The sequence below is a fragment of the Maylandia zebra genome, linkage group LG13 (genome assembly GCF_041146795.1).
Source record: "Maylandia zebra isolate NMK-2024a linkage group LG13, Mzebra_GT3a, whole genome shotgun sequence".
Classification (NCBI taxonomy): Eukaryota; Metazoa; Chordata; class Actinopteri; order Cichliformes; family Cichlidae; genus Maylandia; species Maylandia zebra.
Window position 1 is genome coordinate 180435 of NC_135179.1, and position 72089 is coordinate 252523.

Sequence of the window (72089 nt, forward strand, 5' to 3'; positions counted from 1 at the left end):
AAATGTTACTGTGTAACTAGTCTGTAAGGAAAACATTAAAACAGAAGTAACCATCAGATTGTATTATGTGAAGCAAATGACACCCTCGCTTTTAACAGGACGAGACTCAACCTGGTATTTAATCCAGGAATTTACAGGCTCAGTGCAGCAGTGAGTCAAAGCAACAGACACTCTACAGACATTATTAAACAACAGTGTTTACGTCACCCCACTCTCAGGGATTACACCTTCTTTCACCAGCACACCACTCACATTCTCGCTTGGACTAAACTTGTAGTTAGTTCAGCCATCGTGCACCAGTGTCTATCTCTGTGAGTCCCATCAGAGATTTAATACCTCTTTACTTAAAATCAAGAACTCTGTTAACTGGGGATTGTATTTAGAAAACAATGACCTGCCAGTAATATCTCCAAGTGTTCTTTGGGAAGGTGGAAAGGTAGTGTCGTGGGACAAAACAATATCTCACTGTTCTCATAAGAAAAATGAAGTAAAAATTAGAATTAGAAAAAAAAAATTGAATCTGCCTGGCCTTCCTCACCACACAAACATATAATTAGCATCCCGAGAAACTAAAACTAGAGTTAAATGACATAATTCAGGAGAAAAAACACTTTCTAGTTCAAAAGACTCAAACGTCTCTAAATTATCATGGAAAAATAAACCATCACCATTAGGTGTAAAAACTCCACGAAAGTCAAAACACGGAGGTCTAGAACATTTTTACTACTATTTCTCTTCTTATAGATGTTTCAGATTGGATCTAATCAAGTTTGCTCGACAGCCCATGGCCGGACCTAGAATAAGCTTTCTGTGATAAAGTAAAAATCTCTAATCTGCCTGTCATAATCCCAAGTATTAATGATCATAACTGCTTTAAAGCCTTAATATAAACACCTCTCTGACAGGCTGGTGGGAATTTCTTCCACCAGAAAATCTTCCCTGATTCACTGTAAACTTAGAGCCATTTGGACAATCCAGATATGTGCCAGAGAAAGAAAAAGCAAAAATGGTACGAAAAAAGAATAAAAATGTTATTCAAGATGGAAACTTGATTTCATTTCAGTAGGTTTCTTAAACACAAACAAATGAAATACATAATTCAGGAGAGATTTAATCTCAGCCAACTTTTTAAAATGTCAGTGCCCCCAACTCATCATTCAATCTCTCTCCCAACCACAGAGTGGGAGCAAGATCTTTTCATCGATCCAGATTTAAACTTCTGGACACAAATAAGTTTTTGTGTAGACAGGTTTGACACAATACTCTGACCATTATTCTGCTGCTACATCTGCTGGACACGAGAAGTTTAAAAAGACAAAACCAAACTGACAAGGCTCACAATGAACTGTTATTGACTCGTTTATGTGAACAAATATGTACAAAAGAACTTCCACACACAGTGAAAGACAGAAAGATGTAAGAGATTTTACCCAAAACGTCCAAGGAAAATGGATTTTTCTCAGCACCTTTGGCCAGGAAGCACCCAACTCCCACAGTGTAACCCAAGAGGGCCTCATTTGCTATAAAATAACCTTCAGGAGTCCACAGCCCTGCGTCATGAAAACCAATGTGTTATACAGCTTGCACTTCCTTTGTACAATGTTACCAACCAAAGGATGTGGTACAGAGGAAAATGGAAAGTCAAGCAAAGACAGATGTTTGGATACAGAGAAATAGGGACGTAATTCTTCCACTTTCATGTTTTCGTATCATTAAGGTGGATTCAAATCTATCCTGTGTGGATTGGAGCCGTTCCCCAAAGCGATGGGGTGAAGAGGCATGGAGTCACTGCAAAGTAAAGCAGAAATATGTAAACAGACTTAGTTAACAAGTGTCTTTCTTAATGCTTGAATACACTCTGTAATAACAGGATGAGCACATGGCAGGTGTTATATAAGCAGACACCAGAGGATCGGGATTAGTCGTCTCTAATGCGCTGAAGACATTCTGGAATTTCCTGAGTTGTGCCGTGGTGTTAACTCGCAGGTGAACGTAAACAGTGGCCAAAAACACGGCAAACTCTCTCCACAGATAATAGGGATGGACGTTAATCAGTTTAAACTGGCAATGCTCAGAAACAGTCTGTTTATTTAGTGATAGCAATGACGATGAAAGCGACATCCTCAAAACTGGAGCAGTGGACTACGTAAAAAGGGCAGGGGTGTGTGTTCGTGGTCACGCCCAGCAGGTGTGCGGGCGCCAGTATAACGCAGCTCCCTCAAGCAGGAACTTTGGTTTCATTTAAATTTTCAACGGGAGGAAGTGCAGCCAGGTCGGCCATCATTTCTACAGTCATTGGTTTCACCACAGTTTGGTCATGTGACCGACTCTCTAGCCTGGCGGGCAAAACATTACTCCATCGTGACGACCAATAGCAGACAGATCAAAAGTTTTTTTTTCTCACCTGTCTCAGTCCAAGACTACTGTGTCATCTATGATGAGAGCATATCCAAAGATATGAACTTACACATTTGGGGGTCTTGTGATCCACATCTGACCTGTAAGGCAGGGTTAGGAGGTGTGTTCACACGTTGGTGACATAATCTACGCCATTCTAGCATCTCTGATAGCACAGCAACCATATGTCGATTCGGCTACGTTAAACTGTAAGACGCTCAAAGGATGGCTGGAGGGCAAAGGAACAAAGGACTGGTGGGCGTGTCCCAGTAGCTCTGATGTCACAGCTGCATGTTGTGTGAAAGCCAGGTTACCATGAAAATTAGAGCACAGCACTCTCTTATTTCCCGCTGGGCTGTAATCCTGGCTCTTAGTTCATCCTGAGACTGTACCAGCAAGAGGCTGGATGGCAGTGGTCGGCTAGCATGAGACAGCCCTCTCTTACCTCCCGGTGCTCACTCCTATATATTTTTAATAGTTTCAGTAATTAGTAATTATCGTCCCAAGTAACTGAATTGGTGAATATGTTATAAACAACTCGACATCACCACACTGTTTGCTTGATGCTGTTTGTTTGGTGCCTACTGGCTTTGCTTTTGTTTTGACAACATTTGATATCCTTTTTGGGGTCTTCTGCTGCTGGAATCGACCTTTGACTGCTAGTGGCCAGTAAACACAGACCAGAAAATAGCCCAGGTCACATTTCTACCAGATCCAAGAGAATTAACTTCTGCTAGACTCCCTGGCTGCCGAGGCCTTGTGCAATCTGGACAAAACCATTCTTTCCTGGCTTGGACTCTTAAGCAACACTCATCCAGAACCAGCTATGGTCACCTCTATCCATGATAAGGACCCTGTGCAGGAGCCAGTTCTAAAGTTGGTCCACTCTAGAGCCAGCCATGGTTGGGGGATGATGCCATATTCAGCAGAGATGGGTCCCAATGAAAGTCCCTGCTACTGCACCTCAAAGTCAACCAGCTCAGTGCCCGGGTGTGCAAGAGAGCCGGCGCCAGCAGCGGGAGCTACAGCAGCTGAGATTTTTGTGTTTGGCATTTTGTTTTGAGTGGTTAGGGGATAGGCAGCATTCAGCTACTGAGACATGCTCCCACAGGCAAACACAACTGCCACACACACCCTCACACAGTACCACACATAGGTACACGCACATACACTAGTGGAGATCAAACGATCACCTTTTTCACATCGGCGCAGCTGTTTTATACGCAAGCTGTGGGCATCGCCGTGCTAGCCAGAGTGTCTTAGAGAAGTATCCACACGCCACAACCAAGGGGGGGGGGGGGTGTCGTACCCCGTCAATATGGAGTAACGGAGTCTCAATATGATAGAGAACTCTCAATTGTGTTCCCAGAATGCTGAGGGTGCCGTCACTTACTGTTGTCCTGTTGTTCTGAACATTGGATATCAAAGATAAAAATACAGACTCACAACCTGTTAAAGTATGCCTGTTAGATGACAGCACTGTTAAAACCCTTATATTTAAAATTATATTGGTTTGTAACGAATTAAACCTGTTGTTAGATTTAAATGACTCCATGGAGAAGAGACTAGAGATGGCACGATACCACTTTTTTATGTCCGATACCGATATCATAAATTTGGATATCTGCCGATACCGATATGAATCCGATATAGTGTTTTTTAATCAACAAAACTGTTTTTTAAATATCTTGCTGCATTTTGCAAGTCTGCAAGTTCATACTCAAGTTTAAAACAACAACTACACTAAAGCTATTCTGTTATACCTGTATACAAAAAAAAATTTCATAGTTCAGCAATACTGATCAATCTAATAAACTTAGACCTACACCATCCTCCCTATTCTGGTATTTTAAAGAGTACTTAGCGTAAATATTAAGCAACCTAACTAATAGGGTTCCAACTCCCAGCAACAACAAAAATAAATAAATAAAAAATAGGGAACCACCCCTCACGCGCCACCTCATGATGCTTAATCGACGTAATCAACCTTAATTTGATGCAGTGTGAAAAAAAATGCACAGAAATCAATTATTTTTCAAGAAATATTAAATAGATTCAACATCTTTCTTCAACAAAATTGCAGACTGCACAGATGGTACCTTCCCAAAGGAAAAAGTACTATAGCTTACTAGGGTATATATATTAGACTTAATAGTCACTATATACAGTAATTGACTTCTATTCATTTTACATCAAATTAAAACTTTGTGTGTCAGATAATTATTTATTAAAAGCTCGACATTTTAAATGAGAATAAGAAAGAAAAGTATGTCTTTGTGCCCCCTTTTCCCTGTTCATGCCCTATCGGCCCCCCTGGCTAAACTTTGCTAGATCCGCCCCTGCACAGTTACCAGCGTCAGCTACGTAGAAAAAGATCCTGGTGTAGAAAGTAATATTAAATAAATTCTAACAACAGCTGATCAAGCTTAAACGTGCTGCTGTTGTTCAGCCGCTGGTTTCCTCTTTCTGGTGCAAAGTGGGCCAAAAACAAAGATGGACTCACGACAGAAAAGCCGATCAGCTGATCATTTAAGCAGTTTCACGATTGAAGTAGCAGCCGGAGAGCGAGAGGCAGTCGCTCGTTAAGCTTAACGCAGGAATGCTTTACAAACATTCAGAGATGGACTTACACACTTGCTTTACTTCTCTCGGGGTAACTTTGTCAGAGATGAAATGCCGGGTTGCTAGCGAAGCTCCACATGCTATCCAGACCACCGACAGGTCCCGCATGCCACAGCCGCTCTATCACGTGATGCATACTGCTCCGACGTGCTAACGTTCTGAGGTGAGTTACGGCGTGTTGCAAGTTTTGTGAGGTGCTTTCGTGATATTTAATGGATCGATTACATTTTTTATTTTTCTCCGATATCCGATCCAGTCATTTAGGTCAGTATCGGACCGATACCGATACGTAATATCGGATCGGTCCATCTCTAGAAGAGACACAGAGGCTACGTTCACACTGCAGGTCTTAATGCTCAATTCCGATTTTTTGATCAAATCCGATTTTTTTGTCTGCTCGTTCACACTACAAATAAAATGCGACAGCAAACGCGCTCTAGTGTGAATGCTCAAAGCGGCCCGCATGCGCAAAAGAAGCTGTCACACACAACGAGCTCTGTTTAGACCCACAGCAACAGTATTGTTTGACTGATGGCCCTTAATATGCAGACTTCGGACTTCGTTTCCCAATTTTTGCTTTAAGTTATTTTGTTATTTACATAATAATGTAAATAACCTAATAATGATCCTTATTGCTGTTTAAGAGAGGAGCGGTGCTTCAAATGATAGCTGCAGATTTCTGTCAGAATCTGCAGATTATACAGTACAAATAAAATGTTCACATTGTCTTCCCAACAGTTTCACTAACATCTACACTGGATGGCCAGGAAGCGTTCGCGATGTCTTCTCGGGCGCTTCTCTGGCGCTGATAATTGGCTTCAGTCTTGTGTCGGTGACGTAAAAGGCGGATTTAATGCGACTTGACCGTTCAAACAGCAGTCGCTTTCTAAAACATCGGATATGTATCGGATTCAGTACCACATACGAAAGTGACCCAGATCGGATTTGAAAATATCGGATTTGCGCCGTTCACACTGTCATAGCATGATCGGATATGGGTCGCATAGGGTCAAAAAAATCAGATTTGATGCGCTTTCGCCTGCAGTGTGAACGTAGCCAGAGTAAATTTGACAGATTTGCAGCTTCCTGTTAAACTCATACCAGCACTTCAACAGCAGCAATATGAATCCTTTGAGGCCATGACCATCACAGCTTTACTTGTCATTGATCAGCTTGGAATTAAAGTTATTTAATTCAGACAGAGAAACCTGTAAGAAGCATTTTAAACATAATGAAATAGACTAACTGTCCATGTCCCCTGTTATATTGGTAAATCTTGTTTCAGCATTTGAAATACCCTTCTTGCAGCTCATATTCTGCCAGTTTGTGATACCTGTAAAAACAGAGGGTAGTGTGCTATAAAGCTAACTTCTGTTTCTTAATGAACTGTAAAACAGATTTTATCCAGTCTATAAAAACAAACTCGTTTTCTTCCTTGAAAGGAATCTTTGTTATTTGAACATGAACATGGATCCAGACTGCCTAAGATTTCTCTCAGTATTGCAAAAATGTGGCGCATTCCCACATATAAGCTACTTCTTTGCTTCTTGTTGTCTTGTAAAGACGTTAGCATGTCAGGTCTCTGCTGTGAGTTGAAGAATGTGGCAGGATTTCTATGGCTTTTCCAGAGACTCAGCCCTGAAGCTGACTACTGCAGGTCGGAGCGCTGGAATGAGGGGAGACTGAAGCGTTTTTTGTGAACTGAATGAGGCTCTATTGACGTGCTCATGTTGCATTGTTGTGTAACACTGTGGTACTGGCACAGATTTAACATGTTCAAAATATGACTGGAAACAAAGTTCAGCCAAGTCTTTACAAAGCAAATATTCATGTCAATCTATCTTTCAAGACTTCAGAAAAGCCACCTCTGGTGTGGTCCTCCATGCACCAGTTCATCCATCGAGCTTCCTGTTTTTCTGATCACTAAGTACTAAAGCAAGCTCTAGGAAAAGCTGCAAAAGTTGATTATTCTACCAGAAAAGCCTTGGAACGCATTTCATAGGAGGCAACAGGGAAACATGAACTCTTGCAGAGTTCAGCACACACTCGGCATCTACTGCAGTTACCATAAAAGAATAATTTTGTGTTCCTCTGTCATTGCTGAACTGATATGACAGTGAATGCTTTGTATTACATCTATTTTTGTCTAATTTTATTGTTATTGTTATGAGCATCTCTCCCTCTTTTGGGAGGGTTTTGTATTTGTTCATTTGAATGACATTGAATGATGAGAGGTTTTTATATGGGAGCTAAATCATCTGGGTCAGCTTCCTCCTATAAGACTTTATTGAAGTGGCTAATAAAGGAATAAAATCAGACTTCATGCCATGGTGAGCTGTGTAGCAGGCAGGGCTTAGACCCAAACACAGGACTCAAAGTCACAAACTTAAAGCTGCCCCTGCCTGAGCGAAGATTTCTGCCTACTGTAACTTTCCTTTACCGCTGTTGCAAAGTGCTCGGCCATAGTGGGTCGTTTGATTGTTGAGGTTTTTCTCTGTTGTAGGGTCTTTACAATATAAAGTTCCTTTGGGAGGACTGTTGTTCTTAGTTGGCGCTACATGAAGAATATTGAACTGTTACCTCCTGGTATTTTTCCATAGTTCTAAGATGTACATGTTTTATTGTACCGAGTAGGGCGATCGTGGCTCAAGAGTTGGCAGTTCGTCTTGTAATTGGAAGGTTGCCGGTTCGAGCCCCAGCTCGGACAGTCTCGGTCATTGTGTCCTTGGGCAAGACACTTCACCTACCGCCTACTGGTGATGGCCAGAGGGGCCGATGGTGCGATATGGCAGCCTCGCCTCTGTCAGTCTGCCCCAGGGCAGCTGTGGCTACACCTGTAGCTGCCTCCACCAGTGTGTGAATGTGAGAGTGAATGAATAGTGGAATTGTAAAGCGCTTTGAGGGTCTCGAAAAGTGCTTTATATATGCAATCCATTATTATTATTATTATTATTAGTGTAATATTATTATTTGGCCTTTTTCAACCCTAAAATTAGTCATATCCATCAGCAGCTGGCTCCGCCAGGTAATTCCACACATAATTACACAGTATGATCCCCTCTTCCTTCCTTTCTAATCTCATATGTCTGACGGTTGAGGAAATATTTGGGTTTATTAAGAAATATAAGCCATCTACGTGCCACCTTGACCCATTTCCCACTAGGTTGGCTAAATCCTATTTATCCTCGCTCTCTTGATAACTGACATTATTCACTCTTCCCTAATCTCCGGCTTTTTTCCTCTACCTCTTAAAACAGCTGTGATAATTCCACCTCTTAACAAACTTGACGGAAACCCTTTCAGTCTAAATAATTATAGTCCAAATGCTAATTTACCATCCCAGTCTAGAAAAGCTGCTGCTGTGCAGCTCTATTCTCACCTTACTTCGAGTCATCTATTTGAACACTTGGCAGGAGTGAGACAGCTCTAGTCAACATCACACTGTGGGCTGTTAACCATAGCTGTGCTACACCTCTGACAGTCTCTCACCGTATCATTGGTATCATTGGTATCATTGGCACGTCACATTATTTAATTCAGTTAATTTCACTTAAGTGTTATTTTTGTACCACTGAAACCCAACACCAGTCACCTCAAGTCGCTGAATACTGGTATAGGTCACGACCCCACAATAATAGAGACCAAGAATCAGACGACCTCCTATCAGCAAGTACTTTGGAGACAGTGGGAAGAAAAAACGTCATTTTAACAGGAAGAAAACTAAAACCAGGCTCAGTGAGGGGAGGGAGACGAAACAGAAGACATGGTGTGGAAGAGAGCCAGACATTAATCAAACACAATGTGACTGAAAGGGGCTAACAGAAGAAGAAACAGTCAGCCAGCAGAGTCCCCCAGCAGCCTACACCTACTGCAGCAGACCTGAGGCAGGATTCAGGGTCACCTGATCCAGCCCTAACTATATGCTTTATTAAAAAGGAAAGCTTGAATCCTAATAGATAGTTTCTGCCTCCTGAATCCAAGCTGGGAGCTGGTCCCACAGAAGAGGGGCCTGAAAACTCAAAGTAAGCCAGCATTCTGAGCGTGCTCTGTTGGAGTCGGGCTATCTGGTCTGTAAGATAAGATGAAGCCTGATAATACAAAGGAGGAAGGATTTTGCTTCTGGATTCAACAGGAAGCCAACATATGATCTCAGATCGTAATCAGTCAGTAAAGTTAAATAACTTCAGATCACAGTTGGTCCAGTTCTCAGTGGTGTTCCTGACGGCTCCCTTGGATTTATTTATCTTTCACCTTTCGGTCACATTTTGGGAACTCTGGCATTCATTTTCATTCTCATGCCACTCTGCCTAACCTGACCTTTCCACCTTCTTTTGTCTCCGACTGCTTACGTGAGACTAAATTGTGGTTGTCTGCTAATTTTCTCAAGTTAAACAGAGGTTCTTCTGATAGGAACCCAAACTGTTCTGGATAAATGGGATCAATTCTCACTCTGCATTCCCAGTTCTCAAATCTGTCCTTCCACCCAGCTAAGAGATGATGTATCAATAATATGACTCAGTCTGCACATTTCCATCTACGTGATATTAGTCGGCTGCACCCTTCACAGCTTACAATGTTCTTGAACATGCTCTGGTTACATCTCGCATTGATTATTGTAATTCTATCCCCTCTGTCCTACCACATGAATGTCTCCAAAGACTGGTCCAAAATGCAGCCCCTCATGTGATTACCAGAACCTTTCCACAGAACGTATTATTCCTGTCCTCTAACAGCTTTGCTTATTCAGCCTCTTACTTTCACATCTGTCTATAATCTCACACCTCCAAATCACTGATCTTCTCACATACACCTCTCCTTCCTGTACTCCGAGACCCTCCTCCTCTGTTACCTTTATTATACTATGTGAACTTTAGCAAGTTCAGCCGAGTGGCCCCTCGTCGTTGGATCTCTCAGCATTGATCCCTGTCTTTAACATACATCTTTTTAAGCTTGCCTATTCTTTTGATTTTAAATTTATGATGTATTGTCTTTTAATTCTGTGATGGGTTCAACTGGTATTTCATCCATACTGTGCTTTTGTTATTGTAAAGTGTTCTTGAGTGTTTTTCTAGTTAAAATTAGGAAATGGGCAGATTCTAAGCCTTTCAATAAGAGCCTGATTTTTTTTTTATTATTATCATTCCAGACTTGCAGACAAGCTTTGGGTAACAAGATGGTGATGAAATATCTCCATCATGTTTGATATGTTAGCTGTTCCTGCTGTGGAAAACTGCACAAAGTAATACATAGATATTTATTGAATGTTGAATTAGTTCTTAAGCCACATTAGATACAGTAGTTAGGTGGAAGATTGGAAACAGATTGCTGTATTTATAGTTTTTACATAATAAATTCGGGGTTTTCTCTGTTACAGGGTCTCCACCTTACAGTGTGCACGGCCCTGAGATGGCCATTGTTGTGATTTGGCACTATATAAACTGAATTCAACTGAATTTTCAGGCGAACATCAGTTTAACTGTTTGTGCCCGGTATTTTACATGTGCATGTGAGTTCAGAGGATGTAACATCATCATTATTATTCAGTATTTATGCCATCGTTTCAGGCAGCACAGTGGTTAGCACTCACAGCATGAAGGTGCTCGACTCCACCATCTTTTTGGGGCCTCCCTGTGTGGAGTTTGCATGTTCGTCCATGTTTGGGTGGGTTCTTTCTGGGGACTCTGGCTTAATTGATGGATATGAAATAATTCAAATAACAAAAAAAGCTAACTGACGAATCAGAACACGTTTTCCTGCTGTTAGGGTTTGATTACAGCAAACACAGAAATGCTAAATTGCACTGTTACACTGGACTGTGTGACTAAAGGACCCGACGTGTACACAACGTTGCAGCGTTGGTGCCGTTTTATTTATAGTGCTCACTTGATCAGTCTACTGGTGCAGTTTTCAGCTGTCTTGCTCCCAGCACAACTCTCTCCCTCCAGTACCAGTGAACTCCCAAAATATAGGAAGAGCTCGATTAGCCAATCAGCCCCAGCTGTCCTGGCAGCCTCCCTGGCACTGCCCTCTGAACTCACTGCACCAACCTCCTCTGCAGTGGAGCCACAGACCAGCTCTCAGCTACTCTTTCTACAGTTTAATAAAGTTTCTGTTTACTGTCAAAGCCACCGTTGTTGTAGGTCAGACATGTTGTTGTGGGCAGCTGGGCACCACTGTAACACCTATCAGTTACCACCACACGCACAACAGCACACACACAGTTGTGAATTCTTTTTATTTACAGTGCTCGTTACTCTGCACACTGCCACTCTGCACATCCTTTGTCCTCTCGAGGTCCCAGTGTGCTACTAAATCAGGAAGGCAAGATTAAACAATTATTACCAGCTGTGCCGGCTTGCCTCCCCAAGCGCTGCCCCTGAAGCCAGACACCACCTCCCCCATGCCGCGGAGCCACAAACCACACCCGCTACAGTTATCTAATAAAATAAGCCCAATAACCAGGCTCTTGTTTTTCTTGTAGCATTAGTGTTATATCATTTTGATTTCCAAGCCCTACGCAAGATTGCAACCCTTCTGAAACCTGACAGGAGTCCAGGTTTACAGTGGCCCCCACTTTGTTTTTCTTTTCTTTTTTTAAGAAGTTTGATGTTTTAAGAAAAGGTTTTCTTGTGTATCTACAGAAGATGAAATGCAACCTTTGCTTTGATCTCACTGAAACACGACGACGTGGGAGGGCAGAGGTAGCCAAACTACACTGAACAAAAATATACATGCAACACTTTTGTTTTTGCTCCCATTTTCCATGAGCTGAACTTAAAGATCTGAAACATTTTCTACAAACACAAAGAAGCCATGACTGTCAAATATTGTTCACAAATCTGTCTAAATCTGTGTTAGTGAGAGCTTCTCGTTCGCCGAGATCATCCATCCCACCTCACAGGTGTGCTGATTGGACAGCATGAATATCGCACAGGTGTGCCTGAGACTGCCCACAATAAAAGGCCACTCTGAAATATGCAGTTTGATCACACAGCACAATGCTACAGATGTCGCAGCTTTTGAGGGAGCGTGCCATTGGCATGCTGACTGCACGAATGTCAACCAGAACTGTTGCCTGTGAAATGAACGTTCATTTCTCTGCCATAAGCCATCTTCAAAGGTGTTTCAGAGAATTTGGCAGTACATCAATCGGACTCACAATCGCAGACCACATGTAACCACACCAGTTCAGGACCTCCACATCCAGCATGTTCACCTCCAGGATGGTCGACCAGGTGGAGACCAGCCACCCAGACAGCTGCAGCAACAATCGGTTTGCATAACCAAAGAATTTCTGCAAAAACTGTCAGAAACCGTCTCAGGGAAGCTCATCTGCATGCTCGTGGTCCTCATCGGGGTCTGGACCTGACTGCAGTTTGTCACTTTAACCACGTTGAGTGAGCGAATGCTCTCATTTGATGGCGTCTGCCACGTTGGAGAGGTGTTCTGTTGACAGATGTTTTTACTGTGCAGGGCAGATGGCAGACAGCTTGTGGCGTTGTGTGGATGAGCAGTTTGCTGATGTCAGCATTGTGGATTGAGTGGCCCATGGTGGCGGTGGGGTTATCATTTATCCATGACCATAAGCTCATGTTATAGCATGATAATGCACGACCCCATATTGCAAGGATCTATACACAATTCCTTGGAAGTTGAAAACATCCCAGTTCTTGCATGGCCAGCATACTCACCAGACATGTTTGGGACGCTCGGCTCGGCGTATACGACAGCGTGTTCCAGTTCCTGCCAATATTCAGCAACTTTGCACAAGTATTGAAGAGGAGTGGACCCACAATCAACAACCTGATCAACTCTATGCCCAATGCACACCATTTGCCTCACACAGTGCAACACATCTTCATTGGATGTGTTGCACTGTGTGAGCCAAATGGTGGCCACACCAGATACTGACTGGTTTTGCGACATCTGTAGCATTGTGCTGTGTGATCATACTGCATATTTCAGAGTGGGCTTTTATTGTGGGCAGTTTCAGGCACACCTGTGCAATATTCATGCTGTCCAATCAGCACCTTGACATGCCACACCTGTGAGGTGGGATGGATGATCTCGGCGAACGACAGATAACACAGATTTAGACAGATTTTTGAACTATATTTGACAGTCATGGCTCCTTTGTGTTTGTAGAAAATGTTTCAGATCTTTAAGTTCAGCTCATGGAAAATGGGAGCAAAAACCAAAGTGTTGCATTTATATTTTTGTTCAGTGTATTTATAAAGTGCACAGAGTTGTGCCAGGGGGGCGTTTTCTCCTCATCGTATGGACTCCAGTTTAATTATTATCCATTCCCTTTTCATGACACCATGTAGAATGATCTGTTCCAGTATGTGGAGTTTGCAGTGAAACTCTCTTATATGTTCTTTCTGTTGCACAGTTTGGTTTAGTTTGAATCTGACTGACTGGAGGCAGAATCTCACAGGCAAAGATTGTTTTTCAGTTTTCACGTTCAGAGCAGTGCAGAGTGTCAGGCTGGAGAAAAACCAACATCCCACATATGGTAAAACCGTTGTTAGGGTTTTTCTGCACTCTCTCCCTCCCTGTCTCTGTCTCTATCTTTCTGCCTAAGCTTCTGTTTTAATAGCTTGAATAGTGCAGTCTGTCAGCTACCATTTTTCCTGCCTGGTAACTCAATTTAAAAATGAATTGCTCCTTTAAATCCTCACACCACATCATTGTTAAACTTGGCACAACAATGTCTTATATTGCATGGGAGACTGAGGTTCCAGACACGTTGGTCCTCAGGCTGTGATATGTGCCACAGCACTGAAAGATATAAAGACAGATATGAGCAGATGGAGCCAGCGTTTTTGGTTGTTCTGTGTTAGCAGAGTTTTCCAGTCAGACTCTTCGGTGTTTTGATCTTGTTGTCCATCCCCAAAGCTACACTAAAAACTAAAGGAGGCTGAGCCTTTATTTTGGCGTCCCCGCTGTTTGGACATCTCTGCTTTCCAGTCTTCAGTCTGTGAGCTTAGTGGACTGTTTCAAAGAGCAGCTGAAGACACTTTTTAAACTGGCATTTGAGTAGCATTAGCTTGTATTGTATTGCTTATTTACTTTTCATTGTTTTCATATGATGTGGAGCACTTTGTGATCTGTAGCTTTAAAGGTGCAATAAAAATGAATTTTCTTACTTCTGAACCTTACTGTAATGTTAATGTTAGCTAATGATTCTCACTGAGTCACTCATTGTTAGTCTAAATATGTGTCCATTATACATTATACCTGCTCGCTTTTCCTGTTAGTGTTACGTGACTCCAACATTATTGACTGATGATAAGTGACTTACGTAAAATTCCAATTTATTATCTCTTATCTCTTATTCAGAACATTTCACAGCTACAGTAAGACTTTTTTGAGGTTATTGAGTTAAAAAATGTTGTTTAATGTGTAATTTTGATTTCTATCAAGATGACCTATAGAAATACATGTTTGTCTCATTATTAATATCATTTCACATTATTTCTAGTAAAATAATACAGCACTTAATATAAATGCATCATTTATGTGATTTTCTATCTGAACAAACAGTTTGTAGTAAACTTTGCTCGGTTGAGATCTACAAGTTGCGTGTGTGTAATAAACTGCGTAACAGATTATTGTAATTATTAAACCCAATTACCAGTTACTAGTATAAGATGTTTCACATAATGTTACATATAAACAATTAATAACAGTACTGAATATTTGTATTAGAACAGGGTTTGACTGTATTATTAGGTATTGAAACAGTTTTTACATCTGCAAATATAAATGAAATCTCATCTAAAAGCTTCAAAACTGCATCATAAAAGGGGAAAATGTCTCTATTTTTATGAGCTGTTGGAATTCTGTTATTTCTTTTTACTTTTCGGTACCCTGCACGCTTATTGTTTTAACTGATTTTTAAACAATGCTGTCAGTCACATGTGGCTTGATGCAACAGCCTGCATGCACATAATTACACCTGTAGGCTGCTGGACGTGCATGGACAATTATTCTGTTATCAGACTGACAAATACAACTGTTCCTCTAATTGTGTCTTAAACCTTCCTCCAACATCCCCAAAGACTCTCAGAGGATTATAGTCATGGCCTGGCACAAAAAGAAAAGGTTTGATCTCATATCTAATTTTCCTTTTCATCCACTTGTGTAATGCTGGGCATACACTGTGCGATTTTTGTCCCATTTTGAGCCTATTTTTCAGTCATGCAACCGTTTTGGGGATCGGCCTAAGTTTCGCCTTAAACGTGTGTCGTGCATCGTGTAGTACACGTGGTGTAACGAGAAGCGATTAACACCTCACGACCAGCTCCAGATCAACAATCATTTGGTCGCAAGAAAATCAAACCTGTTTCAAATCCTGTTGCCCCTCGTGAGGGCGTCACCTCAGCCTCCCACACTGCACACGCGCAAACACAGAAATGGAAGTGAAAAGACGGAGCAGCACGGCAGCAGCGTGTGACACAAGCAATGGAGGCACAGCTTGTAGAACTTTGGCAAGCTCCTCTGAGCTTTTTCGATGTGGCCTCACCAAATTATCACGACCACAACAACCATGAAAATAATTGGATGGACATTGCTGCTCAATTGCAGCTGCCTGGCCAATGTTTTTAATTAGCAATTTAGCAAAGTTGATGGAGGTGGTGTGCCTGTCTGTGTGAGTGAAAGACAGAGAGAGGGACAGATTTTGTGTTATAAGCGTCATGTTATGGACGCACAGTGTGAGCACTCAGGTCGCATCCGAGCATCGGGCCGTCTAATGTGAGACCCTGCATCGTGACCTACGACCTTCTAACCCCTGCGAGTCAATCGTGCAGTTTGAGCAGGAGCTGAATAACGCGACTGAAGTGTATGCCCAGCTTAAGATCTTTAGCATCTTCGGCAAATGTATCCATTTGCTTTGAGGCAAATCACTACAGTATGGACCACTCTCCATTAGCACACAGTTTATGGCCAATCCATATAGACATCCACATTAAAATACCTAAGTATTAAATACCTAAAGCCATGAAATAACAGCTTGGTCAATAAATAAATATTTATAATTGTTTACATTTGAAATAAAAAAAAAAATAATGTCACATATTCCTGTTGCTTGCTTTATCCAAACCAAAGAAAAACATCCAATTAAAAAAGGAAAATACTGATGTAGTGATGTGATCAGCTGTCTACTCATTCCTGCTTCATTTAGTACTCTGTAACTTTAAATGTCACGTGGGGTTATGTATTTAATATATCAAAATTTCACTTACTTCAGCTTAGTTTATTATATTGTTGCCATAACAAAGTCCAATAACGAGAAAGACCTCCCCCACTCTAACCTTAGAATAGTCAGATCTAATCAACATATTTTCTCAGTGACATATATTGCCACTTTGCCTCATACATTAAGTACACTGACATCACAGTTAACAGCTGCCATGGTTTCATCAAAGCACTGTCCCAGTAACAATATATACAGTGTGGAAGTTACATGCCACCTATTATTCTCTGTAACTGCAACACATGTTTATGAATCTGTGGCAGGTGTGGTTAGTGGCTCAGCTGCAGGGAAGGGGTAAAGCGGTCGGTTCAGGGGACAGTGCCAGAGAAGGCTGGCAGATACAGCCAATATCCATCACTCTGACCACATCTTCACCCTTTCAGCAGCCTGGGGGGAGGGGGGGGCAGTGCAGAGCCCACTGGGAGAACCACAGCTGAAAAACTGCAGAATCACACTGGAAAGTGAACACGTTAAAACACAAGATGTCGATACAACCCCTGGAGCTGTCGGGTCCTTTGCTACAGTATGCTTGGCTGCAGTTTGTTCCATATGAAGTTTGTTATCTGGCTTCAAGGTAAGAAAGATTTTGTGAAACAATGGCGAGACTTGATGAGAAATGTCAATCAGTGGCCTTTTTTCCAACTGGAGCAACTGTGAGATAGCTGGAGGCAGGTTTCTTGGGTACTCAAAGGTTCCTTAAGTTGCACCTCCTCATTAGCCCCTCCATGTTTTCATCTTTCGTCTGATGACTCTCTGGGCGACTGCTTATTATTTCGGTTTTTTATCACTGTAGTTCACTTTTGACTTCTGCAAGAGCATTTCTCAATTCTGCTTTTGCCACAGATGAAATGTCTGCTTTCAAAAAAGGAGATTCTCAGATGGGAAATTATTCGTATCCATTTCATTTTATCGGAGAACGTGGAGACGGTCCCACCCAGGTTTTTACAGGAACTCTGGGATGAGGAGGCCTTAGGCCGAGCACACTAGGTACTTATATTGATGCAGATTTGTTGACATTTGTGCTCTTTACCAAGTTGACTTCTGGTTCAGTCGTTATGCTGAACCAGAAGTCAACTTGGCTCACACACACACACACACACACACACACACACACACACACACACACACACACACACACACACACACACACACACACACACACACACACACACACACACACACACACAGCTCATGCTTTCAAGCTAAATCCTGACATTGCCATGACTCTTAGCAATAAGCTATTGCAGTTTTAGCTTCTCTTTGTCCTCCTGCAGCCAGTTAAAAGGGGAAAAACGCTAATTCTCAACTCCATCCCTAAAAGTGCTTTGGAAATGTGATGGCAGAAAGCCTGCATCTGTTATTATAAGAGCATACTCCCTGTGGGTTTGCTGAATCACTCTGATACCCACAGGATGTCTGGACTAAAGCTACAGGGGCCTCACAGCCTGTATTACACCAAATGGGAGCATGTGTGTTTGTGTCATAGCTTACTGTCTTGATAACTTACAGTATGTAAATGCTGGCTTTGTGTTTCCTGTAAATAGCCACTAAACAAACATATCTTGATCACTAGCATGATTTTGCAGAGCTGATGGGGCGGTTTGATGATAAAGAAGTCTGTGTTGGTCACTGCACAGTCTGAGGTTTCATCTGTTTTTACCAAGGAAACAGCCCTCGACCCCTCAGCGTCTCACCACAAACATCTGGAAAAATGCTTATTTAATTAGTAATAATGATCATTTAATGTTTATTGACTGGGCTTACTAAAAAAAATGGAATACATGTTATTTTATATTATGATATGAAACAGCTGATTAGGCCTTATGTTGTGATAATGAGTATCTGCTTAAAAATATCCATTAGCTTTGAGACAATCAGGTGTCTTTAGCAGCTGTGAACATCAGTGTAGAATCACAAACCTATGACAAATATATGTATAGAACTATTACATTTAACTAAAATAAGTACAATTATATATTTGCTTATTTAAACAGTATGCATTTTTTAATTTTAAGACAAACTATGAAAAATCAATTAGAGCCTTCAAGTCCTGGGGTGTTTTCACATCTGCTGTATTTAGTCCATTTATACTGAACCCTGCTTTGTTTTCCCATTTGGTGCAGTTTGTTTGTGCAGGTGTGAACACAGTAATCACAATCAGACCGTTTGGAGGAGGTGGTTCCAAAACTTCATTTATGGTGTACGTTACAAACGTCCCACAGCTATGTATGCTTTGTATTCTCAATGCGGGAAGGCATTATAGAGGTCTGCACAGGATAGCAAGTAGCTGTGAAATGAATCATCTGTGTTATCCAGTAGTCCAAAACCCATCGCCTTCATCCTGAGTTTAGACACAACTGAACCCACTGAACATTCTCAAGTGTTTTATATGATGCATTTGGTTCACTTGGATTTTTCTCTGTGTGAAAATGAACCAAATCGTGGGAAAAGCTACAAGTTTACTCATCAACCAGACTAAACAAAGTATAGGTGTGAAAACACCGTGGGCTACTGAAACATGTAGAAATAAGTCAAAATATGTCAAAACTGAAGCTTGAACATTCTGGGTGGAAAATGAGTATAACAAGATTTAGAGGCTTATATATCTTGGTCCCAGATACCGAGTGTATATTCACAGGTGCTTTAGGGTCCATGCCTCGGCCAATGATGGCATGGTAACGTTGTAGCATAAATGGCATTTTCGGAAATGTTTTCCAAAAGATTTCCTCAACAATTCAAATGAAACAGATCACAATGCAGAGAGTTTCTCAGACTGGATGTGAAAGTCCTGCTCACCAAGTACAGGATGACGTAAAACATTAATGATCTACTGTTAATACTTAATATTTACTGCTGCAAAAGAGCTTGTCATATTCACACAGGGAATATTTAACACTATCAAAAACCTAAAATGTGTGAACATGAATTAACTGTAAAGCTGTGAATTTCTAAGGTTGCAAACAGCCAGCAGAAACAGATCTAATGGGATAATGTGAATGAGCATGCTGGCTAAACACCAGATCAACCTACAATAACGTTAGTACTCAAATCTGTGGCCGGCAAGCTGGTTTGATTTTAGAACCATCTGGAAAACACCTTTGCAGTCCATGGGAATAACATGTGACTCTGAAAATTAGGCGGAACTGCTTGTGTATTTGGCGGTCTTTATTCAGCACAAACATACTTCAGTGTTCTGGACTGAAGTACTTGAAACATTGTCTGGACCAAGTTGGCAGCCTGGTAGTCAGGTTATAAACAAATCTCCAAGTTAGTAAAACTGATTGTCCAAAGTGTTGGTGGAAAATATCCATCACGGTTTTCAGGTGCACTTCCTGTTTCATATCTTTTCTGCTGTGGACAGATTTTAGGTGCCATCCCAGCGGCTTTAATTTCTTTCTCTGAAACCAGCTGAGAGTTTCCTTGGCTGTGTTTGGCATCATTGTCTTGGTGAAACTTCGTTTCATCTTTATCATCCTGGTAGATGGCAGCAGATCTGTCCTTTTTAAATTCACCCTTCCTTTAAATATTTAATTCATTTCAGTTTTGGTGATACAGCGCCAAATCACAACAAGAGTGACCTCAAGGCAATATATGAAGCGTCCCAGTGCTGTACGCTAAAACCAGACTCACACCATTATGTTCCCAACGCCTGCCTGAGGCAACTGAAAACAGCATGTGATGAGGAATAGAAAACGTAATAATCACGGATACCGCTGACAGACAGAGGAAGTAGCTGACATCAAGAAATCCTACAGATACAAAAACAAAACTAAAACTGAACATGAAATAAGAAAACCTTAAACTTAAATTTACATTGTAGTCTATAAGCCAATTTATTGTTAGTCTTCAAATGTTCCATTTTCTGGAAGGCACCATGAAGAAAACATATAAAAAAAACAACTACATTGAATTGAACTGGATCCAGTAACCATGACAATGGCAGACAAAGGATCGGACAGCACCAGTAATTCACAGCTACTGGCTAAAGAAGCTAACTGCACTCCATGAGCAAGTGGCAGCACAAACCAGCTGCTAATGGACAAGATGCACCGGGAAATGCCAACTGAAGGCCAGACTGTCCTGGTCCCAGCATAAGGGCCGGTCCGATCCAACTACCGGCTAATAGCCAACGTAGAAGCTCCAATCAGGCATCTAATGTGAACAGGCACATGATTCAATACATGAGCACAAGTTACCTCCAAGTGCGGGATTTACCAAGGAGATGCTCTGTCCCCACTGCTGTTCTGCACATGCCAGAGAAGCCTGAGCCAGACCGACAATGGTTACCAACTACAGAATGGCACAATAGTTAATCACCTCCCTAAATGCATTACATCAAGCAGTATGTCAGGAGTGAATGAGACATCGACTCACTGGTCCATACCACCAGGATCTACAGCAATGACAGAATGTCACTTGTAGTCAACACCTACGACCTTCTGGCCATCAGATCCAGTGCTGAGATAATAAGATGGCGAAAGGAGAAGATAAAAGCCACTGACATCAAGAAAAGGAAGGTCCTTACCACGTATGGAGAGTTTCACCCCAAATCCAGCACCCTGAGACTGCACGCTAAGTGAAAGATCCATGAGTACGTTAGGAAGTACTGATCATGTGACAGTAACATCAGGAAGAAGCATGAGAAATACCAAGTGCTGAGAGCTGGAGAACACACAGTGGGCATGTGCAAAGCAAGGGTCTAGCTGTTATTGACAGTTGTCTCCAAAACTGTAACATGTATCAGGTGATCAGCCGTGGACATTAACTGTTTATATGGCAAAAACTTCTTTTTTATCAAACATTATTGCGAATAACAGCCATAATCCTCGAGTCCTGTTTAAAATCTTTAATTCAGTGGCTATTCCCTGTTCGGATGTTTCAATGGGTGCCTCCCCGGCCCTCTGCGAAAAATTTCTAAATTATTTTATAGATAAAATCTCATTGTTAAGGGCCACACATTCTTTGGTAGTAAATCAAGCCCCAGCTTCTGAATGTTCAACGGTTTTCCAACAGTTCGAACCTGTGTCATTTTTGACTTTAAAGGAAATAATTAATAATCTGAGAAGCTCAAATTCTTTGCACGACATTATTCCCTCTCGTATCATTAAGGATGCATTGAATACAATCGGGTCTTGTATTTTATTTCTAATGAACTTCTCACTGTCATCTGGCTATGTTCCGACTGTCTTTAAACATGCAGTCGTGCAACCTGTTATCAAGAAAAGTACCCTTGATCGTAACATTCTAGCTAGTTACAGGCCGATTTCTAAACTTCCTTTTATGTCAAAACTCTTAGAGAAAATAGTGCTTTGGCAACTACAGACCTATTTAGAGAGAAACGGTATAAGTGATAAATTTCAGTCTGGATTTAGACCGCGTCACAGCACCGAAACTGCCCTACTAAGAGTCTTTAATGACCTTCTCTTAATTGCTGACTCTGGGCGCTCTGCGGTCTTAGTACTATTGGATTTGACCTCAGCCTTTGATACGGTTGATCATGATATCCTTTTGGCAAGATTGGAACATGTAGTAGGCCTCAAAGGAAAGGTTTTATCTTGGTTTAAATCATATTTTTCTGAGAGGTCGTTCTCCGTCACGATGGGAAAATATTCCTCTTCTTCTGCCCGTTTCCGCTGTGGTGTGCCCCAGGGCTCGGTACTGGGTCCTGTGTTGTTTTCTCTCTATATGTTGCCCTTGAGCTCCATTTTTGAAAAACACAATGTCTCTTTTCACTGTTACGCTGATGATATTCAAATCTACCTTCACCTGACTGGGGATGCTTTATCCTCACCACATCCTCTGTTTGACTGTCTGAGTGATGTCAAGGACTGGTTATCACGTAACTTTCTTACTTTAAATGGAAAGAAGACAGAAATTATTGTTTTTGACCGAAATATGCCTCTGGGACAATTGACTGACACATTTGGGCCTGTTGCTAACTACCTTACTGATACTGCCAGGAATCTTGGAGTTTTCATGGATAGTTCCTTCAAACTTGACAAACAGGTCTCTACTGTGGTAAAAACTAGCTTTCATCAACTACGCCTAATCTCTAAGGCTAAACCCTACATACCACACAAAGATATGGAGAAACTCATTCATGCTTTCATTACGTCAAGACTGGACTATTGTAACTTACTCTACTTGGGTCTACAATCTTCTCTTCTGCAGAGTCTGCAGCTGGTCCAGAATGCTGCAGCACGTCTCTTGACCGGCACTAGAAAGTTTGACTCTATCACCCCTGTTCTGAAAAATTTACACTGGCTTCCTATCAAATATCGAATTGATTTTAATATTCTATTGTTTACTTATAAAATTTTAAACAATATGGCACCTGACTACTTAGCTGATCTCCTCTGTCTGTACAGCCCTCAGAGAGCACTAAGATCATTGGGCCAACTGCTCTTGGTGCAACCTAGGTCTCGGCTGAAGACCAGAGGAGACCGTGCCTTTGCCGTTGCTGCACCCAGGCTATGGAATACTCTCCCTCTTCATATTCGCGCGTCAGATTCCATTCAGTCTTTTAAATCATGTTTAAAAACGTATTTGTTTGATCTGGCATTTAAGGCGAATTAGGGTAATTTACATCTGGCTCTGTATTTAGATTATGTAATTATCTTATATTTTATATATTTGTAATTTATATTTTATTGTGATTTTATTTGTACTGCGATTTTACTGGAAAGCACTTTCGTGTACTTCGGTCTTAAAAATGTGCTATATAAATAAATTTTGATTGATTGATTGATTGATTGATTGATTGATTGATAGATTGATATATAACCAGGAAGGGAAACAATTAAGGTGTCCATCGTAGGCAGACCTTCATTCAGAAGACGAGAGTTTACAGTTTTTGACACGCCAAATATTCCAAAGCCTTGTGTTATAGTTTCCGTGTAATAAATATACATTTTAGTATCCCTTCATGGTTTTTCTTACTTTGCCGTCATGTGTAAGGGGTGCTTGTTTTTTTAATGTAGTCATCTGTTGATTTTTGTTTTTTGTCTCTCTTGAAAACGAGATTTTCATCTCCACGAGCTTGTTTAAATAAAGGAGTTAATGATAATAATAATAATAATAATAATAATAATAGTGATCGTCTTTGGGGTACACTGCTATCGTCACTTTTGTGTCAGCTTGTCTAACTGATGCCAAAGTTCATTCAGTTCTAACTTTTTACCCAATTGGCTGTTCTTGCTGAAAACCTTGTGTAACATATACAAAGTGTATTATTTGTCCTGAAACATAACAATGACTTGATTTCATTCACAAATATAGAAACACAAGCAGTCATCAAGTTGTGTTTATGTGATAATGATGTAAACTTCCTCTGATCGTTGCTAAACAGACCTTTACAAGCTTATTTCAAGCGGCACAATGTATATTTACTTTGCCTGTAGCTCAATATCATTACATAACAATGTAGCATATTTTCCTGAAAGAACAACAAATAAAAGAAGCAAGGTGTAATGACTCGGTGGTCCCTGCTTTTTGGACTTTTGAACTCTATTCAGTTTGTTCAGTTGAACGACTGTTGAATTTGAATTACTTTGTCAGGCATAACATTATGACCACCTACTACCAGAACAGCTGTACAGTCCTGTAAGGTGCAAAGTGGGGCCTCAGTGGATCAGGCTTGTGTCTCACACATCCTACTGATGCTCAATGTGATCGAGATCTGGAAAGTTTCAAGGGCAACACCTCAAACTCATCGCTGTGCTTGTCGAAACAATCCTTGGCCAGTTTTGCTTTGTGGTGGAGCACATTATCAACGGCCATCAGGTAAAACCATTGTTATTCAAGGGTGTACATGGTCTGCAACAAATATCAGGTAGATGATACGTATCAAACTAACATCAATAGTAATGGCAGGACCCAAGGGTTCCCAGCAGAACGTAGCCCAAAACATCACATTGCCTCGGTCCCACTGTGCATCCTTTTGCACTTTTGACTCAAAGCACTTTCCTCATTCACCCATTCATCACAATCTGGCCTTTCAAACTCACTCAGATCCTTAGGCCTGCCCATTTCTCTGCTTCTCTATTATATTACCTTCAACAGGTGCCACAATGAAGAGTTAATGAGTGTTATTATTTCACCTGTAAGTGATCACAATGTTCCCAAAAGTCAGGAGAAAGCTTTATGTTCAGAATAAAAGCCTTTTATTAATAATTAAAAGTTGCCAATACTACTAATAAGGACAACAAAAATCCCCAATCAACTTTTACATAAATAAATGATAATATAATATACACTTGAGGAAAAACACTAATGGATAAATAATAAGTTCCTAATCCCACAGATGAACTCCAACTAAACTGTTCTGGACTGCAGCAAGCCACAGCACTGGGACACCAGCTCTGGACCAGCTTTAGTTTCTGGTTGGTGCTCTGACTGTCTCACAGTTTCAAAATAAGAAAGAAGGGACTGTTCTACGACTGTTCTAACAGCTCTCAATCACACAGACATCCATACAGCTATTACATGTATGTATGCCTAAAGGTTTTCTAAGTCCCACAACCTCACACGCCAATGGAACACTGGGGGTAACTTAGGTTTCACCATCTCGCCCAACGATACTCTGGTATCTGGACAGGAGACTAAGGAATCAACCTTCCGCTTAGTAGACAACCCGCTCTACCACCTGAGCCACAGCTCTCCCAGGTATGATCTATGTATAGGAAACACTAAATTTACTGCAAAACTAATTACAGAGTACAACAAAAAAGACAGAATCCAACACTTGTGACATGCCAATGCTTTATCATTATCGCGTTGGATTCTGTAACTTCTACTCTTCATTGTCTAAAAGGAGCCTCTCAAGGAGGCGGCACGTATCGTATATAGTTTTATTTATCAAGCAACTCAGACTGCCGATCACACTAATGATGCAGAAGTCTCAAAAACGGACAAAAGCGCAGGTATCAAATATGACACATTAGGTGTTAAAGACAGAAAAATGAACCTGAAATAGAAAGATAAGTGAGGATAGTCTGTTTGTGGGCTTGTCATTATCTAAACTGTGCTCTGACACGCTGATGAGGTCATTATTTGTCTCAGCTGTAAACAGTACGGTAAACAGAATTCCTTCTCCGTTTTGTTGTTTTTATCCTTGATCGTTATTAATAGACACTCTGATGTTCAAATATGCACATTTTCCTTGATCATTTTCCCCTGGAGAGTAAACCAGACTCTCACTGAACATTCAGACTCTGGATAAAAGGCTTATTTAGCCATTAGCAATGTGTCTGACGATATCTGCTGGCCTTCATTGGCTCCTTGTGAAATGCAGAATCTAATTTTAAGTCCTTCTTTTCACATATGAGGTCTTGAATAATCATGCCTAGCTATCCTAAACACCTTTATAGTGCACCCCAATGAAGCACTTTGCTCTCAGTCTGCTGGCTTACTTCTGACCCACCCTTGGTTATGTTAAAATCAGCTTGTTTTGCTGAGGCCTTCCCATGATGGAGTAATTCTCCTCTCACCGCTCTTCACTCACCATGTGTTTGGTTTCTGTAGGTATTACATACATTTCAGTAACTGTGTTTAATACTTCTCCTGTGCGTCATATTTCATTATTACACATCACCTAATTTATGGACATCTATGGTTTAATGTTTTGCATGTGTGGACTGGATGGGTTGTTACCAACACCTGATGAGAACTTCAGGTTAACTTTAGAAATATATTTACGTGTGCAATACTAATTTTAAACACTGTACTCGGATTATCATTATCATCATATTTATTTATAAGGCACTTATACATAAGTTAACTTATACATAAGATATAAATAAAAGCCAAATTAAAGAAAAAAGTAAAATAATTAATTAGTTCTTTTTCTTGTAATTAAATTACTTATTAACTAAGTCTCACTGAGGCCAAAAGCCAAAGAATAAAAATGTGCTTCAAGACATGTTTTAAAAGTGGACAGTGAAGGGGCCTCTCTAACATGCAAGGGCGAGTTATTCCATTATTTAGGAGCCACGATAGAAAAGGCCCGCCCCCTCTGAACTTCCTCCTGGATCTTCGTACTTCCAGGAGCATGACGAAGAGATGTAGGGATGAGGAAGCTCAGATAGGTACAGTGGGGCAAGATTGTGAAAGTATTTAAGAACAATCATAAGATTTTTAAAATGAACTCTAAAAGACACAGGCAGCCAGTGAGGCCAGCACAGGTTGTATGCTCTCTTTTACAGGTTCCTGTTTGCAGTCGTGCAGCTGCAGACGTGAGAGCAACTGACTGAGCCCCACATAAAGTGAGTTACAGTCGTCCAGACAAGAAGAAATAAAAGCATGGATCACTGTTTCAAAGTGCTGCCTCAAAAGAAAAGATTTCACTGCTGACAGTCAGCTTAAATGATAAAAACTGGACTTCACTGCTGCTCTAATTTGGCTGTCCAATTTAAAATCACCGTTTAAAATAAACTTCCAGGAGTCCCAAGGTTCTGCAGAGGAGGACTCAGAGGGACCACTGGGTCCAAACACCAGCACCTCTGTTGGCTTTGAGCTTTTTAAATGTTAATGAAAATAAAACCAAGCTTTAATGTCATCTAGACATGTCAAGAGAGGTTTTATGGAGATCCATCCTAAATACATTTGGCAGCCATCAGTGTAACAATGAAAAGAGATCTGATGCCATCTAAGGATGGAACCCAGAGGCAATACATGCAGTAAAAAGAGCAGTGGGCCTAAAATTGAGCCCTTTGGGATTAAAGAATATGTTTTTGTTTGTTTTCATCTAGGTCTCCGAGTTCTGCCTCTCAGTTGGCCCTGAAAATAATCAAATCATGGCAGCCATTTGGATGTAGTGGATATGTGGTTGGTGCTGAGTGGCAGGCACCGGGTGGACACTGGGGGGGGGCTTTGTAGAGCAAGGCAATTCAGCACAAGGCAATTCAGCACAAGGCAATTCAGCACAAGGCAATTCAAGGTGCTTTACATGATTAAAATAAAACACATAAAATGGACATAAATCACTTTAAAAGGTAAAAATACAAGAAAAACATTTAGAAGAAAGCATTTACGATAAAACAATAATCAAGACAATAACTTATATGAAAAATCAAAAACAAACAGGTAGAGAGCCATAATAGGATCAGTTACTCATAAGCAAGTCTAAATAAGTAGGTTTTAATTTTAGACTTAAAAGAGTTCAGTGTCTCTGCAGCTTTGCATTCTCCTGATAGTGCGTTCCAGATGTGAGGAGCATAGAAACTAAAAGCTGCTTCTCCATGTTTAGTTCTGGTTCTGGGGACGGTCAGTAAACGAGAGCTGGAGGGGCTAACTGATCTGGATGGTTTGTACCATGACAGCAGATCTCTAATGTACTCTGGTGCTAACCCATTCAAGGATTTATACACCAATAAAAGCACTTTAAAGTCTATTCTCTGAGCTACAGGGAGCCAGTGTAATGACTTTAGAACTGGAGTTATGTGCTCTATTTTCTTGGTTCTAGTGAGAACACGAGCACCAGCGTGCTGGATCAGCTGATATATTCACATATATATGTGAATATATCACAAAATCCATGCAGCAAAATAGACAGGGTGACTTCCAGCGAGCTGGTGGCAGCTATACATGGATTCAAAGCTCACTAACTATAGTTTAGTCCATATGTTTTTGTAGTGATGCTTCTCCAGACCACCACACTGGACTTTAAGTCAAACAATCAAGATGTGTTTAGCTTTCCTTCAAGGGATTGAACAATACTAATGCAAGAACTGTAAGGAAAGTGCAGCCATTTTTACAGATAATCGTGCTAAAAACCCACATGATTAAACAAAGATGCTGGAATAAATGCATAAATGGGGCAATTTCAGAATAACCTGAACCTGAAGGTGCTTTTTTTCTAAACACTTTTCTGCCACAGTTGTGGCTGAATTAGTCGGTTTTCCTGATAAACAGTCACAGCAGCTGGTGTGTCTGCTCTGACTAACAAATAAACTGACAACATGAAGGCTCTCAGAACCAGAATGACACCCTGTCCAACTTATAACTAGACTGTTTCAGGTATGGGATTTTTACCACAACCATTTCCATGTGAAAGTGCTTCAATGATGCCACATAGGTTTGCATGATGTAACATAGAAAGTTCCTGGCTGCCCGCTGAGCTCCAAATACACTTCACCGTTCACCTTCAACCCTGTTTTTAGATGCTTTAGGCTGAAGAACACAAGACCAAAGTTCCAGATGGACAACAAGTTGTACCACAGTAAAACACACCAGACCTTACTGTTTACTCAAAACAAGGCAATAGTTCAGATCCACACTCTCAGGAAATAAAGTAGCTAATGTACTTTCAGGCAAGATAATCACTCTCTAAAGTACTACCCTTGTACCCTCGACAGTGGGCAGTTATTTAAGCCTTTGTACAAATAACTGTCTCCTCTTATAGAGCTATACTAGTAATTTAAGGTGATGCTTGCAGGTGCCCTTCGATACACTGGTGACCTGTCCAGGTTGTATCCCAGCTGGGAAACTCTGCAGCTCCTCGTTTTACTTACAGCTAGTTATCAGCATTACGTCCATGAAGCTGAATAACAAAAGCTTCTCTTAATAACTAATGAAAGCACATGTTATAGCGTCATATTCTGGATGTCCACTGTCAACGCAGAATAAAAGTATCAATAACAGCAATATCAAAACAACAACTATGAAGCTACAGTAAGCTGCAGTTTCTTATGTTGAATAACGGTGACAAATGAAATCAAGTCCATCAGAAAGTAAGCAACCGGTGGATAAGTGAATAACTGAGGAACGTACCTGGGGGACACAGGCAGCTGTGGGAAACTTCTCTCACATCCCGCGTCTTTGGTAGTCGCGCTGCAAGCTTCTGTGTGAGACAAAGAACAGAGGAATGTTAAACTGAAGGTTACTGTTGTTCACTCAACTGAACATCTCACTGAAACTACTGCAGTTCTCAGTGACAGCCATTCTTATGAAGTCTGAAGATGAGATAAAAAAAGCCTCTACAAAAACAAAAGTCATCAGCTGTCTACAACAACTTGAGGGTGGGGGCGCTATTGACTGCCCCACAGACCACCACCTTATGCTATAGCGAAGATCTAAACACAAGTCGACCTATTGTTAGCAGGATTAACTCAGCCACCTGCAACATTTCCAAGCACATCACCAACATCCTAAATCCCCTCATGGAGAGCACACCCCATCACATCAAACACTCGACTGACGCTCTGCAAACTTGAGCTGAATCCAGATGGTGTCCTTCCATAGTGATGTGGTCTCATCACTTATATACCTGAAGCAGTGGAGACCATCAGATAACTGACAGTTCCCTAGAAAACAGACCCAGCTGTACCCCCAGTCAGATTTGTTACAGCACTGCCTCACCACCACACTTTTGTAACCCATTGTAGCCAACTTTTACATGGAGGAAGTGGAAAGTGACACCCTTGGCTCCTTCAAGCAGACAGCACCTAACCACTGGGAAAGATGTTCTGTTTTCAAAAATAAAAACCCAATAAGTAAAATCCTTCACTGCTCCCATCAACTCTTGACATATAAAGTTCACCAGGGAAGACACAAAGATGTACAGTTTGTGTGCACTGAGGACGACTGAAGTTTACCAGAAGCCCACACACACAGAACACTACCTAATATTTGAGTCCCCCCACCCTGTGGAACACAAACTTGGGGTAATCAGGACCCTGCAACGTCAGGCAGAAAACATTTCTGCTAAACCATACGGAAAAGAAAAGACAAACATGTAAAGACAACTCGTAAAACTCACAACTTCAACAAATCAGCAAAGATGCACAGGGAAGAAAGTCAGACAACATGTTCCTTATGTAGCAGGTTTATCAGGAGACATCCCAGTGCACCCAGCTACACCCTCAGACAAAATCCCACACACAATCTGAAGCACCCTGCAAGTGTACCTAAGAAAGTGGCGCAGTGTGCTTTTACATTACTGTGGTGTCATTCCACAGAGCATACAGTTCTACCATGCTTGATCCTTAAAAGCATCCATGCTCTACTTGAATTCACAACCTTACCTGGAATATTTTAGGAACTGTCCAAAATTTTTAAAATCTGAATAGAAGCATTCATCGCACAAAAGAGCCGCTCGAACAGCATCTCTACGACAAACGGTGTGAGACTAGTTAGTAAGTTAAAATTAAAAATCGTACAGGAAATAGTTTAGCAGTATATTTTCCAAGCTCCTTAGCAGTGACAACCGACAAGTTGTGTGGCATTTCCCCGTCACTCTACAACAGACATAACGAAGGTTAACCAGCTGGTTAGCTGCACAGAGATAACCCCAGGTCATTAAAATTTAGCAACCAAGCAAACAGCTCCAAGAACGTCTGTGAAACATCTTGCAAGCTGAGATATACTAACTTCATCTTATTGAAAGGTTGCATGAAAATACCAGGTGCACAGTTAATAGTGGTCCTTTGAGTTTACATGAATGCATTATGCTGAACTGTTGCAGAACAGCTGTGGTGTTCTTATCAAGTGCACCAGACGTTCATCTGAATTTAAGCTAATCGTGCTGAGTGGATTCACCCACTCGGTTTGGAAATTCACCACAATAGCTCCCGATAGCTCAGCTCAGTTCAACATCTGCTCACAAGAGACTTTGTGTGAGTTATTTCAAAGAATCTGTAGGGTCATTCATCTCAAATCATCAAATTTCAGAACATTTTTCTGATCAACTACCTCTGATTTCTCTGAAAAATGTAACAATGCAGCATTTTCATACATAAGAGACTTTATTTGAAGCATTTCTTCCACTGGTCATCACCAAACCTCACCAAAGTCAGCTGTGGCAACTCCAGCTTTAGGGTTGGGATGAGTTAAGGATAGGGGGTTGGCTCTGACTATCAATCACGCCGTGTGGACACAGCAACCGGCTTTGCATGAATACTGACGTGACATGAGCTACTGGTCCCTTTTTCATGTCATGTCTTGCTCGTTTTGCTATCGTGTGTACAAAAAGAATTCACATCAATAGGTAGGTAGGTAGCATCACAAAACCTTTATCATAAAAATGAAAGTTTTGTGACTGTTGTGAAAATCAGACTTTATTGAATAGCTTTGATTTTTTTAAATGCTTATATCATTTGACACTGAACAAAATACACAACCATCCGAGTACATTCTCGACATCACAGCTTTGGGTCTCGCTGGTGTTGGTTACTGGCAGACGAATGCCAGGAAGGCATTTAGATGCCTGCAACAGGTGTTGAAGGGGATGTTATGAAGATACTGTGATTCTGACCACTGCTTCAGTAGTGCCTGTTAGTTTGGTGTCCACTTTAGTTATCGTGTAAACGGGCAAATGTGTCACATGAGCATAACTAAGGTTGTTATATAAGGGTGAAAACTTTCAGCGTGCTGAAGTTCAAAACTGCTTATAACGACTCCTCATTGTTAGACGGAGCCTGAGTCCAATTTACGGCAGTTTCACTGTTCAATGATCTAATAAGTGCTTTGTTTCAAACTTTAAGAAGCATAATGGCTGGAGAGCAGCCCAATGTCAGTAAACTGCGTCCTGCAGGCATTCTGTGAGTGCTTTATTCCTTAAGTAGAGGGTTACATGTGAAACTGAGAGATCACACTGCCATGAAATAACCAAACTTTAGCGCTCATGTCCTTCAAAACTATCATGTGGAAGCAATTGTAGGACTGCACTCAAAATTCTCTTAGCCCACTTCATATTATTCATGAATCCTTTCAGGAATTTATTCGGTTGATATTGGCAGACCCCACTCACAACTGGAGAAATCTTTAGCGGCTTTAAGGGAGCCAGGCAGCCTGCAACAATACTTAAAGACACAGCTTCTAGGCTACATAATGGGAATAATAGAGAGTGAAGAATCAGTTCGTCTGCAGCAATCAGCTCTGCCCATGTCAAAGGTCACAGAAACAGGAGTCTGTCAGACGCACTGCCTTTAAAATTCCTGACATTAATATTCTCCTACACTCGAATGCATCTCCATTCATCCTAACACGTATCTGCACAGTCTGCTTTTGTAGTCTTGCCTCTGCACACTACCAACAATCGCAGTGAGAGTGAAGTGCACGCTCTCAACTTTAATTCAACTAGTTTAACAAAACTGTTGCATTTAGAGTTTAGTAATTACAGCCAGAGTGTTCTCATTTCCTTTGCAGGCTTTTAACCCCTGCAGGACTTAACACGAAGCTTATTTTGACTCTGCCAGGGTATCTTTGGATCGGCCTTTCACTCCAACAACAGGAGGTGGTGCTGCTCTACTCACTGCCACAGCTGTGTTTCTGACATCGTCTATAGTTTTAGGATTACTCATTATTATTATTATTATTATTATTATTATTATTATTATTATTATTATTAATAATAATAATAATAATAATAATAATAATGATGTATACTTTATTGATCCCCGTGGGGAAATTCCTCTCACTCAGTGAAGCAGTGGGCAGCCATTGGGCGCCCGGGGAGCGGTGTGTAGGGACGGTACCTTGCTCAGGGGTACCTCAGGGTAGCTATTCAGGGAAATCGAACCCCCGACCTTCCGATCATGGGGCCACCACTCATTATAGCATTATTGCTACTGCTTAATAATAATACTGCGTATTATATCACTTTTGTGATTCATTTTAATACTCTGGTTCAAAGGTTTTGTGCTGTGAAAGCGACAGTCTAACAGATATATGTTGCTCAAATATGTGTCCAACCCTGATTTTAACACATGTACAGGACTCATTGACGGACTGTTATGAAAACAATCATTTTCTTTGTCATAAACTAAACTTTATGACAAAGTTCAAATGAGGGATTTTTGCTTGTCTCGTTTCAAAGCTTGTTGCTCAGCTGCAGCGTTTCATTTGCACTGAAACTGTCAGCCAACGGTGTTTACATGGGCACATAAACATATTAATAGCGACGGTTGTCAAAAATAATGATTAGTACTAAAAAATATTAATACATTTTGTATGAATGATTTTGTATGAATATTGTGCTGAATGATGGAGTATAAGATAGACTTGAGATAGACTGGCCGACCTACACATTAACCCCACAGCGGTCGTTTGGCCGTGGACATCCATCACAGATGCATTTATGAAAGTCTGCATCTACTGAGTCAGCAGAGGGTAGGCAGAATTTATGTACACTCAACAAAAATATAAACGCAACACCTTTGTTACTGCTCCCATTCCCCATGGGATGGACGTAGAGACCTAAAATTCATTCCAGATACACAATATAACCATCCCTCCCAAACAGTGGTCACAAATCAGTCCAAATGTGTGGTAGTGGGCACATCTGCTATATTGAGATAATCCATCCCACCTCACAGGTGTGCCACATCAGGATGCTGATCTGACATCATGAGTAGTGCACAGGTGTACCTCAGACTGCCCACAACAAAAGGCCACCCTGGAATGTGCAGTTTTGTCTCACAGCAAAATGCCACAGATGCCACAAGCAATGAGGGAGCGTGCAATTGGCATGCTGACAGCAGGAATGTCAACCAGATCTGTCGCCCGTGCATTGAATGTTCATTTCTCAACCATAAGCCGTCTCCACAGGCGTTTCAGAGAATATGGCAGCACATCCAACCGGCCTCACAACCGCAGACCTCGTGTAACCACACCAGCCCAGGACCTCCACATCCAGCAGGTTCACCTCCAAGATCGTCTGAGACCAGCCACCCAGACAGCTGCTGGAACAATTGGTTTGCACAACCAAACAATTTATGCACAAACTGTCAGAAACCGTCTCAGGGACGCTCAACTGCATGCCCGTCGTCCTCATCGGGGTCTTGACCTGACTCCAGCTTGTCGCCGTAACAGACTTGTGTGGGCAAATGCTCACATTCGATGGCGTCTGGCACGTTGGAGAGGTGTGCGCTTCACGGATGAATCATGGTTCACATTGTTCAGGGCAGATGGCAGCTGAGAATGTCCCAGTTCTTGCATGGCCAGCATACTCACCGGACATGTCACCCATTGAGCATGTTCGGGATGTGCTTGACCGGCGTATACGACAGCGTGTACCAGTTCCCACGAATACCCAACAACCTCGCACAGCCATTGAAGTGGAGTGGACCAACGTTCCACAGGCCACAATTGACAGACTCCATGCGACGATGTGTTGCACTGCATGAGGCAAATGGTGGTCACACCAGATACTGACCGGTTCTGGGTCCCCAGACCCCCAATAGCGCAAAAAACTGCACATTCCAGGGTGGCCTTTTGTTGTGGGCAGTCTGAGGTACACCTGTGCACTACTCATGATGTCAGATCAGCATCCTGATGTGGCACACCTGTGAGGTGGGATGGATTATCTCAATATAGCAGATGTGCCCACTACCACACATTTGGACTGATTTGTGACCACTGTTTGGGAGGGATGGTTATATTGTGTATCTGGAATGAATTTTAGGTCTCTACGTCCATCCCATGGGGAATGGGAGCAGTAACAAAGGTGTTGCGTTTATATTTTTGTTGAGTGTATTAGGCACCTCATTACTCTGCAACTCTCTGAGGTGTGCCACTCTGTGATTCCTAAACGCTTCCATTTTGTGATGATACCTCTTATCTTTGTTTGTGGGAGAGCAGACTGATTTACGGCATCATATTACAGGACTGACCCATTCTTCCAGATGTTTGTAAAGGTACACTGGATGGCTGGGGGCTTCGTTTTATGCACTTCTGACAAAGGAAGTAAAAACACCTGATTTCAAAGATCAATAGGTGCGGTGCAAACTTCTGTCATCTTGACTGGTAGATTATATAAACTGTAGGAGCTCTGCAGTTTTAAAACTAAAAGGTGGAGAGTAGCAGGCATAGTGTTTGGGAGCAACAACATAGTGCATCCTGTACAGTGCAGCTGGGAGTGCTCGCACCAAACAGCCACTCTATAAATGCATGGCACAACACACAAGAGTATATTTGCACCTAAAGGTTAAAGGTTACTCTTTGGAAGATGTCACATTTTTTGTTGCTTCTCCCCAAGACAAGAACTAACAGACTTAAAAACTCCTTTGTCCCACACGCCATCAAACTGTTTAACTCCTCTCTGGAGGGGAGAGGGAGGGGAAACAGGAGGACAAAGGAGGGGGGAACAACTAAGCTGTAGTGCCTCTTCACCTCACTGTGCAATACCTTTTGTGCAATACTTTTGTAAATAGTCAACAGTGCAATAGACCTCAATACTCGAAATGTGCAATTCATTCACTTGTATTTTTATTTTTTATTCCTATTTATTCTATTTATCCCCTTCGTATATTTTATTTATATTGTCTCTGTATTTATATGTGTGTGTGTGTGTGTGTGTGTGTGTGTGTGTGTGTGTGTGTGTGTGTGTGTGTGTGTGTGTGTGTATATATATATATATATATAATATTCTGTAACTCTGTAACTTCTGTCGGTGCTGTGCTTTTTGGAAATCGAATTTCCCAGAGGAACCCACCCGAGGGATTAATAAAGTTCTATCTAATCTAATCTAATCTAATTTTGGTTTGGAAGAGGAGTAAAAGAGGCCGTCTCTGTAAACAGGCCGGTTCGGGTTTTACACTCAAAGAGCTTTTTACAATTCCTACAAGCACTTCTGTCTACATCAGTCCTCTCTGTCTGACATTCACACATTCATACTCTTATGGATGCATCTCATGAGCAACATGGGCTTCGCGTCTTGCCCAAGGATACATGGCGGCTAGAGCAGCCAAACCACGAACCTTCTGATTAGTACTTGACCTGTTCTGCCTCCTGAGCTCGACGTATTCAGTAGCGAGGACATTTTATGACTGGACCTGTTGCAAGGTAACATCCAATCACAGTAGCACGCTGGGATTCTTCGAGTCTGTACGCTGACAAGCCTGATTTTACACATCTGTGGCCAGGAGACTGATCGGAACACCTGAATTCAATTATTTAGATGGGCGAGTAAATAATTATGGCAATATAGAGTATTGCAATAGTATATGTAGTGTTAACGTCAAGGTAAAAAGATGCAACTTCCTCCCCAGGACTGCAAACAAACTATACCTGGAACATTATGCAGTAAACTAGTTGATTGTGCTGCACTCCAGATTTTACTGGAATAACAATAAGGACTCCTGGCCATATTTTCCACGACAGAGGAAATCGGTCATCACTGAAGGAAACAGGGTGGCTGATTCTGGACAGCGCTGGGAGAAAATCCCACAGATTTCTCTGCCATCCTCTTTCTGTATAGAAAGGCACATCTGTGCTCATGTCCCATTAATAATGACAGTTTATACTCACAGTGCTAAACAAAGAGACAAGCTACATCACCCTGGGCCTGTCTGGAAACAGATCCTCCCCACTGGGCCCCCCTGGAGGCACAGGCACTGAAACTGGACCTTTGAATGGCCCCAACTGGCCGTAAAACTTCACTTTGTCTTTTTATTATTGTTTGTTTTGTTTTCACTCATATGTTAGTAGGCCCTACACCTCAAACTGTCACTGCAAAGAAATAAACTACTTTTAGATTTATACCATTTAATAACGTTATCATTTGCTCAGAGGAAATAAACGTTTGCATTTATACAAAGTTTCTATCAAAGTAGCCATAAACCCAAGTAAAATCACTGGCTTTCTATGTCATTTTGTAATCCCAAGATTTCTTTTCAAAAGTACCGTGGCTCCAGAATTTGACACCCTCCCTGGGCTATATTTGGACTAAGACTGACATCCATCTTTAGCAAGAAAAGCACACAGCCTAAATTCCAGCTATTGTTGTGCTAACTGATGACCATCACTGACAGACATGATTAATATAAAATACTGTCTGAGTAGCTGGTGGTCTACGGGACACTTGTACATGTAGTCTGCCTCCTTTGACTGAGGTATAAGGGTTTAGGTGAATGACTGACTTCAGGTTTGAGACTGCAAGCAAGCTCTGCACTAACCACCACGTGCTCATTTTTCCTCCTGTTAAATGCATTATGCTGGCCCTAGTGAAAGGGGTCGAGGAGTGAGTGTGTGTATGTGTGTGTGTGTGTGTGGGGGGGGGGGGGGGGTGTTAAAAGCCGGGCTACAGCAAACAGAGGAAGGGAAAGTCGGCTCCCTGTGGATCTTTAAACACCGTGCAGGCTGTTAGGTGCTTGTTGGTGTAGCTGTGATCAATTGGAGGGCAGCGCTGAGGGCAACTTTAGAAGCAACAGATGTGAACAGCCACCGAGAGCCCTTCACACTGTTATCTCAGAGAAGATAAACGCATGTAACACCTGTGCAACTTCTTAATGTTGTACTTTGGAGATGCCACAGTGCTTTGTTTAAGAGCAATGGAGCATCTCTTTGAATAAGAGCGCTGGAAATACATATATCTATACTTAAATGAGAGATTCACTGATGCTTTATCATGACAGTCTCTACTATTACCTCTGTGATCTCTGCATCCAGAAAACACCAATACACTTATATCACCAGCTGTAGAGAGAATCGTCTAAAATTATTTTCCAAAAGAAATTAATTGTGTGTGGTGGGGGGCAGCGCAAAAACATTTCTGTTTATCATTAAAAAAAAAAAATCTTTTCATCATTTTAAGCGACTCTTACTTCTTCCAGGATCTGGTCGAGACGACCCAGGATGACGGGCTCCACCTGTTCCACGGACAGCATCCACGCAGAAAGCCGCTGCTGTTCCAGACTTACTATCCTGGACTGCAGCTCCGACGTCCGCACAAACACTACGATCCAAACTCCAACAGACAGCACGGACACCGCGATGCAAAACGTCACGCAAGACAAATCTCTCCACAGCGGCTGCTTCAAGCCAACGCGCCTCTTTTCACCTGGTTTACCAGCGACTCCCCACTTCTTTTCCTGTTCCATTTCAGACATGTGAGTGTGGCTCTATGCACCCAACAATCCCCAAGCTCATCAGGTGTACAGTTGCGCAGAAAGAATCCTGGCGATCTGTAACTTTGCAGGAGGCTGTTTATACTGAGTAAACTCTGCCGTTCTTTACCAATCTGGCTGCACTCATATGAGTAATTACATAAACCTTCAAAACCGAAACATTCCGTGTCCGAGTCTTCCGCTGTCTTACTCCTTTGTGTTCGGCTCCGTTTGTCCCATTCGCTACTTCAGAGCGATCCCACTATGTGCTACAGGACAGTCCCTGTAACCCGAACCAGTCTCCCGCTCCTCTGTACAACTCTGGAAGTCGCCGGCTCTTTGCTCACACTGCATGCTCCTCCTCTGAGAGGTTTTAGGTTAAATGGCGGGGCGGGATTCGCCAGTGTTGCTACCCCCTTTGATCCGTGTACTTGGACAGGGGTATTTTTAGGTGCGCAAAGCCAGGACGCAAAGTCACACAGCGGGTATACTGAGTGCCCGCTGACTGCTGCTCAAAACAACGCACCACAATGATCTCGTTTAGAGGATCTGCTAGCTTCTGTGAACTTGTTCTGTGCAGATTCAAGTTCGCCACGCCAGGATAGATTATATAGCAACACGCTAGAGTAGTTTGGAGTGATTTACAGTTCACAATAAGCTCCATGGTGCCCGCTCAGTCGCCTGTGAACTATGAGAAAAACAGAAACTCTGTTTTAAACCTGTGGTTCTCAAACTGTTTTCTGACACAGTCCACATAAGAGTAGTTCAAGCTGCACAACCCACAACTTTAAATAACAACAGAATCCAAGTTTACACCAAACATGAGCCAGGACAATATCATCTATGAACTTTTATTTCTTTCTTTTCCCTCAAAGAGCAACATCATTTCTGTTTGGGGTTTTTTAAGTGGAGAGTTTCTGCTTTAATTCAAGAGGTTAAACAAACCATTAAGCCTTTAGGAGTAACCACCATTTTTATAGAAAGTCCACAATTTTCAGAGGCTCAACAGTAATTGGACAATTGACTGACAAGCAGTGCCATGTGGGAACTCTCCCCTCAGTGTTTCGTGATAAATGACACAGACTTGGGGAGAAAAAGGTGTTTGTGCTAGAATAATAAAAGGTCCAAAGAGTAAAGGAGGCCATCATTAGGTTATACTGTTTCTCTTTATATCCATATTCAAAGGCTTTGTCTGTTCCAGTATCTGTGTTTTGTCTTGTTTCACTTTATGTTGAGTTATGTGAATTTCTCAGTGTTAAGCAATTATTCTAGATAGTGATGATTTGTTGGTTTTCACATGTGTTTAGTGTTTGGGCCTTCTTGGTTTTACTTATTGTGGTTCTGCTTTTTGGGCGGACCAAAATGCAGAGATGGAACATGAACTCAAACAGCTTTATTGCTGAAAGCTACAAACTGAAAGTACTGGCCAATAAACCCCTGGTGTGGAAACTAAGCCACAGAACATGAAGCACACAGCACAGGGGGAAACATGGCAGGAAGACTGATGACGTGACAACAGAGACAAACTGAAGACTTAAATACACGGGATAACGAGAGGATGGGCAGCAGGTGGAAACACCAGGAACAAATCTGACTAATGGGATAGAAGCAAAACTGAATGTCACACATGAGACGAGGTAGCTTCAAAATAAAGCAGGAAGTGACACACACTGTGAGACCCAGGCAAAGACACACACAAGAGAAGGACACAGAGAACAAAGAGACAAGGGGAAACTAAAACACAGAATAAACCCAAGAATGAAAAACGAAGCTTAAACATAAACCATAATACAAAATGACACCAAATACAAGAAACCATGACATTGACTGTATTCTATCCCTTGTTTAAGTTATCGTGGTTCCTCTGTGTTTCCCGTGGTTTGTCAGGTTGTCATCTTTGATTCCACATTTAGTTACTTTCTACTGTATTCTATCAGTCATTTGTCTCGTGGGAGCTGTGTTTACTTTTGCTTCCTTTGTCCTGTTTCCACCACAAGTTTCAGTTGTGTTCCCACCTGTTTCTATTCCCATGTTATCTCATGAACCTCTAGTTTTTTGGTCCACTTCTGGGTCTTGAGTTCTGCATTTGGGTCTGAAACCTGCTTGTAACACAGAGCTACATGATGACCATCATCATCAGACATCAGCCTGCTGGAGCAGTTTCTGCACTGTGAGAATGTGAGACTCCAAAAGACTCTTTCTGACATGTGCCCAGAGAATCCCAGACTATTGGAGGTGCTGCACACATGGCTAAGGGACCTAGTCATTGTCACCATCCGTCCTCTCACGGCTTCTGTCCTGAACTCCACACCTCTGCAGTCTGCAGGCTTTCTGCTGCAGGTTTCTTCCTGTTAAAAGGGAGTTTTTCCTTCCCATTGTCACCAAAGTGCTTGCTTGTTGGGGTCATATGTTGTTTTTTTTCCTCTGTATGTATTATTGTAGGGTCTACCTTACAGTACAAAGCACTTTGAGGCGACTGTTGTTGTGATTTGACGCTGTATAAATAAAATTGAATTGAAATTTCATAATTCTCACTCTTTCTGCCCGACTACTCCTCATCAGCCAGCTCCTTGCTGCTCCACCTCAGACTCACCTGTCTCCCTGCTAGCCAGTGTTTAACTGTCCTACTCATGAAGGTGGAATATCCAACACAAAAGAAGCAGCACCAGCCAGAGCTTCCATCCCTGCCTCCACCTAAGCTGGTTTCCACATTCGTGTTTGTCAGGTCTCTATGACATCCTCCTCAGTGAGTAAGACGGAATTTGCTTTTCTCCCCAACTTGCTTGTTCAAACACTAATCCTTGTGTTTTTCAGCATATGAAATGTGAAACAGAGTTTTTTGGTTACCAGCTTGTAAAGTTAGAGACTGAGTTTTTTGTTGCTTCTTTAATACAACCTGAACTTTTTCTACGTGTACTTCATATTGAAACTGCTCATTGTGTGCTTCATTCTGAACCTGCTGGCCAAATACCTGACCTAGCAACTCTGAAAAGCTAAACACAAGTACTTGCCTTCTTGCTAGTCTGTACTTTATAAGTTTACACGGGACTCTGAAATTCCCGAGAACGCAGCGCGATCATTCTACATTCAAGCGTACTCGATGACATCACAAACTTAATCTCTCCTATTAAAAATAGCATATATGTATGGACAGCTCACGCTGCTTATTGAATAAAAAGCAAACAGGTCTGATGTTAAAACGCTTTTATTTTTATGTCAGTAGATATTAATAAATTAAAATAGATGTCTGCTCGGGTTTGGAGAGAACAGAGCAAATATCTAAAATATCATTTTATCATTTTTGGAGCAGCCTTCAGGATCTCCACGCATCAACATGCAGTTTCTGCTCCCAGAGAAAATGTTTCCTGCTGAGTTTAAATATTCCCAACATTAAAATTAATTCATTTATACTGACAGCTCTGCAAGTAAGGCTTTAAAATTTTTTAGTCACTCTTGTCTGCCAACTGCTGCATTTGAGTTCTGGATGAAATGCATTCTGGGATATTTGGCTCCATGTAAGTCACCGTGTAAGTGCACCATGAACACAATTCTGAGCGTAGTTAAGTTGATGCGTACTTTGAATGGGAACAGTACTTTGTCTATAAATGATGATGTATCACAAGTCCACTATAGTGCAGGTACACACGAGTACACACGAGTACACACGAGTATGCATATTGAGAAATGGCCCCAGTTTTTAAAGACTGTTGCCCCGCTCGAGCCTACCTCAAAGGTTGTTCCTCTGCTTGTAGTTTCTTCCACTCTGAATGAAAAAGGACTGTTGGCAAAGCAGTTTACATGTTTCATAGATGCTAATCTGAAAGTGCTCGGTGAGCCTGCACCTAGTAAAGTAAAAACGTAACATTTATTTATAGTACTGTTAAAGTCAGGAATCTATTACAAAGTTCTTTACAGGGAATGTAAAAATACACGTGGCGACCTGGTCAGCCTGTTTATTAGACAGGACATGTCAGAACTGCCTTCTCCTCTCCATCATTATCAGAGCTTTCCTTGATAAAAAGTAAGTTATTAACAACATTTTCACACTCTTCTCTACATCACACTTCTCCCATCGGTTTGCCATGAAAGGCTGCAATGCACGTGGGCAAACCACCAGAAAAAATGCTGCTCAGCTTTGTCCGTCTAATTCAGTCACTGTTAGCAGGAAACAGAAATACTCACACAGTGGAGACAGCTACCAGTCATGTAAAGGATGTATGCACATATTAATTGACAGACGAGGAGCTTTATGACAGCGCTGTGTGGGATAAAAGGAGAGCGACTGCTTTCTTTGGTATGTTCCATTTTTAGATTTGGTAAAGGGAATGAGCAACTAGCCAAAGATGCAAACCACTAACCTTTGATTAGATGACCTGCTCTACCTCCTGAGCTACAGCCAAAATGCAAAGCAAGCACTGGTGCCGAGGAAAGCTAGGACCCACTCAGTCCCTGCACACATACTTTCATTATGGCAAAACCATTTTAGTCAGTTGAAAATTCATTAAACTATAATAAAGTGAAAGCTATGGCTCTTCTAAACACAGTGGTATTTGTTCCTCCATGCAAGTTTAAGAGACACTCAACATTTTGACCTGCCAGCATCTTTGAAATGGTGAGAACAACAACCCAAACTGTTCATCATCAAAGTGTCTAAAACAAGATTTCTGCCTTTCAAAAGACTTTTTCAAACATAGCAAACAAAGAACTTTGTTCAGCCTCCTTCCCCTTGAAGTTAAAAGATTATATTTTATTATAATGTCTGTATACAATTAGCAGCACTTAATTAAAATAATGAAATCATTCTGACACCTCTGAATAACAATTTGGCTTCAGTTTTAAAGTTTAGTAGTCTGTCTCAGCTACCGTCTGCAGTAGTGAAAAAAGTTGGTGAAGGCTGTGTTAGCTCATGAACTGTTGGGTGCCACTGAGTGATAACTGTCGTCATGTCAGTACTATGGCTTTCACATTTCATGCAGGGTGAAAAGGTGGAGTTTTTATTAGATGAAAGAAATATTTTTTTAATTAAAGCACTAAAATAAAAGCAGTCTGTTGATCCTTTGAAGGCTTGCAAATAGTACAGCAAGTTTTTAATGCACCAGTAAATTCATTGCAATAAGTTCACTTTTAAGTCAAATTGTTTTTGAAATGCTTTAAATGTTTATGTAAGGTTTCACAAAAGAGACAAAAACAACAACAAAAAAACTGTTAACCTTTGTGCATAATGGAAATGCAAGAACCTGTGAACAACTGATTAAAGACAAAGCAATTTTGCTTCATTGTTGTTTGCTTCAGATAGCCACTATGGCAGCAGCGGCAGAGGAAAATGGAAATATTACTGCAAAGCAGCAGAACAGCTGAACGGCTTCTGCAAGCTCAGAGAAAAGGTCACATAACAGACCCCGATTCTACCAGCTGGGACCTATAGGAAGAAGCTGAGAAGCTCGGTTATTTAACCAAGACTGACAACTACTGGGTTAAATACCAATACACTGAGCGAGAGGTCTGGCCTGGTGCATGGTCTAAACCTGAACGGTATATAGGACATGGTTTGTGAGGGGGGATTGTACCAAACCACCTGCGTTATTGGGCTGTCAAGAGGACACTGTAAAGATATGCAAGGTTGGATTGATCATTGCCTGTCGCATTATGAGAATGAGTATATTAAAAGTTTGGAGAAACATGGCTAAGACACATACCAACAGGGGTTGATAACAGCGGCTGTGTGCAGGCAGGAATAGGACCCAAAAGCAGACTCCTAAAAACAGGACGTAAACCCAAAAGTCAGCTTTATTTGCCGAATGGTGATACAAAAAAAGATAAACTACAAATACGAAGAGGCACACAGGGAAACACAGGGAGAGACACAGCTATGAGGGAGATCTAAATACACAGAGGGATAACAAGCAAGTGACAACACACGAGGAACACAGCTGACACGAATAACCAGAATGAGACAGGGAAACACGGGACCTTCACAATAAAACAGGAAACACGAGTGGAGGACCAGGCAGACGAGAGGGAGCGAGGGACACGAGGGAGAGAGCAGACATGGCAAACTAGGGAAACAAGGAGGAGAAACCAGGCACGAGGACTCGCACAACTATATAAACACAGACAAACAGAGGGCAAAGGCACAAGGGGAAATCTAATAAACAACAGTGAACAGAAAAACCCAGGTATCATGGAATAAACACAATGGCACTAAAACATAAACAATAACACCAAAATACAAAAAACACAAGAGAACTCAAAACTCTGGGTCAAAAGGACCCTGGACCATGACACCAAGATGATCATAGATATTAACATTTCTGTCCCACCTCTGGCCTTATTTACTGATGAATGCTGGCTTTATTATTCTGACTGCATTTGTTTGAGCAGAAGCCAAAGAAGGAACCAAAGCTATCACTGCCAAGCTGCCAAAGCACTTGAATTCTCTCACGTAAAGTGAGTAGTCTGGCTTTTTCATTGCTGCACTGACAGCTGGACTTTCAGATTTATACCACAGTAAGTGGTCTGTTTGCATTGTTCCCAGTCTGCAAACCTTTGCAAACTGGGACCTACCACCAAACACGTGTGGAATCTTATACCATCATTGGCTGATGGTTATGTGATTGTCTGACAGAACATATTAACCAGCATGTGTCAAGTATTTGCAATACCCAAATGGACAGCAACAACCTCCACCCGCCTGGTTAATGGATGCTTCATTGCCTTCACACTAAAAGGGCCAAGTTTGAGATCTCGAACCAAAGCATCACCACTAAGCAGGAGGAGATTCAGGCCCCTGGGTGATCTGCATGTGCTATGATGTTGCAGGTGAGATGGAGGAACTACAATCCCAAGGGCCACTGCTCCCAAATCATACTGCGTTGAAATCAGTGACACCTGCCAGCAGGTATCCTGATAATAATGAATTACAGTCGTCCAGCCTGGAAGTAATAAATGCATGAACTAGTTTTTCAGCGTCACTCTGAGACAGGATATTTCTAACTTTAGAGATGTTGCACAAATGGAAGAAAGCAGTCTTACATATGTGTTTAATATGTGCATTGAAGGACATGTCCTGGCTTCATGGATAGAGATGGGTGTCATCTGCATAGCAGTGAAAATGTATGAATGTCTTCTAATGATGCTGCCTAAGGGAAGCATGTATAATGTAAACAGCATCGGTCCTAGCACTGAACCCTGAGCAATGATAACCTCTGTGTAAGACTCCCCATTAATGGGACAAATGAGAGTTTTGTTTTTTTGCACAACACTGGTCACTATATTCTTCATTTCCGGTTAATACTTGTACAGCTGCTGTTATTGTGTATATATTTATTTAGATTTAGATTTCTTCATACATTCTTATATAGTTCTATATTGTGTATTTTGTTGTACAGTTATTTTATTTTCAACTTTAATTTATATATTTTATCTTATTCCTTCCCAGTTAAATTTACCCTTCATTCTAATTTGTGTTGTACAGTTATTTCATTTTTAACCATAATTTATATTTTATTCCTTCTTAGTTAAATTTACCCTTTTTAATTTTTCATATTTATTTCCTTTCTTATTCATAGCCTTTTCCTTTTTTGTTTTCTTTAGGTCACGAGCAGTTGTCCAAGCATTTCACTACATATCGTACTGTGTATGACTGTGTACGTGACAAATAAAATTTGAATTTGAATTTGAATTTATTAGATATGATTCAGATATTAATGGTCAACATGATCAAACACTGTACTGAGAACAAGCACATCCACTGTCTATCAGAAGCCATAAGAAGATCGTCTGTGATCTCCACTTGTGCAGTTTCTGTGCTGTGATGAAACATCAAATAAACCATTGCTCTCCACAGGATCAGTGAGCTGTTTAAAAACAACTCTTTCAAGAATTTTAACCTATAATTAGCTAAGACAGCTGGGTCAGCTGATGGCTTTAATCCCTGCCCAGTTTAAAGGCCTGTGGTACAAAGTGCAGTAACTGGGATAGATTGATCATATTTAAAACTGCAGCACTTCTTTGAGGAGTCTTATAGGAACGTGGTCTAATAGACATGTTGATGGTCTGGAGGAAGTATCTCAGTCACAGAGAAAGAGTCCAAATAATTATGAATAATATTGAATATTTTTTTCTCTAATGATTAAAATGTTATTTAAATGTAAGACGTCCTTACTGGTTAAGGGATGCTCTGACTCAGCCTGGCTGCAGTCCTTAGAAGAAACCTGAAGTTGTTCCTGTTTTCTTCAGTTACTGATGAAGAGGAAGATGTTCCAGCTTTACAACATTTTTTTGTTTCCAGGCTAAATTAGTGAGATGCCATTTCCTGTCCAGCTTACAGGTTATCTGCTTTAAATAGTGCATTCGAGACCAGAGAGTCAAGTCCAGCCTGCCACACATCAAACCTTGACACAGTGTGATTTCTTTGAGAGAGACAGAGACAGTAACTCTGAGTCAGGTGAACAATAAATAACAACAATAAAACTGGACAAGCCAAAGAGTCAGGCTTTCAAATTAGTAAAAACTCTGTGATTGATTAATAAGCTGAAATTGAAGAGTGCTGCTCCTCCTCCGAGAGATTTGCTTCAGTGATTCTGAGTTAGTATAACAACATATTCATCCTGCTGTAGCCCAGTGTCTGTGAGACTTAGTACATCTATATGTTGATCCACCACTAAATGGTTTACTGACAGGGAATTAGAAGAGGGAAGCCTAATGTTTCATCATCCACAATTAACAGTTGTACGCTTTTCTGCATTCTGGATATGATAATGTTCTTTCTTTGTGATTTGCTTGCTTAATTGCATTTTTAAAAGCAGATGTGTGGTGTTCTTTATGACCCCACACTGGCCTTATTAACTAGTTTTTCAGCGTCACTCTGAGACAGGATATTTCTAATTTTAGAGATGTTGTACAAATGGAAGAAAGTAGTCCAACATATTTATTTAATATGTGCATTGAAGGACATGTCCTGGTCAAAAATGACATCTTCACTGTGGTTGAAAAGAACTCCTTGTTGCAAGAACACAAAAAATGTAAATGCAGTTTTCACAAGAGTGTTAGATATGTGATGATTAACAGGCAAACTTTAAATTTGTTTGTTGGAACAACAAGCTAAAGACCAGAAAACACAGGAAATATCATCCTCACTTTCCCTCATAATCCTGTCTAAAGTAGGCTTTAGATTTTAGGTGTTTTTAAGGCACTGATAACCTTTTTGTTGGGTGCCTCAGTGGACTGTGACTGTACATTCAGCACTGATCCCTTTCATGTGCCCTCTCTGTCTCCCCTGTGAGTCCCTTGTACTAAGGTTTGCTTCCAGCTGCAGCTTGTTCTGCTCTGCAGTCTCATTGAGCTTGTTAGGACCTCTTGGTCTTCACATGGCTGCTGCAAGTAGTGACTGGACTACAAATGCTACTGTTGAGAGACACTGTTCTCCTAGAAATGATTGTAGTTAAATACAGACCAAAATAAACTTACGGCAGTCTCAAGGCAGTCCTCACATAACTCAAAGTCTGCAGAATAAATCTACAAAAACAAAATTAAAAGGCACAATTGCCACCGCTATTAATCTGCCTTTGTTTGTTTGTAACCCAGGTATCAAGTTTAATTGAGGTTTCTCACCTAAAGTTATGTTTGTATTAGAGATGGCACGATACCACTTTTTTATGTCCGATACCGATTCCGATATCATAAATTTGGATATCTGCCGATACCGATATGAATCCGATATAATGTTTTTTAATCAACAAAACTGTTTTTTAAATATCTTGCTGCATTTTGTATAAGTTCATACTCAAGTTTAAAACAACAACTACACTAAAGCTATTCTGTTATACCTGTATACAAAAAAAATATTTCATAGTTCAGCAATACTGATCAATCTAATAAACTTAGACCTACACCATCCTCCCTATTCTGGTATTTTAAAGAGTACTTAGCGTAAATATTAAGCAACCTAACTAATAGGGTTCCAACTCCCAGCAACAACAAAAATAAATAAATAAAAAATGGGGAACCACCCCTCACGCTCCACCTCATGATGCTTAATCGACGTAATCAACCTTAATTTGATGCAGTGTGAAAAAAAATGCACAGAAATCAATTATTTTTCAAGAAATATTAAATAGATTCAACATCTTTCTTCAACAAAATTGCAGACTGCACAGATGGTACCTTCCCAAAGGAAAAAGTACTATAGCTTACTAGGGTATATATATTAGACTTAATAGTCACTATATACAGTAATTGACTTCTATTCATTTTACATCAAATTAAAACTTTGGGTGTCAGATAATTATTTATTAAAAGCTAGACATTTTAAATGAGAATAAGAAAGAAAAGTATGTCTTTGTGCCCCCTTTCCCTGTTAATGCCCTATCGGCCCCCCTGGCTAAACTTTGCTAGATCCGCCCCTGCACAGTTACCAGCCGTCAGCTACATAGAAAAAGATCCTCGAGTAGAAAGTAATATTAAATACATTCTAACAACAGCTGATCAAGCTTAAACGTGCTGCTGTTGTTCAGCCGCTGGTTTCCTCTTTCTGGTGCAAAGTGGGCCAAAAGCAAACTAGAGACACGGACTCGCGACAGAAAAGCCGATCAGCTGATCGTTAAGCAGTTTCATGATTGAAGTAGCAGCAGGAGAGGCAGTCGCTTGTTAAGCTTAACGCAGGAATGCTTTACAAACATTTAGAGATGGACTTACACACTTGCTTTACTTCTCCCGGGGATAACTTTGTCGGAGATGAAATGCCGGGTTGCTAGCGAAGCTCCAAATGCTATCCAGACCACCGACAGGTCCTGCATGCCACAGCCGCTCTATCACGTGATGCATACTGCTCCGACGTGCTAACGTTCTGAGGCGAGTTACGGCGTGTTGCAAGTTTGTGAGGTGCTTTCGTGATATTTAATGGATTGGATTACATTTTTTATTTTTCTCCGATATCCGATGCAGTAATTTAGGTCAGTATGGGACCGATACCGATACGTAATATCGGATCGGTCCATCTCTAGTTTGTATTACTTGAGAACTGTCCACCACATCAAGGTTTCCCAACCACTGCGTGCCGTGAGAAATGATCAGGTGTGCCGTGGAAGATCATCTGGTTCCACCAGACTGGTAAGTAATTGGTGTGAATAACAGGCAGAACAATGACATTCTCTTCCACTAGAGGACAGGACAACTACCTGTTCTAATTAAATGGGTTGCCAACTGCCAGTAAAACAGAAGAAGAAATGACATAATCGTCATGCTGTGAGACGATGCAGCGCGTAAAAGCAATAGATAAATATTTGAAAAGCAGTCAGTGTGACCTGGTCCTGGAGAAAACTCCGACCCAGGTGAAGGCCCTATAGGGTATGCTATAGCATGAGAAGAAAGCAACAAAACTATACTGGGGACAAACCGAGCTAAGTCTGCTCAGGGAAAATGATCAATATGCTGTTTGTGACATTGTTGTTTCTAATGTGAAATATGTGCCATGGCTCCAAAAGGCTGGGAAACAGTGATATATATGTTATTAATGTCTGTTCCCAGACAGCCTGGCAGTGCTTCGTGGCTGCTGTCCTTCTGATTGCCCTGTAAAGGTTTGTGGTCTGCTGTATTGTACTTTCTGCTGTTTGCTATTACATGTTAGTAAAGTGTCCGTGCCCTTGATTGCTTCTTTAACAGCTGATTTGTACAACAAACTCCATGAACTTGGCTTAGCCTTTTAAGGGATGACTTAGCAAACATGTGGCCGTCTCACTAAGTGTTACCACATGCATAGCAAGCGAAGTGCTTATTATGCTTTTGATGTCTTCTGCCTCCCAGTACAACCCCTCCACCCTCTTCTTCATCCCACTCTGTGTAATCTTATGAGATCAGAAGCTGGTTGGGATAATAATGTGTAAGTGATGACAAATTAGAACCAGCTAGCTTGAGGTTTTGCTGTTAAAGGAACATGTTGAGCAAAGACCTTTTTAATGAAAAGAGGAAAAACAAGATCATGCAGACAGAAGGAGAGGCATATGGACACTCCAGAGAGAAGCTAAAACTGTGTGTGTGATTCATCTGCTGTAAAAGCGTGCCATTGAAATGAACAGTGTATTTGTTAGCAACATGTTAACAACTTACTGCTCACTTCCTCATCAGAATTTTTCACAGTTGGTCCACGGCTCTTCATGTTACTGCATGTTGTCCTTTGTCAGTCACTATGAAGGCAAAAACAATGTGTGTGTAGAGATGACATGTGGATGCTGTTTCTCAGTCAGTTATTTGATAAATTGATTTTCAGACTTCCATTAATCTAAACATAACTCCAGATGAGCGGCAAAAAGTTTTAATTTGCAGCATATATAATGACGGTGCTTGCAGGAGTGCCACAGCCCATCCTTTTATAAATAGGAAAGAAAATCAGTATTTCAAAAAGCTGGCACAGGACCCAGGATATGTGTCCGACCCTTCAGTGAATCCATTTACTGTTCATGCAAGCTAGAAATGATAGGGTGGCTGTCAAGAAGGTATGCTCAAGAAAAAGCAGAGCCAAAGAAGTGGACCAAAAACTCAGCTGCAACAGATTCATGGGGAAAGCATATTCCTAAAATATCTGCACTGTAGAAGGAACAAAGTCAGCCAAAATCAAAAGAAGACTGGATGTTGTAGTGTCCTTTAAGACTTTTAGAGACCTGCCTACAGAAATTAGAAGAAAGCTTCCCTGAGACACTTCCCACTTTCCTAAAAGTGGGAAGTTTATAGTAATAAAGTATGAATAAATGAGCGGTGGCTCAAGACGTTTGTACGGTAGTGTATATCCAGCATATGTTTGTTTTGGTGGACACAGAACATGTGATTACAGATGGGAATGAGCTCTGTAGGTAGGTTAATAAGAAGGCATGGGCAGACCATCCTGCCTGTAACACATTTTTGTACAAATCAGATAAACAGAACACATATTCAGTGTTTGGAGACTAGTAGCTGATGATGTTTACGAGCCTTAATCTACCCTAGATTTCTGAGACAAATGCACAAAGAAAACTAGAGTGAAAACAGCCCCACCCATCTATCGTTTGCCATTATCATTAATGAGAAGTTATTGCACATGGTATTTCTGGAAGGATGAATAAACCACAGTTTCATGGTTTCACTGACCAAATCACTATGAGTGAGCCCATTTGACTGAGATCTATTTTGAGACACATCATGGAAATTGCTGCTGGAATCGGGTCCTACTCATTAAGTTTGCAAACACTTTTTTCAGTCTTGACCACGGGGTACTGGCTGCAGCACCAGTGGTTGGGGTTTGGCCCGCTCTGAACCAGCTAAAATGATTCAGTTCCAACCACACGTGAACTACATAACTAACCTTCCAAATGACACTTTGAGAAGTAATCTTGGTCTATAAAATATGTAAGCCTAGTTATATTGTTAAGGGACTATGAAGAAGGTATAGGGGAGTTTTTTTTTTTTACATGAGAGTCAAAAAGGTTGTGAGCTTTTTTTAAAATCAGCCGAGTAGAGAGAATTTGACTCAACAGGTCAGACCATAGTTTGACCATTAAAACTTTTAATTTCCTTTAATTTTCCTTTTTTAAGAAAAACCTAAACAAAATTAAAATGTTGCCTGGTTGTATTTGTTTTACCGTTATGAATTAGCAGTTCTAAAAACAAAAAAGGAAAATGTATACAAACTGTTTTTATCATTACGTCTACACTGTTAATGAGGTCTGACACTGGTGACCAAGAGAAACTGTTACACAAAGTTAAAGTAGCGAAGTTAAGTCCCGCCCATTCACGTGAAAGCAGTGGTCTTGGCAGGATGTGGTCTTCACATGTCAGTTGAGTCTTCTTCCTCAGAAACATGATCCCCGAGTGCAGCTACTCAACAGGAAGAGTTCAGCAAAGGTCTTTAAATAAATACCTGTGAAATGCACCTGCCTGTAACTCACTTAGATTCAGGACACTTAATTTGGCTCTCAATGCTGTATTGTATTTTCTATTTAATTAACTGAATTAAAACCCTTGCTATAACAACATATTAACATAGTGTAATCTTCAAATGCATTATCCACATCACTCTCTGCTGAATTTCCCACTAATCAAAGTCAAACAGTATTTACCCATTCTGCTTTGAGTGATTCTCTAGCTTAAATCGCATCTTAAAACTCACTTTTTTTACTTTGGGTTTTAATTCGAGTTCAGTATGAGTACCATCAGGCCTGTTTTATATTTTTAAATTGTTAATACATTATCTTCTCATTTATCTATATTTGTTTCTATATTGTTTTCTCTTGTTTTTAACCAATTGTGAAGTATGGAAGAAATATAGTATCATCAGAATTCAAGTATTTTTAGACATTGAATTTATGACACTGAATTTTTATCCTCCAAATTCACCTGCAAAAATTCACCTGCAAAAATTCACCTGCAAAAAATTCACCTGCAAAAAATTCACCTGCAAAAATTCACCTGAAAAAAATTCACCTGCAAAAATTCACCTGCAAAAATTCAACTGCAAAAGTGATGAACTTTAATGACCCAAGCCAGAGCAATCAGCACCAGATCGAGTCGAGTGGCTCTCAGCCAATTAAATTACGCTGTTTGATCACATGACACCGTTAGCCAGCAGTGTGTCTCCTAAAAGAGAGCTGTTTAAAGGTGAGTGATTAAGTTTTTCTCCTAAATAGAGATCATTACAGAACGCCTAGTCCTACTTAAAATCCCATTTATTATTATTTTTTTTTATCATCTACTCGAACTAAGGAAAACGTTTGACTAACTCAAAGACAATTTCCACGCCTCCCCTGCCTGACTGCAGAGGCAGTTTTGAATTTAGGAGCGCCAAGATGGCAGCGGCAAACCCTGGCGGCTCTCCGGTGAGTATATATATTTTTTTATCTTCAAGTTTGTCTTTTGAAACCTTAATTTTATTTAAATCCGTTGCTCACGTATAAAGTACACAGACGGGGTCTTTGCTCAACTCGTCTGAGGCGTGTCTCACTAAGCGCTACATGCTAGCATCCTGCTAACCGAGCTACCCTTTACATGCTGTGCTTTAGAAAATGGGATACTCGTTAAAAAAAATACTCCGCAGATATTGATAGATAGACGAACACTGCAAATATAATGTTGGAAACGAGAACGGCCTTTGGTGAAGGGGTAAAATACACCATGAATAGAGCCATAGAGTGAATGGCTGCCATGGTTGCAGAACAGCCTGATTTAATGACAAGAATGGGGAAGAGTGAGGTGAAGTGAACCACAGCCACAAAACACGGTCAGACAAGGCGGCAAAAGGGCAGTGATCTGTCCGTCAGTATGAAGTTGGTGTGTGCTTTGGTGAACAAAAACTCCAGACTGGTAGCAGGAAGATGGGAGACTCGTGTTTCACTGGAATAGTGGTGAATTAAAACATCCTTTGTTGGGGACATTTCGGTGTAAATGCATCCATACAGGCAAGACAGAGGCAGACTAGACAGTGAAGAAAACAAGGCAAACATTAGAAATATAAAAACGGAAATATAGGATGAGTCGGGGATGAGTTCCTGCCCCAAGTGGAGGAGTTCAAGTATCTCGGGGTCTTGTTCGCGAGTGATGGGAGAAGGGAGCCGGAGATCGACAGTCGGATTGGGGCTGCAGCTGCAGTAATGCGGACGCTGCACCGGTCCGTCGTGGTGAAGAGGGAGCTGAGTGTAAAAGCGGAGCTCTCAATTTACCGGTCGATCTACGTCCCTACCCTCACCTATGGCCACGAGCTGTGGGTAGTGACCGAAAGAATGAGATCGCGGATACAAGCGGCAGAAATGAGCTTCCTCCGAAGGGTGGCTGGCCTCTCCCTTAGAGATAGGGTGAGAAGGTCGGCCATCCGGGAGGGGCTCAGAGTAGAGCAGCTGCTGCTCCACATCGAAAGGAGCCAGCTGAGGTGGTTCGGGCATCTGACAAGGATGCCCCCTGGGCGCCTCCTGGGTGAGGTGTTCCAGGCATGTCCCACCAGGAGGAGGCCCCGGGGCAGACCCAGGACACGCTGGAGAGATTATATCTCTCGGCTGGCCTGGGAACGCCTTGGTATTCCCCCGGAAAAGCTGGAGGAGGTGGCTGGGGAGAGGGAGGTCTGGGCCTCTTTGCTTAGGCTGCTGCCCCCGCGACCCGGCCTCGGATAAAGCGGATGAAGATGGATGGATGGAAATATAGGATTAATATAACATACAATTAGGGAAAATGTAAGGAACACAATGTAAATGATATTGTAAAGTCATTAAAATGGCATACTCTGATTAAAAGAAACACATAATTGGGTAGGATAATAATAATAATAATAACAATAATAATAATAATTAAAAAAAACTAAAAAAAAACATGTACAAGATGGGTATGTATACTTGTAGCCAGAATTTAACAACTATAAAGTTGTAACATGTCAGTACCTTACCCCATCCATTATATCCACACTTTCAGAAAAGGATATGGTCAATATCTTTACAAATACTATCTAAACTTAAACGGGATATTCCCTCTGCTTCTTCTGCTTCTCGTATACACCCTCAGGGTTTGTGATCAGCCAGCGGCTGATATGATCATTAATCCTGTGAAATGATATTCTTTCGGTTTATGAATCTGTTTGCATGGATTTCTTAATCCGTTTCCACTGTTAGCAGAAGTTGTGCATGCAGTTTTGGTGTGCTGCTCTCCAAGACTACAAGCTGCGTTAAAGTTGGAAGTAACTGGCCGATGTTCCACTGTTGAAGATCAGCTGTGCCCATTTGTTGCACATTGTGGCTATGGAGAAGTTGAGGCTCTTGCAGGCTACCCACAATTTCCCCAAACTGAGCGATTATACATCTTGCTTCCATATTTGTATCTTGTGTCACTAAAAATGCATTTTATTTTAATTTTATACATTGATTAATGACCTGCAGAATCTCCTTATCATATTAAGTGATTCATAATTGTCACTTTATGCTTTCTCCATCTTGAAAGTGATTACATCCTTTAGGTTCATTTTCTGCAGGCAGGTTTCTGACAGAACAGGCAGATTTAGAATATAACATGCAGCGTTCTATAGATGGACACATAAAGAAATGAAAAATTACATGTATGTGCTAACTTTCTAAACACTGTTACATTAATGATTAAGTAGATAAAACATTTATGTCAGCCTTGGCTCATAGTTCATTTAAAGACAAGAACTTTGTGTGTGTGTTTCAGGTACTGCACTCTCAAAGACTGAATGAACCAGCATTGCAGCCATGGGTCATTGTGAGCATCACAGGGAAGGTTGAAGCCGCCCACTCCAGCTGTAAGGCCGGAGTCACGGAGACCTGCACCCATGTCACTGCTCTTCTGTTTAATGTAGAAGCAACAGTGTTGATCTGTGGCACAAGGACTGTTACAGGTGAACCTGCATACTGGGTTTTGCTGGGTAATGTGACCAAGATACAGTCAGAGGTTGGCCATAAGATAGACTTCTCCTCTTCAGCTGCCCAAAAAAAGGCTCTTGATCAAAACATAAACAGACCATCTGTAGTGACAGGGAAAAGGAGCAGTCCTCAAAAAAGAAATCCCACCTGCTACTGTGGAGGAGTTGTCACTGCTATAATGCCATCATGTTTTATCTAGGGGTCTAGATTTATGCCTATAGTGCACTGCCATGTAAATAATTTGCATTTACTGAATGAGTATCACTGTTCAAAAATTGAATAAAGAAACAAACTAATTTTTGCCTTTTTTTTTATTAAAACCACTTTATAGAACATCACATCAGTTACAATGTAGAATCCATGTCACTGGAGCATTTTGATTCAATAAACAGTAAAAAGGTGAGCTGTGAAGACCAAGGACAAGTGCAGTTCACAGGTTTTCTATCCAAGGAATCCCAGAAGATTGCATGGTGTCATTGCCCAGCAGTTGTTCGCAGGACATATGGACTCAACCTCAACAATCCCTCACACTGAGCAGCATGAAGTGACAGTGCAGAGGAAAAACTCCCCTTTAACAAGAAGAAACCTCCAGCAGAACCCGGTTCAGTACCAGCAGCCATCTGGGTTTGGAGGAGAGAGACAGACACAGAACTACCAAAAGTATATTTTTTTATGTGATTGACTGTTGTTGTAATTCAAGCCCTGAGTGTAGAGCAGGTAAGATATAAAGTTGCATCCTAAATTCCATGCTCATGCAGAGTGTTTAGTTTATGACTTTTTCACCTGGTCATTGAACAGATGGTCTTTTAGGGTTGACCAAGCTGGTACCTTGACTCTGTTCTCTGCAAGATGTTGCAAAAAACAAAATCATATGGAGACAATATTGGACACAAAATATATAACAATTTAGTTAAATGTAGCATTAACTCATAAGTCTTGCTAAAGTAAACCTTGTATTCTGATTCATCACAGCAGCAGTTCAGTTGGATGATGTCAGCAACTGCAGCAAGTGTCTTGCTGACTGAATAATTTCATCTTGCATAATCTGAAACAAACACATAAAGACAGAAACAATTTATAAATTAACGTTCGATAAAATCTAAGAATTAATCATTTATTAGATACCAATATGAATATGTCTACCATAAAACTTGTGTGGAGCGAAGTTACATTCAATCAAGATGGTCTGGCATGCTACAACTTTATAGTATTCTGGCTACAAGTATACATACCCTCAGCCTGGGCGTCTATTGTCTCATGTAGTCTGGAAGACGAGTGGATGGTGGGGTGGGTGCAGTTTTCTCTGTGGTGGGGTTGGGTGGACTGTCCCGGGCTCTGTGGGGCCGGGGGGCGCTGCTGCGCTGGGCCCCGGTCTGCATGGGCCTGGGCCCCCCTTTCCCTGGCGGGTCGCGGAGTGTGGGAGTGCCTACTGGGGTCAGCGGGGGAGCTGGCCCCAGGGAGGGGTCACCTGCCCCTCCCTTCCTTCCCTCCCCATCTCCAGCTGCCTCCCTCCTCCTGCTCCACCACAACCACCCACACATGCAGGGCCTTGGAGTAGGGGTATGTCACCAGGATGCAGAGGAGGCTACCCCCCCCCCTCTGTCCCCTTCTGGCTGCCTCTGCCTCAATTTTATCCCACAACTTAGACATTCACATTACTCACACCCTCATTACACATACATATAGGATCTTGGGGGTGGGCACGATACACGGAGTCCAAGTTACCATCAGGGTGTACGCCTCACCCCTGGCGTCGTTGCCCACCTCTCAATTTTAAATACATGTAGACATTGAGGGCTAGCAGGAGGGACTATGCGCTTACCTGCTGCTCTCTGGCAGGTAGCTCCATGCCCTCCTGGGTTTTAATTGCACCTTAGAACACACATGCATCAACACTACAATGAGCGGGTGGAGGGAGGCTTGGAGTCTTCTCCCACCCCCATTCTCTGCGGCCTGCTGGAGCGGGGGGGGCTAGGAGGAGTGGGCCGTCCGACTGCGGTCTGGGGCCTCCCTGCTGCTGCGGAGTCGGGGCGGTCTGCCTCTCCCCACCGCAGGGAAAAGGGTAACACCACCTGGGTCTGGGTGCAGTTCCCCCCTCCAGGGGCAAGGGTACCTAGACCCGGTTAGTAGAGTACGCTTGGGGAGTGTGATCGTCCCTTTATGTCTGTCTCCACGTCGGTTGAGTGTGAAGTACATATGAGAGCATGAGGGTGGGAATGGATGTTTGTGTCTGTGTGTGCCTGTATGTCTGTGTCTATATGTCAGGTTGGGTATCAGACGCCACCTCTCTGGGGACATCTCGGGCCCTCCAAGGTTTGGAGGCCTATCTCCACCCACCACCACTTCCCCTGCCGGTGGCGGACTCCCTCAGGTATCGGTGCGTTGGTGGTTCTTTGTATCTGGGGGTGGGCGTCCGGGTACACACCGGCTCACTCCTTGGCGGCCGCTTATTGGGGCTCGCTCGGGCCACTTTGGAGGTGGGGTGGTCACTCAGGCACAGCTGGCTGCCGGCGGAGCTCACGGGCGCGTCACTGCAACCCCCCCTGGCTTCTGCTCCGCGGCTGCTGAGTGAGCCCTCATCTGGGACTCTCCTCAGCCCTTACTGGGACAGTGGCGCGGCTGCCCCTCTGTTGGTCTTCCTTGGTCTCTTGTGTTCTGGGGACCTCTGGATGTCTGGAGTTTTGATCTCCTCCATACCTGCTTGATACCATAGAGGACAGGGCTGTGGCCCCCCCACACTCCCTAGCAGATCATTACATGGAGAAACCTTTGGAATGCAAGCATGCTGATCCACACAGGTATGCACACAGGTGTACACATGGGTATTCACAGATGCGGACTACAGCTTTCTTGGCTGCTGCCTCAAAGCACACTGTGCGCTGTCTATCTTGCGTGCTGCACAATATCGTTTACTATTTAGTAACTATTGATATCTATGACTAGCTAGTTTATTGTGATGGTGCTTTTTTTTTTTTATTATTATTATGTTGCTCTTTGCTGTCTCCCCTGTTTTTTTTGTTTTTCTTTCTCTCCATACAGGTGACCCAGGAGTTTTTTTTTTTTGTTTTTTTGTTTTTTTGTTTTTTTCTCTCTTCCCCCCCTTCTCACCGTCTCTTCTCCCCTTTGGTTTTCTTTCTTCCTCTCCCCTTGTCCTATTAAAAAAAAAAAAAAAAAAAAAAAAAAAAGGATGACAAAGGATGAACTGAAGCTCCGCCATCACGTGATGTCACATGCTGCTGTTTCTGATGTCACTTCCAAAAAAACAAACAAAAAAAAAACAAAACACAAGTATACATACCCATCTTGTACATGTTTTTTAACATTATTATTGTTATTATCCTACCCAATTATGCGTTTCTTTTAATCAGAGTATGCCGTTTTAATGACTTTACAATATCATTTACATTGTGTTCCTTACATTTTCCCTAATTGTATGTTATATTAATCCTATATTTCCATCCATCCATCTTCATCCGCTTTATCCGAGGCCGGGTCGCGGGGGCAGCAGCCTAAGCAAAGAGGCCCAGACCTCCCTCTCCCCAGCCACCTCCTCCAGCTTTTCCGGGGGAATACCAAGGCGTTCCCAGGCCAGCCGAGAGATATAATCTCTCCAGCGTGTCCTGGGTCTGCCCCGGGGCCTCCTCCTGGTGGGACATGCCTGGAACACCTCACCCAGGAGGCGCCCAGGGGGCATCCTTGTCAGATGCCCGAACCACCTCAGCTGGCTCCTTTCGATGTGGAGCAGCAGCTGCTCTACTCTGAGCCCCTCCCGGATGGCCGACCTTCTCACCCTATCTCTAAGGGAGAGGCCAGCCACCCTTCGGAGGAAGCTCATTTCTGCCGCTTGTATCCGCGATCTCATTCTTTCGGTCACTACCCACAGCTCGTGGCCATAGGTGAGGGTAGGGACGTAGATCGACCGGTAAATTGAGAGCTCCGCTTTTACACTCAGCTCCCTCTTCACCACGACGGACCGGTGCAGCGTCCGCATTACTGCAGCTGCAGCCCCAATCCGACTGTCGATCTCCGGCTCCCTTCTCCCATCACTCGCGAACAAGACCCCGAGATACTTGAACTCCTCCACTTGGGGCAGGAACTCATCCCCGACTCATCCTATATTTCCGTTTTTATATTTCTAATGTTTGCCTTGTTTTCTTCACTGTCTAGTCTGCCTCTGTCTTGCCTGTATGGATGCATTTACACCGAAATGTCCCCAACAAAGGATGTTTTAATTCACCACTATTCCAGTGAAACACGAGTCTCCCATCTTCCTGCTACCAGTCTGGAGTTTTTGTTCACCAAAGCACACACCAACTTCATACTGACGGACAGATCACTGCCCTTTTGCCGCCTTGTCTGACCGTGTTTTGTGGCTGTGGTTCACTTCACCTCACTCTTCCCCATTCTTGTCATTAAATCAGGCTGTTCTGCAACCATGGCAGCCATTCACTCTATGGCTCTATTCATGGTGTATTTTACCCCTTCACCAAAGGCCGTTCTCGTTTCCAACATTATATTTGCAGTGTTCGTCTATCTATCAATATCTGCGGAGTATTTTTTTTAACGAGTATCCCATTTTCTAAAGCACAGCATGTAAAGGGTAGCTCGGTTAGCAGGATGCTAGCATGTAGCGCTTAGTGAGACACGCCTCAGACGAGTTGAGCAAAGACCCCGTCTGTGTACTTTATACGTGAGCAACGGATTTAAATAAAATTAAGGTTTCAAAAGACAAACTTGAAGATAAAAAAATATATATACTCACCGGAGAGCCGCCAGGGTTTGCCGCTGCCATCTTGGCGCTCCTAAATTCAAAACTGCCTCTGCAGTCAGGCAGGGGAGGCGTGGAAATTGTCTTTGAGTTAGTCAAACGTTTTCCTTAGTTCGAGTAGATGATAAAAAAAAATAATAATAAATGGGATTTTAAGTAGGACTAGGCGTTCTGTAATGATCTCTATTTAGGAGAAAAACTTAATCACTCACCTTTAAACAGCTCTCTTTTAGGAGACACACTGCTGGCTAACGGTGTCATGTGATCAAACAGCGTAATTTAATTGGCTGAGAGCCACTCGACTCGATCTGGTGCTGATTGCTCTCCATATGATTTTGTTTTTTGCAACATCTTGCAGAGAACAGAGTCAAGGTACCAGCTTGGTCAACCCTAAAAGACCATCTGTTCAATGACCAGGTGAAAAAGTCATAAACTAAACACTCTGCATGAGCATGGAATTTAGGATGCAACTTTATATCTTACCTGCTCTACACTCAGGGCTTGAATTACAACAACAGTCAATCACATAAAAAAATATACTTTTGGTAGTTCTGTGTCTGTCTCTCTCCTCCAAACCCAGATGGCTGCTGGTACTGAACCGGGTTCTGCTGGAGGTTTCTTCTTGTTAAAGGGGAGTTTTTCCTCTGCACTGTCACTTCATGCTGCTCAGTGTGAGGGATTGTTGAGGTTGAGTCCATATGTCCTGCGAACAACTGCTGGGCAATGACACCATGCAATCTTCTGGGATTCCTTGGATAGAAAACCTGTGAACTGCACTTGTCCTTGGTCTTCACAGCTCACCTTTTTACTGTTTATTGAATCAAAATGCTCCAGTGACATGGATTCTACATTGTAACTGATGTGATGTTCTATAAAGTGGTTTTAATAAAAAAAAAAGGCAAAAATTAGTTTGTTTCTTTATTCAATTTTTGAACAGTGATACTCATTCAGTAAATGCAAATTATTTACATGGCAGTGCACTATAGGCATAAATCTAGACCCCTAGATAAAACATGATGGCATTATAGCAGTGACAACTCCTCCACAGTAGCAGGTGGGATTTCTTTTTTGAGGACTGCTCCTTTTCCCTGTCACTACAGATGGTCTGTTTATGTTTTGATCAAGAGCCTTTTTTTGGGCAGCTGAAGAGGAGAAGTCTATCTTATGGCCAACCTCTGACTGTATCTTGGTCACATTACCCAGCAAAACCCAGTATGCAGGTTCACCTGTAACAGTCCTTGTGCCACAGATCAACACTGTTGCTTCTACATTAAACAGAAGAGCAGTGACATGGGTGCAGGTCTCCGTGACTCCGGCCTTACAGCTGGAGTGGGCGGCTTCAACCTTCCCTGTGATGCTCACAATGACCCATGGCTGCAATGCTGGTTCATTCAGTCTTTGAGAGTGCAGTACCTGAAACACACACACAAAGTTCTTGTCTTTAAATGAACTATGAGCCAAGGCTGACATAAATGTTTTATCTACTTAATCATTAATGTAACAGTGTTTAGAAAGTTAGCACATACATGTAATTTTTCATTTCTTTATGTGTCCATCTATAGAACGCTGCATGTTATATTCTAAATCTGCCTGTTCTGTCAGAAACCTGCCTGCAGAAAATGAACCTAAAGGATGTAATCACTTTCAAGATGGAGAAAGCATAAAGTGACAATTATGAATCACTTAATATGATAAGGAGATTCTGCAGGTCATTAATCAATGTATAAAATTAAAATAAAATGCATTTTTAGTGACACAAGATACAAATATGGAAGCAAGATGTATAATCGCTCAGTTTGGGGAAATTGTGGGTAGCCTGCAAGAGCCTCAACTTCTCCATAGCCACAATGTGCAACAAATGGGCACAGCTGATCTTCAACAGTGGAACATCGGCCAGTTACTTCCAACTTTAACGCAGCTTGTAGTCTTGGAGAGCAGCACACCAAAACTGCATGCACAACTTCTGCTAACAGTGGAAACGGATTAAGAAATCCATGCAAACAGATTCATAAACCGAAAGAATATCATTTCACAGGATTAATGATCATATCAGCCGCTGGCTGATCACAAACCCTGAGGGTGTATACGAGAAGCAGAAGAAGCAGAGGGAATATCCCGTTTAAGTTTAGATAGTATTTGTAAAGATATTGACCATATCCTTTTCTGAAAGTGTGGATATAATGGATGGGGTAAGGTACTGACATGTTACAACTTTATAGTTAAATTCTGGCTACAAGTATACATACCCATCTTGTACATGTTTTTTTTTAGTTTTTTTTAATTATTATTATTATTGTTATTATTATTATTATTATCCTACCCAATTATGTGTTTCTTTTAATCAGAGTATGCCATTTTAATGACTTTACAATATCATTTACATTGTGTTCCTTACATTTTCCCTAATTGTATGTTATATTAATCCTATATTTCCATCCATCCATCTTCATCCGCTTTATCCGAGGCCGGGTCGCGGGGGCAGCAGCCTAAGCAAAGAGGCCCAGACCTCCCTCTCCCCAGCCACCTCCTCCAGCTTTTCCGGGGGAATACCAAGGCGTTCCCAGGCCAGCCGAGAGATATAATCTCTCCAGCGTGTCCTGGGTCTGCCCCGGGGCCTCCTCCTGGTGGGACATGCCTGGAACACCTCACCCAGGAGGCGCCCAGGGGGCATCCTTGTCAGATGCCCGAACCACCTCAGCTGGCTCCTTTCGATGTGGAGCAGCAGCTGCTCTACTCTGAGCCCCTCCAGGATGGCCGACCTTCTCACCCTATCTCTAAGGGAGAGGCCAGCCACCCTTCGGAGGAAGCTCATTTCTGCCGCTTGTATCCGCGATCTCATTCTTTCGGTCACTACCCACAGCTCGTGGCCATAGGTGAGGGTAGGGACGTAGATCGACCGGTAAATTGAGAGCTCCGCTTTTACACTCAGCTCCCTCTTCACCACGACGGACCGGTGCAGCGTCCGCATTACTGCAGCTGCAGCCCCAATCCGACTGTCGATCTCCGGCTCCCTTCTCCCATCACTCGCGAACAAGACCCCGAGATACTTGAACTCCTCCACTTGGGGCAGGAACTCATCCCCGACTCATCCTATATTTCCGTTTTTATATTTCTAATGTTTGCCTTGTTTTCTTCACTGTCTAGTCTGCCTCTGTCTTGCCTGTATGGATGCATTTACACCGAAATGTCCCCAACAAAGGATGTTTTAATTCACCACTATTCCAGTGAAACACGAGTCTCCCATCTTCCTGCTACCAGTCTGGAGTTTTTGTTCACCAAAGCACACACCAACTTCATACTGACGGACAGATCACTGCCCTTTTGCCGCCTTGTCTGACCGTGTTTTGTGGCTGTGGTTCACTTCACCTCACTCTTCCCCATTCTTGTCATTAAATCAGGCTGTTCTGCAACCATGGCAGCCATTCACTCTATGGCTCTATTCATGGTGTATTTTACCCCTTCACCAAAGGCCGTTCTCGTTTCCAACATTATATTTGCAGTGTTCGTCTATCTATCAATATCTGCGGAGTATTTTTTTTAACGAGTATCCCATTTTCTAAAGCACAGCATGTAAAGGGTAGCTCGGTTAGCAGGATGCTAGCATGTAGCGCTTAGTGAGACACGCCTCAGACGAGTTGAGCAAAGACCCCGTCTGTGTACTTTATACGTGAGCAACGGATTTAAATAAAATTAAGGTTTCAAAAGACAAACTTGAAGATAAAAAAATATATATACTCACCGGAGAGCCGCCAGGGTTTGCCGCTGCCATCTTGGCGCTCCTAAATTCAAAACTGCCTCTGCAGTCAGGCAGGGGAGGCGTGGAAATTGTCTTTGAGTTAGTCAAACGTTTTCCTTAGTTCGAGTAGATGATAAAAAAAAATAATAATAAATGGGATTTTAAGTAGGACTAGGCGTTCTGTAATGATCTCTATTTAGGAGAAAAACTTAATCACTCACCTTTAAACAGCTCTCTTTTAGGAGACACACTGCTGGCTAACGGTGTCATGTGATCAAACAGCGTAATTTAATTGGCTGAGAGCCACTCGACTCGATCTGGTGCTGATTGCTCTGGCTTGGGTCATTAAAGTTCATCACTTTTGCAGTTGAATTTTTGCAGGTGAATATTTTTGCAGGGAAATTTGGAGGATAAAAATTCAGTGTCATAAATTCAATGTCTAAAAATACTTGAATTCTGATGATACTATATTTCTTCCATAGTGAAGCACTTTGATCAACTCTGCTGTTTTTAAATGTGCTATACAAATACATTTTGAATTGAATTGAATTAGCTTAGCTCCTAGTCGAGTCACTGATCAATACATCATTATTTGCCCGTCTGAGTGGTGTCAAAAAAAATGATGCGGGCTTTATAGATCATCGGGAAACTTTGTGCGGACAACCTTGATCTTATTAGGAGAGATTGCATCCCACTTTGGATGGAGCAGCTCTCATTTCTAGAAATCTGTCTAAATTTATTACATGTCACTATTTGCGGTTCAGTCATTACTGATTTGGAAAAAAACAAACAAAAAAAAAAAAAAACACAACTGCAGGTTCTGAGGATTATTTGAACATGAAAGCATACTGTGTTGTAGCCTCACAAAGACGACATGAAAACTGCTTTTGTTTATCTGAAGAACAAAATAAAATTACTTTGAGTGGTCTTTAAAGGTATTCTTAGTGTGTTCTAGGAGCTTCAATTCCAGTAAAAGAAACATCATCACCAGATTAATACACACACATCTGAGTGTCACAGCTTGTGCTTCATTTAGTCTCTCCCCCAGCAGAGACTTTGTACTGCACTTTAAAACATGATGTTCCAGCTGACAGAAGGGAATGTGGGGTTTAAGAATAAAGATTATACTTAAAACAGAATTAAAACATTTGTCTACATACAAATTTGATATAAGGTCAGCAAATACAGGTTATCTATCCTGTTTTTAGGATCTTATTTTAATGCTTACAGAACAAAATTAGTTTTTTTTATAATTAATTATTATTAATTATAAGTAATTTCCTACCTGTTGATCTAATCTGAAACCTAACCTGCTGTAGAGCAGTGTGGTCTGCAGCATAAATTACCATAGTGATTGTAAGAAGTGGACCTCCTCCTTGGTATAGAAAACCTAGTGGGAGTTACCTGGATAAGACAAAATCATGCTTTTATAGTACAGGCCTCTAACAACATCTCCAACATGAACTTTCCTCCACTCCTGAACAAAACCCCAAACTGAGACATTTTTAATTGATTATTATGATGATTGATTGTGATTATGATTGATGATTTTACTATGATATTTTTTTAATCGACACAAAAAAACAAAACAAAAACACATTGTCCTGCTGCATACCACATAGCAAAATTGGTATGGCCCAGATCTGGCCCACACAGGGTGCTTACACATGGCCCACATACCGCAAAGAATGACGGCGCTTTGGCGGCCCAGATCTGGTTTGCCAGAGGTGGCCCACACATGGGCCAGCACAAGGCCAGTCACACTGGTGGTCCTGCGCTGGCCCATGTGTGGGCCGCAGATAAGTGATGAAACACCTGAACCCTCAAAACCTACAGTGAGTGTATTTGATAACTCTTGGGAGCATTTTGCTGCTATGGGGTATCAATGTAAGACTTCTGAGGAGTTTTTTTTTTTTTTTTTTTTTTTTCTCTTGCATTACATCTTTAAGTAGGAGTAACTTTGTGAATCCTCTGGCAAATTTAGTGTTCTCATGTCAGCTTAGAGGGAATGTCCCTTGAGGCATCCTGGGAATGTTAGTGCAGCCGAACACTTGAGATGATGCTAGAGAGTGTTAAAAGAAGCGGGACAGCCTAACCCTGCAACACTGTCTGCCCTACCAGCTGCTGGAGGCTAGGAGAGCAAATGCCTGACTGGGGGATATAAATGAAACCAAGTGAAATACCTGATCTCTTTGGACTCACTGAATATGCTACTCAGTAGTCCAGCAGAAACAGCAGATACTTGAAACTGTTATCTTTTCTGCTATCCCTCCCTGTAATGTGAACACTGGCTATGTTAGAAGACATGTAACTTGTTCCCCTTTGTATTTAAACTGCCCTTCACTAAGACTCTCTACTCTAGAAACCACATATTTAGTCATTTTGAAATTCATACAGAAAATACCTGACTAACACAGGTGAGTTTGAGATGAGACAAACATGAATGAAATTTAAAGAGGCTTAAAAACCTAACTAGTTCAAATGCAAAGTTAAAGTAACTAATTTCAACTATTTCCCCCCTCATTTTCTCAAATGTAAAACCTCGCTGGATAATGTAGGCTTACTTTGCAACTTCAAAAATTGACTATTGATTAAACTTGGAGGCTTGGCGTCAAACACAGGGGCTGGACAGGGTATTTATAGATGTTTGGCTGGAGCGTTTTACAAAGAGACGTTTGGTTGGAAGTTATTTGCAGCAGAGTTCCTGAAATTTCTGGTTTGGATACCCCTGCAGCAGGCGATGATTTATTGAGAGACAGTCAAGTCTAATAGCATTCACACTAAACTTAACCCATACAATTATAGGTTTGATAGGTTGTTAATATTTACAGAGAGTACAAAACTTATATAAAAGCCTCAGCTTTTCTATCCCCCAACTACTGTTCATCAGTCTGCTGAGATGTTTGTAATAGCGATTATTAATCTTACAGCGCAAAGATTAATATGTGTGACCTCATAGTTGTTAGTTCACAAACTTAAGTATATTAAAATATGAAAGTCAACTTGCAGAACAGTATGTTAAATGCTATATAAGTAATTTTACTATAAGTATATATGGCTGATATAAACTTGCATGAATGCAAGAATCAGGGTCAAGGGGCATAAACTAAAAAGTGGCTTTATTAACCGAAACTGAGTACAAAAAAAAAAAAAAAAAAAAAAAAAACCCAACAAGGCAACTAAAATGCATCTTCCAGGAAACGTACAGTGAGGAGAGACATAAGCATGAGGGAGGATACACCAAAGGGCAAGTGAGGACTGAGACGATATATACACAAGAGGGAAGAGGCAACAGGTGGGAGGACAGCTGAAACTAATCACATATAATTAGAGAGGGGAAGTAGAACTGAATACAAAGCACATGAGGCAAAACGTCCCTAAAATAAAACAGGAAATGACTAACAGATAGGCAAAACAAAGAGACACCTAAGAACCAAACTCAGAAGCATTATGAAATAATATACTTGAAGATAAAACAGCCCCACCCCTGGAGTGCAAATGGTGGCGACGAAGACCCTCAGTTGGCTTGGATGGAGGCCATCAGCATCGACAGAGAACTTCTCAGGGTCGGTGATGAAAGTAGCTCTCTAAAGGCCAGGTGAGTCTGTGATTTTGGTGATTTGGCAAGTGGCCTTTGGTTGCAAAGGTGACCCTCTGAAGGCAAGCCCAAAGGCTTGCATTGATGAAGGAGAAGAAGCCACTCATTGTGTGGCTGGAAAGGACTCCAGGAGGGGCGAAGAAAGAGCCCATCAGGGAATCTGGCAGGGGGCCGGTGGCACAAGAGGAGACACCGCCCATCAGACTGAACGGGACACTGGCAACAAGGCAGGGAAAACAACCAGCAGATCTCAGAGTAACAAGATAGAGTCTTGGTGATGGTTTGACAGAGGGGCTAGTAGCTCGTCTGGTCCCGTTGCCTTTCTGTTCTTCATCTTCTACCTTCCACACTTCCATGGTCGTGATCATGGGTACTGGGCCGGGGATGGGCTTTGGATTGGCGGGTGTGGGAATTCCTGATTGGAAATGCCAGCAAAATATTTGGACCAACGTTTCAGGAGGGCTGTCGGGTCACTGAGGACCTGGCTGTCTGCTCCCTAACTTGCATAACGTGGCCAATGTCTTGCGTGGATCAGTTGCATGCTTTGGACAGGCGATAAACCATGTTGACCCCTTCTGGCATGTCCAGCTGATCATACACATTCCAGTAATGCCGGTTCTTCGCATCAGCCCTCTTTGCTGCTCTCCAATCAGGTCAGCTTTTAGCATTGATTAGGGCTATTGCCCTGTTGTAAAAGCTGTCCTTGAGTCGGTTTGTCCCGGACCTCAGCAGCCTGAATCTCCTGCCAGATGGCAGCAGCTTAAACACCTGGTGTCCTGGGTGTGTACAGTCCAGTAAGATGCTGCGTGCCCTTTTGAGACAGCGAGTGCTGTACAGATCAGTTAGGGAGGGAAGAGGATGTCCAATGATTTCTTTAGGCCATATTAATGAAACTTCTGAATTGCCTTTTTGTATGCCATGGTGCAGCTGGAGAACCAGACAGATACAGTATGTCAGCACACTTTCAATGGAGCAACGGTAGAAGATGATCAGCAGCTACTCTTCCCTACTGGTGGTGGTCAGAGGGCCCGGTGGCGCCAGTGTCCGGCAGCCTCGCCTCTGTCAGTGCGCCCCAGGGTGGCTGTGGCTACAATGTAGCTGCCATCACCAGTGTGTGAATGTGTGTGTGAATTGGTGGATGACTGGATATGTAAAGCGCTTTGGGGTCCTTAGGGACTAGTAAAGCGCTATATAAATACAGGCCATTTACTCTCCACCACCAGAATCTTTGGTTCCTTCAGTGCTGGCTGGGGCCAGGTTTTCAGAGATCCATTAACAAATACTTGTTACCTGACAGCAGAATAGAAAAAAGACACCATTCTCATCAGTCATAGTGAGATTTGTAAGAGAAATGATGGACAAAATGATGAAAATGAGTAGTTCTTTACACTACAGCCATCTTACAACGTCATCTACTGCTGTTGGCAGAGCACGGAGAGAAGCTGACCTTGCCCAAGTATCCTTTGCCAAGCAGGATGAAAACATCCTGAAGCAACAAGGCGATCAGTTTAAAAAGACAGCAGATCTGGATACGGAGCTACACATACTCAAATCACAGAAAGCAGCAGAAGCAGCTCCAGCCACAATAGCTGAGGCTCAAGCTTGGTAAGTATCCACACATGAAAGTGTGCACCTACAGCAGTCCCAGCTGGACAACATGCAGACAACAGTTAGAAAGCAGTGATTAGTATTGACACCTGTATGGAGGATAGTCAGTAAATGATCAAGTTCACCATCCTCAGTCTGAGGTATTGACACCCAGACCTGTAAGGAGCAGTAATGCTGACACTTCAGGTGGCTGTAGCTCAGGAGGTGGAGCTACAGCCATCCAAACTGGTCTGCATTGGTGCATCATATCTTTATTCTCTTCCCCCTCCTGCCCCCCCCCCCCCTCTTTCTTAAATAGATAACTATCATATCTGATATCATATCTCACAGTACAATAATATTGAATGGGTTGCATTGTTGTATTTTGTCATGTTTCTCAGGTCTTTGTCTGAATTTCTACGAACATTATTGCTAAGGATTGTCTTATTGCATTGGAGTCACACTGGGTTAAATATGTACACTTGGGTTTTAAGGGGTATTTATTATTTTCTTCTTTTTTTTGGGTTGTATGGAAGCCCCAAACGCAATTTCATTATTCTTGACAATGACAATAAATAAATAAATACTAAATACTAAATAATACTACTGACTGGAAGGTTGATGGTTCGATCCCTGGCTCTTCCAGTCTGCCCAAGTATCCTTGGGCAAGATACTAATCCCAAGTTGCTCTCCGATGCATCCATCGGAGTGTGAATGTCGTTAGACAGCACTCAGTTTAGAGTCAGTGCTTGTGAGAATGGGTGTGACCAGGTAGAGTAGAAAAGTGCTGTATAAGAATCAGTCCATTTACATCAGACAAAATATCTGATATGAAAAGAATGGTCAGTTCTGGTCTGCTGATGATCAACAAATTATTGAACACGTACTTTTAATTTTAAAAAAGTAAAGATTTTCCAAAGGTGATAGACAGAGATAATCAGCATTTCAGAGAATTTGGGACTCTACTAGAACTTTGTGTTGCTAAAACATCTCCCAGGCCTTTCACATCTTTCACAGAGTCAGTCCAATTCTGGAAAAGCTTCCATACCATCTTCAGGAGAAACGAGTTCAAGAGTTATTCAAGAGATAATTCAGTGTCCTGTCCTCGTTTTTAATTTTGTTGAGCTTAGGAAGTCAAAATTTGTAATGACTCAAGTTTTTCCTGTGTCAGGCAGTGTTGGTCAAGTTACTTGAAAAAACTAATTAGTAACTATTTACTAAATACTTCTTCAAAAAGGTAATTCCATTATTTTACTGATTACTTATTTTAAAAAGTAAGTAGCTCATCCATCATATAAAATTGAATCAAATGAAAAAGTCTCTTTTTAAAACTTGTTTTATTCGGTTTAATCTTTTAACTTTATGCACATTGCATCAAGAAAAAAAAAAAAATTCAACAGTCTTTGATTTTCAGAAATGTGTTTAACATTTAAACCTATTTTTTTGCATATTCCAGCATATAAAATCAAATAATTTTTGTGTTTGCACTCACTCTTTCAAATAGATGCAAGTAAAACACAACAGAAATAAATAAAATCAAAGACTCAGTGGCACTGAGTCCTGTTATTCATAAATCTATTCTCACCTGTTTAGCAGGAGTGGGGCGGGTGGAGGTTTGCCCACAGCAGTCATGTCAGTGGATCCGGGGGTTTCTCTGTGAATTTCACGTTCAGATGTTTTGGGGGGGGGGGGGGGGGGGGGGGGGGGGGTTCCTTCCCATACGGCAGACGCTAATGTTTTTGTCACTTTTTACCAGTGTTGGGTAAGTTACTTTTAAAAAGTAATTAATTACTAATTACTTAACTCAATATTGTATTTAAAATACTTATCTAATTACTGTGTCTGAAAAGTAACTTAATTACTCAAGTAATTTAACTAAATACTTTTTAAAATCCCTATAAACCTTGAGTGGACAAACAATAGAAATTAAACTCTTTAAATAATAAATACATTTTTTAAAAGCCGGAGACTCTACAGTATGCAGCGGTAGCATCTCTTCCACAATGTAGCCTGCAATCATTTTTTAAGCTCACCTTCAGACGCTTTCTGTGCTGCTGAAGTAAAATCAGGTTTTGGAGGAGTTGCCGCGCTGTTATCCATGGATGATAAGATAAGATAACCTTTATTAGTCCCACACGTGGGAAATGAACAAGGATCGCTCAGAAGTGTTCGTCTATGCTCTCGTGTCAGGCGCTTCAGTAGATTACTCCTGCTATTAACAGCAGCCGATAGTTTTTTCTCCCCAGCACCTAGCTTACATATTACTGTAATGTTCGTGTCTGCTTGTTTCAGAAAAGTGAAGAGACGGGAATATTTCCATTTCATAAAACAGCCACTCGCTTCAGCCGAGTCCGACGACTGTGCAGCAAACTGGCACGAAAGACGCGCAGCTGCACTACAGCGATGTTAAAGCGGCAGAGTTTACTTCTACCTTTAGAAGATAAATTATTGAAATTAAATAATGATATTCAGCGAGTTTAATTTTACAATGTAACGCAAGTACATTGTAAGTAACTGTAATTAAAATACCTAAATGAACAGTAATCAGTTACTCTACTTTTTCAGTGGAAAAGTTATTTAATTACAGTAATGCGTTACTTAGTAACGTGTTACACCCAACACTGCTTTTTACAGAATCAAACTTGAAGTAAAGTGAGTGCTTCCACCCTCTAAGCGTTGCATGGTCATACTCTCTCCCGCACTCCATATTATCCATTATTGATCTGCACACGTCTGTTACAACAAACGTCGCATGTGCTTATGTCATTGTCACTCATGAGACACTCTCACAGACAAAATCTCAGTTTAGGAATGCAGTAAGGCAGTGTGCTTACGGCAAAGTAACATCTAATTACTTTTTTGCAATAGTAATTCCTTACATTACTCGTTACTCGAAAAAAGTAATCGCATTACTTG

At 41.7% G+C, this 72089-nt stretch overlaps 1 protein-coding gene and 1 long non-coding RNA gene across 3 annotated transcripts; both read right to left on the reverse strand.

Annotated features, from left to right (window-relative positions):
* Positions 1-1249: 1249 nt before the first annotated feature.
* LOC143421729 (collagen alpha-1(XIII) chain-like) lies at positions 1250-38566 on the reverse strand. Its single transcript, XM_076891345.1, has 3 exons — positions 37819-38566; positions 29048-29117; positions 1250-1788 (listed from the first exon to the last, which is right to left on the reverse strand). Exons 1-3 carry the CDS (start codon positions 38101-38103, stop codon positions 1730-1732), a joined length of 414 nt encoding a protein of 137 aa, XP_076747460.1. The 5' UTR covers positions 38104-38566; the 3' UTR covers positions 1250-1729.
* A 17205-nt stretch (positions 38567-55771) lies between these two features.
* On the reverse strand, positions 55772-60557 carry LOC143421730 (uncharacterized). Of its 2 annotated transcripts, XR_013101289.1 has the most exons (4): positions 60465-60557; positions 60247-60359; positions 56435-56529; positions 55772-56326 (listed from the first exon to the last, which is right to left on the reverse strand). It is a non-coding gene; the product is annotated as an uncharacterized LOC143421730 (long non-coding RNA). The 2 variants fall into 2 exon arrangements; XR_013101288.1 differs by lacking the exon at positions 60465-60557 and having other exon boundaries at positions 60247-60438.
* Positions 60558-72089: the final 11532 nt, after the last annotated feature.

Coding starts and splice junctions, on each gene's coding strand:
- LOC143421729 (XM_076891345.1), bottom strand. CDS start 38,103: ATGTCTGAAATGGAACAGGAAAAGAAGTGGGGAGTCGCTGGTAAACCA. Junction 29,118..37,818: donor TCGACCAGATCCTGGAAGAA/GTAAGAGTCGCT, acceptor TGTCTCACACAG/AAGCTTGCAGCGCGACTACC. Junction 1,789..29,047: donor CAGCTGCCTGTGTCCCCCAG/GTACGTTCCTCA, acceptor TTTACTTTGCAG/TGACTCCATGCCTCTTCACC.